At 39.6% G+C, this 72,089-nt stretch overlaps 1 long non-coding RNA gene across 1 annotated transcript; it reads right to left on the reverse strand.

The window, feature by feature from the left end:
• Window positions 1-16,709: 16,709 nt before the first annotated feature.
• LOC141423028 (uncharacterized) lies at window positions 16,710-39,810 on the reverse strand. The gene is made up of 3 exons (XR_012447691.1): window positions 39,649-39,810; window positions 25,404-25,625; window positions 16,710-17,640 (listed from the first exon to the last, which is right to left on the reverse strand). It is a non-coding gene; the product is annotated as an uncharacterized lncRNA (long non-coding RNA).
• Window positions 39,811-72,089: the final 32,279 nt, after the last annotated feature.

Consider the following 72,089-nt stretch of genomic DNA (forward strand, 5'->3'; position numbering starts at 1 on the left):
AGAACGGAAGAGAAAGTGGAAGACAGGTGCCAAAAACAGATTTCTATGCACTTAGGGATATTTATGGAAAGGACAGATTGACTGGAAAGAAGGCAACTGAAGAAAATAATCTTGATTTGAAAAAGTGCAAAACTGTAAATACATTTAGGTATATTTTATATACAATGATATCATTCTACATTTATATGATTCTATTTAATTTTTATAAAGTTGCAATCACATTTTATAGAGTTTTTGTTTCTCCCCCCCCATAACACTATATTGTGAGCTTTTCCCATGGCACTAGACTTATTACACAAGATGTTTTTAATAGGTATATGTTCTTTCATCAGATGACTCCATTGTGATATAAGCATTGCATGATTTTATTTTGAAATGTTGCTTTTTTGCAAATAATGATGCAAAGCATTTTTTTTGTTTCTAAATTGTTTCTTATGTCATACACCATTTTTAGAAAATAATTTTCCAGAAATTGAATTACTGAGTCAAAGGACAGGTAAACCTGAAGTTCCCAGACTTTAGGATTCTATAGACAAAGAAATTAAAAAGTAAAATGAAATGAAAAGAACCAAAGTTTGGTTGCCTGCTCTTTAATTTTGTCAAGTCAGTATGTTTTTAAAAGCTATGATATACCATACAGATACATCGAACATTTGAGAAGATATAACTTCACAATAAAGAACTATCCTTAAGCTAAATAATTTACTTCCATGAAGCAGTATATTCTTGCTTTTTATTTTACTTCATCCCAGTGACAGCTTTATCAGGAACAGCCGTGATCCTTAGGTTGGCACTTCGGAACCACTGGTGGGTGATCTGCTTCTGCCATGCTGTGATGCGATCTGTTATTCTGAAGATGGGCTTTTCTCTAACTTTTCACTTTTAAGTTTCTATATAATCTGCAGATGGGTTTATTATGTCATTTTAAGATCTTTTTGTAATCCTGTAAGCATGAATAGCTTTGTAGGCAGGCAATGCCTAATGATGATTGGCCCTTTCTAAACACTTTTGAGTGAAGTGTGGAGGAAGGTCTTTGCTCTGGAGTAGAGGGTAAAAACACAGGCTCTGTATCAGCCAGACTTAGAGTAAAATCCAGGTTCTGCCACTTTTTTGCAAGTTGGCAAGTCAGAGGGGCATGATTTGGACAAGCCTAAATATCCTCATCCATAAAAGAGCTGACACTCTAGTTCCTGAAGTGTTCATATGTCAAAAAAAAAAAAAAATCAATCATATCACTTTACAAGTGCCTAGAATATTCTAAGTGAATATTTTGAAAATGTCACCTCTTCTTTTTGGCAAATTACCATTTGTTTTCAAATATTTTCAATCAAAGCGCAGCAAACTTTTACTATCAAAGGCCAGATAGTAAATATTTTAGGCTCTGTGGGCCCTAAACTCTGTTGAATTTACTTAGCTTACATTACAGCCTGGAAGCAATCAGTAAATACGTAAACAAATACATGGTCAGATGAATGCACTGTGCAGTCAAACGCTGATCACCACTCAGCTGTACCCAAAGATGAATGCACTGTGTTCTAATAAAACTTTATTTATGGCCACTGAATTTTGAATGTCAAATAATGTTATATAAGTTTTAACTACTTAATAGTTCTATGGCCATACAGAAACAGTTGGCTATGAGAGTCAGTTTTTCATCCTTGTCCATAAAACATTAGATGTCAGAAACATTTCCTCCCATACTATCTTTGTGAATAACACAATTTCTTGGAACTAAGTTGTTTTGAAAGGAAGGTTTTTAAAACATGGCCCTCGTGTAAGGCAAAAAGAATTATATGATGTTTATAGACATACAAATCCCTGTTCCCACCTCTTAATCCACAAAGTAAGGCCTGGCAGGTCTTGTGGGCTCCTCATATCATTCTGGAAGTTAGAGGGAGACTGACAGGGAACATTCCTGAATCCCCACCCGTGTTCTTTCCATAGACCAAATCACATGCTTTTTATAATGCAGCCTTCACAGTTAACTAGACACTGAGATTTTTATTCATCAATGAAAAGCTTATTCAAAACTTTGTTCCCCTGAGAAGAAAAGATAAACAATAATTTCCCATGCTTCTGTACCGTACCTGCATATCCAAACACAGATGTATGAAGGCATAAGTTGGCTCCAGGCAAAGAATAAGCCTGCATACCCTTACTTTCAAAGGCAAAGCATAGTATTTGTTCAATCAAAGACACTGCTGAAATAGAAGATGCAACCCAAACCAGGAAACAGTGTTGACAAAGCTACCCATCTCCCATTGACTTTCCATGTGGATGGAGAGAGAGAGAGAGAGACAGAGAGAGAGAGAAGGGGGAAGTGTCTGGAGAAAGAGACAAAGAGAGAAGAAGAAGAGAGAGGAAAGAGATGGGGGGAGGGAGAGAAATTTCACATTTCAAATAAAAAGCATACATTTAACGGAATGACATGTTAGGTGATATTTCAGACTTCTGAATATTGGGATTTTTATTTTTTGGAAAATGGTGGTCTTGTTTCTTTGAAAAACCCTTTATTCAGCTACAATTGGCATAAAAACACTGTTCATATGTAAGGTGAGCAATTTAATGAAGACCTATGAATTTTTGATGACAATTTATATTTATGAAATGATTCCTGGAGGTTCAGAAGTATACTTGTACTAAAATACTAAAATAGAGTTACAGCTGTTGTGAAATCTCGCACTGGATTTTCTTTTTTTATGATGTATATGCTTATATGCATATAATTTTAACAGAGCTTTAGAAAGTCAGAAGATGAAGAATGACACGTATCATACGTGAGCACTTTTAAAAAAATTGGTGATTCTCACCTGTAATCTCAGCTGTGCCGGAGGTGGAGGTGGGAGCCTCCCAGTTTGAGGCCAATCAGGGCAAAAAAAGCTAGTGAGACCCTATCTCAAAAAACAATCTGCATGTTTCTGGTCCATGCCTATAATCCCGACTATACAGGAGGCAAAGGGAGGAGGAGCACAGTCTAAAGCCCACCCCAGACAAAAGTGTGAGACCCTATCTGAAAAAGGGCTGTGTCTGTGGCTCATGTATGAGCATATCGTGAGGCCAGTTTAAACCCCGATACTGACAAAAAAAGAAAAAGAAAAGTAAAGAAAATCGTCTTTCAAACATTTTTGTCACTTAAAGGTTCTTATACTTTACAGAGCTTTATAGAACAGTCCTGCCCACTGTGGAGACCTCTGTCCACATTCAAATGTGGCTAGTCTGAACACAGGTGTGTTGTGAGTGTGAGTTACACACTGGATCTCAAAGTCTTAGCAAGAAAAAAAAAAGATGGAAGTAATGAAGGTATTCTGTGACGATTGCTATGTTCCTTACACATTGAAATAACACTTTGTTTATCTCGAGTTAAATAAAATATTAAATTTAATTTGACCTTTTCTTTTTTACTTTTATAATGTAGCTACTAGAAAATTTCCACTTGTATATAAGAATTGCTTTACCTTTCTATCGGGCAGTGCTCTGATAACTCTTGAGTTATTATAGAGTGTTTCCAGAATGACTTTCTTAACCTGGAAACACCGGTGGACTGAGGGATGTAACTAGGAACATAGAGGATATTTGAGGAAAAGCCTACTTCTAAGATTTACCTTCTGAGCCTTTTATGGTTTTACCCACAAGAGTGTATTGCCTATTTAAAAATGAAATAATTTTTAGAATAATAAAAGAAGATAAATTCTTAAAAACTCTACAAATAAATTATTACTATTATTGATAGTACTGGAGTTTGAACTCAGGGCCCTGTGCCTGTTAGGCAGTGCTTTATCACTTGAGTCATGCCTTCAATCCTTAGAATTAAATTTTATTATTGATAGAAGAGTTTTCTGTTTTTATTGTACAAAAAAGTAGGCACAAAGACATGCTAGTTTTTCTTGGTGCTAAGTGTATATGTTCATGTACAAGTGTGCACGTGCCCAGGGCTGTGTGTGTTCACACCTATATATGTATGACTACTTAAAATATTTACTTATGAACACAATTAGATTTGATTTCCTCAGGGTCTTACTCTCTGAATATCCTAATGAAAGTATAGCTCTTTAGAAATTTTCAGTTGAGAAAGAAATAATATGTTTGTGGGGACAATTAAAATACATTCCCAAAACATCCTGTGTTGAGAGAGACAGCAAATTAGGTTGAAAACCCTGGCTGGGGACCCATCTTCCACAGAGGATGTAACTTAATGTTCCTGTGGTTATTTAAAACAACAAATATTTTTCCACCAAATTAAAAATACAGCTATTTACTTTTAATAGAAATTCAGTTTACTTTCCTCTTAAGAAAGTAAGAAAGTAAGAAGTCTATTGTAAGGCAAGATACTTAAAAATTAAATACTTTATCTCAAATAACATTTAATTTTCTTTTATGCAGAATTATTCCCTGAATGATAGGCAAAGATCAAATTCTGTCAATTTCATAATTATCAGGTTTGTTACTAGTGATCTGACTTATCACAGTCTTAAGAAACAATTAAGTTCTAAAAAAGCTAGTCTAAGGACTAATTTGTGTTCATTTAATAGCTTATCTTTCTAACACTGTAAAATGTAATAAAGTATATAAAACTCATATGTTAAGAATCTAATTACAGCAATATCACCAGTTAGTGTTAGATTAAATCATACGAAATTGCTCTTGTGAAATCGGATTTGCCTACCAAAATGGCAATTTCGAGTGATTCAACCCAAAATTTACTGAAGTTTCATCATTTCCCCTTTAGTGTCTGTTGGAAAATTACCTGTGTTCTAAGAACCATGAGTCACTGTTGCTTTATATATGTTGTTTAGTTTTCTTACCCATAGTTCTCAAGCATCTACTTTATAATTAAACAGACATGGGTGCGCTCTTTATAGCAAGTTCATTTTTCCTCTAAATGGTTTTCCAAGCTACTAAGCAATGTAATCTCTCAACTGTGGTCTGCAGAAAAACCAATATTGCGATTGCTGAAATATTTTAGCAATTTCCTTCTCCAAATTTTCAATATAAAATACACTATTATCAATTTCAAAATATTCTTAATAAAATAGCCCCACCATCTTAGTCTGCTCAGAATGCTATAATAAAATACCATACATTGGAGGAGCTGAAACTACAGAAATTAATCTTATTACAGTTCTGAAGGCTGGGAAGTCCAAGATCAAAATTCTAGCTGATGAAGTTCCCGGTGAGGGCTCTTCTGGGCTTCTTCTTGTGTCCTCAAGTGTGAGAAAGACAGTGGAAGGGAAAAAGGGAGGGAGGGGGAAGTAGACAAAGAGAGAGAGAGAGAGAAGAAGCTCTCCTGTGTCTCTTCTTATAAGAGCTCTCATCCCCTATGAGCCTCACCCTCATGATCTCATCTCATTCTCATTACTTCCTAAGGCCCCATCTCCAAACATTATCACATTGAGTGTTAGGATTTCAACACATAAAGTGTGAAACATATGCATTCAGTCTATAACAGCCCCCAACACATACAAAAAAAAAAAAAAAAATCCCAGGCATCTCTTGTTTTCCTCCTGGAAATTCTTCCAAAAAGGAACATTTAAAAAAAATTCTCATTCTTATTTACAAAATAAGTGAGCTGACTCCAGCTCCTGATTCCTGGAGCTCTGTGTGTTGCATCCTTACTTTCAATGTCAAAGAGTTTTTACTCTTCTTTGAGTAGTGCAAGCATTGGATCTGCAGGCCTGCCATTCATGTGCATGGAATATTCTTTCACATCCCACCAGCTACTATCTGATATGGATGTTATCTTCTTGTTCACTCTTTGAGACCCAGATCAAAGGATAGTTCTTTGTGAAGTTCTCTTCACCTCCTTGGACAAAACCAGTCTTCCAGTCAGACAACTAGCATGTCGTCTCACTGGCCCTGATTAGCAGATTCACTGGTCGTTATTGACATGTCTTCCCATTGGACTATGCAACCTTTTGGGTAAAAAATTGTGTGTAGCAAAATGTCTTGTATGTGAGAGTTACTCAGAGTCCAGATGGAATGAGTGGCTACTCTTATAGCTACCAGGGACAAGGGGCTCAGTCATGTAGGTTCAAAGACGCATATTTTAAAGGTAAAACATGCCTTAAATGCAGTGTGACTCTGTGGGGGTGGGAGATAAGGGTTTCAGGAAGTCTCAGAAGGCCCTATACTAAGAATTTGTAGTTCTAAGTAAGCCTGAGGGTTTCAGGAAGGAAAGCATACTTGACAGTGAGGTGAGCCTGTGGCCTATTTGCACAGACTTAGAGGCCTATTCTCCAGGCTGGGGATCCTGAGTCCTTCAGGTCAAGAGTCACCCATACTTTGACTGTCCCTCACTCCCCAGCTCCATTTCTTTTTCTTTTGTTGGGCCAACATCTTCTAAAATTTCATCAGCCTTATAATTTCATGAAACTTCATAGGAAAGAATTTCTACTCAAAATGTAAGGAGTTTTATTTTTTCCAATGTGGGCACATGTCTATGAATTTATGAAGCCAGTGTGATAACTGGATTATTTTTTCAAAGCCAGTCTTTCTGGGATGAGTGCATTTATTATATTATGGTTAAAGGAATAGCTGTGTTGAAAGGAAAAAGAAGATGGTATGCTTAACCCTGGAAAAACCAGCAAATACTGAAATACTATATGCTTAACTCTGGGGAAAACCAGCAAATACAGCTCTTGGTTAGGAAGAGCACATGTGATTGGTGAGAGTTGGAAAATGAGAATTTACTAAAATGCGTGCTAATGGTAATTCATGACTGCTTAACAATTTGAACTTGAAAAGCTGTCAAGGCTGCATTTTAGGGATAAAAAAGATTGTGAATTCCTTTCCCCTTGCTTACAGGGAAAATCTCATGATTCCTTAATTTTCAGCTTCCAGGATTTGCAGGCTACGTTGAAATGATAGTTTTTTATGCATTAATGTTTACATAACTGCTATTTTTGCAGACATTTAAATTACAGAGAACAGCAATTGTTGAGGGAGAAAAGCAGTATAAATAAATAGAAGCTAGAATTTTTCCCTCAGAGGTAAGTGCTTGCTATTCCTGGCAGAGAATATTTAGACTATTTGTGTGAGATTGTTTTTTGGGCCAGAAAAGATGAGTTTCCCCCCGCAAATAAAAATACTACAAGTCACGGCACATACAACATGTAATGAAACAGTTTTGGCTCTCTACAAGTGATACACAATTTACAATATATTTCTGTTTTCTAGAGCCATATTAGTTCACATTTTTAACCTCTGTCATTTTCAGGTAAAGTAACAGGAAGAATAAATAAGCACTGTACAGTGAAATGTAGAATTTAAAATCATATAATATAATACATGTTTGGGGATATTATATCCTTGCTATGGTTTGGATATGGTTTGAGTGTGCCCTCTACAGATTTATGTGCTAGAAACTTGGTCCCAGGATGGCAATGATGAGAGGTTGTGGACCCTTTAGGTCCCGAGAGGGTGAGTTATAAAATGATCAAACATGGCCCTGAATTTCTCTGGCTCCCTGTCTTGCTATATGGTCTCTTCAGCACCCCTCTTATCCCCCAAGTTGTGATGCCATCTACTCTGTGGCCCTTACCAGAGGCTGAACAGATTGGGTCTCCAGATCTTGGATGTTTGGTTCCCAAAACTTATTTGCTAAACAAACTTCTTTTCTTTATATAGCCACCTTAGTTATTTTGTTGTAACAATGAAAAATAGACTAATACAACTCTATTTGTGAATTCCCAGGTAACAGTAACTAAGACTCTATGTGGTCCTGTGGACAGAGGAAGTGGGCTTGGGATGAGATCTAGAAGTGAGCCTTGGCAGGTTGACCACACATTTCTTAGCTCAGATGGTCTCCAGTTTGAGCCAGTTATCTTTGGGATTGCTATTCATACCACCCCTTTCACTTTTAAAAGCATCCGATTTTTGTGATGACAAATCATGTGATTATCTTTAACTTGGGATGCATTCTAAAAACGGAAGGGAAGAACCAAGCTTAAGTCTCTCGTGAACTCCTTAAGACCCTTCTAGCCACCTCTTAAAGAACAGGAATAATTTTCTTTCTTTTTTTGTGGTACAGGGGTTTGAACTCAGGGTTTCATTCTTGCTAGGCAGGCACTCTATCACTTGAACCACTTTTCCAGGAATAATTATCTTTGATATGGGTAATTGATGCAAGAAAGTATCTTACATAAAATATTATTTATAGCATCCTTAAAAATTTTAAACTAAAATAAAAATTTTGTTGGTTTATAGCTTACATTATAAGTGAAAAAATTGTGCATCCACAAAGTCCCTTAACCTTTCTTTCTGCCCCCCCTCACAAGTCATTGGGTTCTGCCTCCAAGTTCCACCTAAATAGCTATATAGAAAGAAAATCTTTAGTCCTTACCACCAAGAACCACCTGAAGAAGATCCGTGAGGGTGGAAAGTATGAACTGGGTAGTGGTGGAAGGACAGTAAGAAGGAGCCTGTGCAGAAGGAAGGAAAACATGGAGTTTAAGAGATATAACAACAGAGAAGATGGGAGGATGAGCAATCATTTGTACATCCACATTCACAGAATCACTATTAATATTAGTGAAAGACGGAAAAAGCCCAAGCATCCACCAGACATGAGTAGATAAACCAAATGTGATCTACTTTTAAAATTGAACATTACTCAGCCATAAAAAGGAGCAAAAGTACTGACATATGGCATGCATAGACCTTGAGAACATTTTGCTGAGTGAAAAAGTTAGATTCTAAAGGACAGATATTGTATGACTCCACTTACATGACGTCCATAGAGAAGCCAAATTCATAAAGACAGAAAATAGAGGGGGTACTGGAGAATTGCTGGTTAGAGGGCACGTAGTTTCTGTTTGGGAAGATGATAAAGTTTTGAGGATGGATGGCAATGATGGCTGTACCACCTTGTGAGTGTACTTAACACCACTGAATCGTATGCTTGAAAATGGTTCCAATGGTAAATTTACATTACATATATTGTATCACAATTGAAGACGGGATGGTATTGGGATGGGGGGATATGACCATGATTCAGTGGTTCTGGTCTGGGGTTTTACTTTCCTAGGGTTGCTGCAATAAGTTACTGCAAATTCTGTGCTTTAAAACCACAGAAGCTAGAAGTTCTAGAAGCTAGAAGTCTGACATCAAGATGCTATTTGGTTCTTTTTGGAGGCCCTGAAAGAAAATTTATTCCTCACCTCTTCCCAGCTCTGGTGGCTGCTGGCAGTCCTTGGCATTCCCCAGCATTCCTTGGCTTGTCGATGTTATCATTCTCATCTTTGCCTCCCGGCTCACATGGCCCTATGTCTCTGGGTCCTAAATTTTCCTCTGCCTTTGTCTTATAAAGACACTGGCTTTTGAGCTTGCTCTAAATCTAGAATAATCTTACCTTGGGTATTCCTAACCTAATTACATCTGCAAAGTCCCTTTTTCCTAATGAGGGCACATTCACAAGCTCTGAATGGACATATCTTTTGGAGGTAGCCACCATTCAACCCATTTCGAAAAAGCTGGCTATACTCAAAATTATAAAGCAAAGCCAACTTGTAGCTGGTGAGACCCCTCAAGTGGGTCTTCTAGTGGCCCTTTGCCTTCACCTTGGGCCAACCTCTCTTGTTCTGGAAGATACTTGAGTTCAGAACCTGCACAGGTAAATTTAAAATTATTCTGTGGTATGCTCCAGGTCATGTTATATGAGGGACCAAGCTGACCTCACTAGACAGGGAAGTGAGACAGTTTCATTTTGTTCTGCCAGCCATAGAGTTTTACTTAGCAAGCCTCCTTAGGCAATTCAGTGACCCCAGGGAGATTTTAAAGGTGGAAATTGGATGTAGCACAGAGCACAAAGCCTTTAAACTGTCCTCAAAGCCATACCATATCAACACCTACCCCTTGCCAAACCTGAGTGTCTGCCTGTTACTCCCAGTCTATGCCTTTTCACTTAGCCAAACAAACTTCTTCCAAGTCCTTTGATCATTTTCTTTTCCCATGCCAAAAATAAACCTTGTTATCCTCTGTGTCTGGAACATCCTCCCACTTCCTAACCCATATTGTTTTTCATTTCTGAATTGATTTCAGGCTCCCTTCTTCAGGTGAGCCTAAGTGGCACCATGACATCACTGTCCATATTCCTCACTAAGATGGTGTTTTGTTAAAGAACAAATGCTTCATTTGGAATAAGCCAAAAAGTCAAGTTGTTGTCATTTTACTGTCACCTGCCCTTTGGGCGAATCTGGCAATGTAGGTATGTGAAATGAGATCTCAAAGCCTAATTGTGTGTGCATGAAAGACATCTCCAGAAATTCCTGGGCTTTCTTCATCAGAAATGCTTGGGACAAGCCAACATTTCTGGGTGGGAATGATTTGTAGACATATTGGAGGGACCTATACCTGGTGAATGAAGGAAAAAAATAAAAAACACCATAGGGTTCACTGTCCCAGAATATGAAGTGCATTAAGCAGTATTTTTCCCTTAACTTCAAGACTCTCATATTTCACTTGAATTACTTTTTAAAAAAATGCTCGGTTCACTGGATGGTTTGATTAAGTAAGCATTCTCTACTTAAATGGTGAAAATAAGTATCAAGAGAATAATTGCACATGCCAAGTGTGTCCAGTGAAGCAATATGTGTAGGCAGCTTGGAAACAGTGACCCAATGATTATCTGTGCATAACTTGGTCATAATATCATCACCGTCTAGACTGCTAGACAATTAGCATCCAGACATACTATAGTTCAGATTGAGGAACGCCATTAAAAAAAAGAAAGAGAGAGAAGCACTCCTTGGGAAAGAAAGACCCATTGCTCTCTAGAAAAGCAGATATTGGAATTTAACTTTGCTCTGAGATACAGCCAGGTATGGCTTCCTGTTATGAGGCTCTGGTTGGTCTCTGTTTCCAGAAATGTAGGTAATAAGCTATTTCTTCTGATCATCTGGTTTAATGATTTTCTATATATGTGCTGCAAGGCATTTTTGTTTGTTGTGACAGTTCTCTCCAGTTTGCACCTCTTTACCTTTCTCCTTCTACATTGCTCTAAAAGCAGACTCCAGCATTTAAGGAAATATGAATGTTACAATGGGAAGTCCTTACGCAGAAGATACCCTCAGTCACAGAGAAAACCGGCAGGATCTTCACAGGAGTATCTTTAAGAAAGGACACCTAACATCTTCCAAGTCATTTGATCCCCTTTTAGCTACTGGAAATGTGGTCGGACTCAAGTTCATAGAGGGGCAGAGGCTGCTGTGTGTTCACAAATTTGTTGCAATAATGAGAGCACTTTTCCCAGCATCCCTTGCAATTGAGTGGAGTTAGGTGACTGAGTTCTGGCCAAAAAAAAGTGCAGAAGTCATTCGTGCCACTTGGTGTTCTGTCCCCTGAAAACTTCCCACCTAATTATCCATGCTCTTTCTTCTCTTGCCCATTAACTAATAAGAATGAGAACTGTAAAGCCTTGGGGCATGTTAGAGTCAGGAAAAACAAGCCTGAGCTCCAGCTCACCACTGGACGGAGGGTGGCCCCACCTAGAAGCATCGAGTTTGTCTATGACGTGAGGAAGAAGTGACTTTACACGTGAAAGTTGTAGGCTTTTAATTATAGTAGATAACTAATCCATACTGAATAATAAACGTGGCTAGCAGTATAGCTGTTTATTTTGTGTAAGAACATATGGAACTTTCAGATGTCCCTAGGGTAACTGAGATCGATTTTCCATATAAGCCTAAGGAACCACATATAGTGTACTTCACCATGAGTCACTCTTTGCATGAATAAATCCTATGCAACTAACATGTTCTCTGTACAGCACCTGTTGGTTTTCCATATCTACACTTCATAGAATATACATATCCTTCTTATAACTACCTAGATACAAAAGGTGTTTCTACAATGCCTTCAAAAGTAAGTATGATGCCCAGATTGGTTATGGTTTAAAAAAGTCAAATACAAATAAAAGGACATTCTACAAAATACCTGACCAATACTGTTAAAGTCATCAAGAATGAAGGATGGCTAAGATATTGCCATGACCCAGAGTACCTGATGACTGGGTAAAGTGGTAGCCTAGAGGGATTCTTCAAACATAAAGAAGACTTTAGGCAGACACCTGGTAAATGTGAATAAAGACTTTAGTTAGTAATAACGTAACTTGAAAAAAGGGAGGGGAGTGAAGAGGAATAGAAGCATAATGGAAGGGGTAAACTTGTTCCCATGTGTGGAATTACTCAATAAAATCCCCTCGTATTATTAATTTGTGCAAATTCAAAAATAAAATTTACAAAATACAAGATAATAATGTATCAATATTGGGCTCATTGGTTTTGCGAATATAAATAGTAATGAGAAGTGTCAACAGTAGAGAAAATTATGTTGTGTACAGAGGAACTCTTACACTATCATTACAAATTTTCTGTAAATCTGAAAGTATTCTAAAGTTAAAGACGTACTGCTTTTTTGAAAAAAATAAATATATCATTGTCTGTAAAATTGCTTGAGGAAAATCTCAAACTACTTCCCAAATACCACTGGGTGACCACTGGTGGTCAAGGTAAAAGGGATGTGTGTCTTATACATCTCCAGCTTGGAGCAAGGCCAAGACCTACATACCCAGCAGAGGTTGTTAACCTCTGTGTCCAATCCTTTGGTGATCAGGAAGCAAAGTTATAAGCACTTGTCGTGTTGGACAGTGACAGGTAAAAGTAAACAGACGGTGGAAGGGCCTGATGTTGGGTGCAAGACATCCTTGTGCAATGAAGGACGAATTTCCTCTAAAGTTCATAAAAGGACAGACTGTTTTTTTCTGTCCTCTGCAGATCCTCAGTCTATGTCCACACATCCATAAACACCCACATGTGCACATGGGGTCTATTATGCAGAACTCCAAAAACCCTGTGCAAGGGAAAAAGTTACTATGGCAGGATAGACAGAACAAGGGAAATGCCACCCACAGAACACAACTAGTCTCCTGTCTGGACAGAGTTCTTCAACCAAATCCATCCAGGAGTTTGGGCAGGACATTTGAAGGGACCACAACCCAGCCTAAGCAAAGAAGTATCTGGTAGAAGGCAAAGGAGCAATCCATATGCTGAAGCTCAGAGAAGAACCAAGAAAGCAGGGAGGATGAATTTTGTACTTATTTCATATTTTTCCTTAAATATCCCTCAGTCTTCAACCGTTGAAAAGTTCATGTTTTATTTTTGTCCCTGCAATGAAAACATCACACCAGAAATACAAAAGGCCAGCCTTCAAAGGCAGATGCTGAAATAACAAAGCTGGTTTTTAAAATGAGTACTTAAGAAAATGACCATTTTAAGTGGCATAGCACCAACATGGTTACACAGCTATTTATTTTTCTATGGAATGTGTGTGCATGTTGTGGGTTGTAAGTGGAGGCCTGGGCGATCCCAGACAGGCATAAAGAATCATTTAGTTTCCCTTCAAAATCATTAGGACTATTAGTCCTGACTTGAAGTAAGTGCAAAGCACACCCTTGTGCCAAAGGGAGAACGGGTGAGCTCTGCTACTTTTCAAAATCATCAAAGCCAGGATGAAATATTTCAGAGCAGTTTGCCTTCCCATGTGACTATCAGTGACATATAACATACCCAGCAACCTGGCACCCTTGCTTTTTCAGAGCCCTCTACCCTTCTTGGTAAGAAAACTGTCATTGGCCACCTTCCCAGTGTCCTGCAAGTCCTTCATCATGAACATCAGTAGTTACCAAGAGGTGGAGGACATGCCTATGCCTGTCCTGAAGACAGACAGTCATCTCCAGATTCCAAGAGGCACCTCTTTTTTGTGTGCAAGAGGACAGGAACTCAACCTTCCACCCCTCTGACTTTGCCCCATTTCCAGTACAATGAGGACTGTTTATTATATTAAATGGAGCCACTTGACACCTGCAATGTCAAAATCTTTCCCCTGAGACTTGCAGATATACTTAGGGTTTGGAACAGAACCTTTGGGTAAATGAAATGAGGTTTGTCTTTCCCCCCCAAGTCAATGTGCATGCCTTCACCATTCCAGATGATCACATATATTCTAGATTTGGACAAGCCTCGAACCCTTTCAAGGTTCAAGAGATTTTGCCTTTTAAACAAAGAGACTGCTGTCAAGTAGAGATTTTTCAACTGCAGGTTGTGAAGTCATTTTAATGGGTTACAATCAGCATTGAAAAATAAAGCATAGAATAGAATAGGATAGAGTAAAATAAGCATTTATGCTTGTGTTTTTTGTGAATGGTAAGTGTATGTTGTGATGTTAAATGTACTTCATATTCTGAAATCCACTGGTAAATTGATATGCTAAACCCCTCATTATGCATCCATGCTCTTTTCTTGGTATCCTTGTTTTCCCTTGCCCCTCCAATATGCCTCTCCTGCTGTCTCCATGATGCGCCTTGACCTTGCAGGATGATCTCTGAGGAGGTCCCATCTCTGTGTATCCTTTTGCTTTCTGGTCCCCAGTTGGGTTTAGCTAACGAGGAGCCAGTAGGACACAGACGGGGGATGAAAGTGAAGTCAGGCTGCATTTCTGCAACTCCCATTCAATGGGTTCATTTGGAGCAAATTATGTCTCTCCATTGGGAAATGCTCCCAGATATTCTACTTTATCCTTGGTTGTGCGAATTTCAAAGTGCCATCTGTTAATTTCTAGAATTAACATAAGAAGTAACCATAAATTATGGTAGCATATAAGCTTCATCAAAATATTTTATATATAAGGTTTATAGGGAAGAGGTAAGAGATCATTCTGTTCTATAAAGTGCTCAGTTAGGATTAGGGAGGCAACTATATTCAAAACCATGTAGGAGGGCGCATGCATGGCTCTTTGATGTAATCGGTGCACATGTATTCCACAGATTAACTAGAATCTTCTTTCTTGACCAAGTGCATTCCTGGATAATTGCTAGACATTTAGAAGAACAACCACAAAAAAGTCTGAATGAATACATTTCAATCTGCCATATCCAACCCAAATTCATTATTTAATTTCATTTTTAATTCACAACACTGAGAAATAAAATTTAATTTAAATTTCATTTATTTGCTCAGCACAGTTTTAGGTGTTTGTGATGAATCAGAAAATAAAATCCCAAACCTTTGTCCTTGTGGCACTTACATTCTAGCAGACAAATTAAGTAAATTGGTTATCAGTGAATTCATTCTCCTACAGTCGCTAAATGCTATGAAAAACAACAGCTTGGGGTAAGAAGGGTTAAGACTCCTGTGGTGAGGGACAAATTGTCAGATTTTAGAAAGGTTAAGCCACCCAGAGAGGAAACTTGAGCAATGTAAAACGAGGTCTGGAGAGGAACTTTCAGGCCGAGGAGACACCCGTGTGTCAGGAGCTTGCTGGGGCACAGGATGAACCCAGGACGCTGTGGCTGATGCCCACTGGGTGAGGGGAGAGAGGAGGCTGTGGAGGAAATGAGGACCCTTCACCATCTTTGGCTGTTATTCTGTACGAAACACAGAACTACTTTTGAAAAAAAATGTCTAGGCAGAAGAGTGACGTGAGCCAGCCTAAGTGATAAATGCTTCAGCTGAGGTGCTGTGAACAGATCATGGAGAGACAGCTGGCAACAGGGAGATCTGTTCAGGGGCCCTTGAAGGTTTTTTGAATGTGTTCCCAAAGTTCATGAGCTGGAAAATGACTCCCTTTGCCATCATGCATAGGCTAATGGATTAATGTGACCTGTCCTATTAGGCACTGCCATGGGAGTGGGTAGTTACCATAAGAATGGCTCTTGTTATAAAGGCACGCTGTCTGTGACACAATTGTTCTGTGTCACAATGTCATGCCCTCCAACATGCCATGACACAATACAGAGGCCCTCATTCAAAGCTGGACCATGTTCATGGACTTCCCAACCTCCAGAACCATGAGCTAAGTAAAACTCTATTCTTTATAAATTACCCGGTCTGTGGTATTCATTTATAAAAATAGCAGACAGACTAAGACAGGGCTAGTGGGGTTTTTAAAGAGGCCCCGTTGGCTCAGATGGTGGAAGTTATAGAAGGTCAGTTCGTGAGAGGTGTTTGGACTCTGGTTACCTTTGGAAGGGAGAGGTGAGAAGAAAAAAGCAGTGAGTTGAAGAAAATAGTCAGAGTGAACTCTAATCTAAGATTTAGGGCTAATTAAGCTGAAATCTGCCATTCACTAGGCTCAGGTCTCCAGGAATCATGCTTTTTGAATCAGGTCTAACACCCTTCTTAAACCACGTGACAAATTGCCCTGCAATGATTCCCTTTCCAACGAATTCACAGTTAACTGTGAGCAGTTGGATCCCTCACACAGAACACAACTTATAAATTCTACCGTAACTTCCTGTCTTCCCTTGCTGATTAGTTCATGGCCTTTTTTTTTTTTTAGAGGTTATCATTTACATGGGTGACTGGAAGAGTTTTGAGTGAACCAAATTACAAGTTTGGTGCCAGATTTCAATTTAAATGTGTTTGAGTGAATGACATCCTATTAAAATAACATTTTGTAGCTTACCCCATGTGCTTGTAGCTATTACTCCACATGTAAGCAATTAACTACTGACGTATGCACTTCTGTTCCAACTGGTGCTAAAAAAAGACTCATTCAAATGAAATATTTTTTAATATTTGAATATTTTATAATGCTGATTAGGCCGAACTGTAGAAAAAAGAAGGAATAGAAGAAGGCTTCCAGGTAGCATTATTTATCCCAGATAGTGACTTTTTGATGTTGTACAGAACACCAAAACTCTTTACAAGATACACAGTTCATAGCCAGAAGGGATTGTGGAAATAATGGAGCTCACCTCCAGCGTTACATTGATGGACAAAATGAGGTCCAGTGTGTAAAGTGGCTGAGCCGAGAGTAGACAACTTGTTGGTAGAAGAGCTACCCAGAGTAGAACCTGGTTGGAGGTGGGTGGCTCCTGGTTGTTATACTTTCTACCACCCCTCAGTTTCCTTTCTTTCTATCCCCTTACAATTGATATACAATAGACTCACCATTCAGAAGTCTAGAAAGCCCAGATGGCATGAAGACCCAGGGTTCCTGGGGCAGTGAAATCCATCAGAAGAGCCCCTCAGTCTTGAATGGCTCTTTCGATTCAGCTTCACTTCCTAAAGGCATAGGTGTCTACCTCTGAGCTCTGCTGGCCCCATTTTGTAAAGAATCTTCTGCCTAACCATTCATGCTACTCAGGGAGGTTCTTTAATCAAGATTCCCTCACCCAGCTCCAACCTGCAACCTCAGTCCTCAGACTTGGTTCCTGGAAGACTTAGCTTTCCTTCCCTTCTCCTTTCCCACTAATGTTAACCTCTGTTGGCTTTGAGTGATAGGTAAAATTGGAAATAACAAACTATTCACTTCATTGTTGCTACTTAACACAGGATTGGGGACATAACAAGTACATTTGAGCAGTTGCTACTTAAGGAGTGGCCTTGCCAGTGGCAACTGCCCATTGGCCTGACCACCAATGATGTGATTTTTCTGGTTGTGAGCTTAATGTTGAGGTCTCCCACCCCAGGCAGGTCACAGAGCTGGACTGTGGGCAAGGACTCTTGGCTGTGCCTAGGAAGTCAGCTTCTGCAGTGCCTCAGCCCCAAGATGCCCTGGTTCATGGGATTTCCATCATGCTCCACATTCTTCTGTTCCTCCTTCCTCATTATTGCTGTGTCACAAAAGAGCTTGTCTAAGATAGTCCTGAAGAAACAACAAAAAAGAGCCCTGAACAAGGAGCTAAGAACCACAGTTCTGGGAGAAGAAATAATATAACTGGTCCCAAGGAACTGCCATACCAAGGTGTTGTTAGCAGCAAAAGAATAATAAATATAAATGCAGCCTCTTCGTTTATGCAAGGACACTGAGCAGAAGTGGAAAGCTATGATGCTCCTCACTTAGGAGGACAATGTCACTGAGATACCAGGAAGTTTTTCATTTGTTTTATCATTTATTCCACCCCCAGTAAAATTTTTTCAAATACTTATAGTAGGTGGAATTTTAAGATGGCTGTACTGGTGTAAGGTCCAGCACCAATTTAGCTGCTGCTGTGAAGGGATTTTGCTTGTGATTAAGAGTCCTAACCAGTTGGCTTTATGAGAGGAAGATGGTATTCCATGGGCCTGTCCTAAACAGCTGGGGTCTTAAGTTACTGGACTCTTCCTGGTCAGAAAGAGAGGCTCAGACTGAGGGACATTCATCCCTATTATTTTCTTTGAAAATAAAGGGGGCTGAGTGGTAAGGAATGAGAGCGGCCTCTAAGGGCTGAGTGTGGGCCCCTGATAATCAGCTAGAAAGGAGGTAAGGACCTCAGTTCTACAACCCCAAAGAAATAAATTCTATGAGCAGCCTGAGAAAGCACAGAAGCAGATATTTCCCTACAGTCTCCAGGTGAGAGCAGAGTTGCCCAGTACCTTAATTTCTGCCTCGTAAGACCCTGAGCAGAAAACCTAGACTTTTAACTTACAGAATTGTGATCTGATAAGTACATACTGTTTAAAGCTATTAAGTTTGTGAAAGTTTACTACAGAGCAATAAAATTTAAAATAGAAAACAGTAAAATGGTCCTAAAGGCAAGAATGATGAAGTCTGAAGTCCTGAATCTTCCACTGTCAATGCATGTTCTAGGTGTTGAGATCATAAACTTACATGAATGAATCAGGCAAAGAAATTACATGGTTTTCACAAAGCAGGGATAGAATTAGGATTCCCTAATCTAATGTTATATTACCATACCTCTCAAGACTGATAAAAGCAGGCTGGCAGAGTAGCTCAAGTGGTAGAGTGCCTGCCTAGCAAACTTGAGGCTCTGAGTTCAAACTCTAGTACCACCAAAAAAAAAAAAGGCTGATAGAAGCTTTTGGTAACAGAACTCAATGTATTCATGCAGCTTTGTGTCTGTGCAATAAACTTGGATTCTTTGCAAACTACTGTGGTCACTGCTCACTAGTACTAGGCCATGAGCTAGATTTCTAAGCTAATGGACTTTTGCTCATCTGTGCTCTCCTCCTAATGACTTCCTCTTACATAGACACTATCACTCTTTGTTTTGTAAGTCAAGATTAGTGTCACCTAAGTGGTTCCTACTGCAAGGAATATAAGGACATTCTTCCCCTTCGTTTGCAGTGTATCAAGGGCTCCAGACATGGAAAAAAAAGTTTCTGTTTAAGTTAAGATGGGAATCCAGAATGACCCCATATGGACACCTGTGTGAATAGTGTAGAAAAGATCCTAATGGTTTTATAGTTCTCTGAAGTTCAGCAATTAGGGGAACATGACCACATATCTGTGTTTCCTTTGAGCCAATCCACTTTCCTCCTTTCTTCTTAAGAAATACTGTATTTTTTTTCTTTTATTATTCATATGTGCATACAAGGCTTGGGTCATTTCTCCCCCCTGCCCCACCTCCTCCCTTACCACCCACCCCACCCCCTCCCTCTCCTCCCTATCCCCTCAATACTCAGCAGAAACTATTTTGCCCTTATCTCTAATTTTGTTGTAGAGAGAGTATAAGCAATAATAGGAAGGAACAAGGGTTTTTGCTGGTTGAGATAAGGATAGTTATACAGGGAGTTGACTCACATTAATTTCCTGTGCGTGTGTGTTACCTTCTAGGTTAATTCTTTTTGATCTCACCTTTTCTCTAGTTCCTGGTCCCCTTTTCCTATTGGCCTCAGTTGCTTTTAAGGTATCTGCTTTAGTTTCTCTGCATTAAGGGCAACAAATGCTAGCTAATTTTTTAGGTGTCTTACCTATCCTCACCCCTCCCTTGTGTGCTCTCACTTTTATCATGTGCTCAAAGTCCAATCCCATTGTTGTGATTGCCCTTGATCTAATGTCGACATATGAGGGAGAACATACGATTTTTGGTCTTTTGGGCCAAGCTAACCTCACTCAGAATGATGTTCTCCAATTCCATCCATTTACCAGTGAATGATAACATTTCGTTCTTCTTCATGGCTGCATAAAATTCCATTGTGTATAGATACCACATTTTCTTTTTTTTTTCATTTTTCTTTTATTATTCATATGTGCATACAAGGCTTGGTTCATTTCTCCCCCCTGCCCCCACCCCCTCCCTTACCACCCACTCCGTCCCCTCCCTCTCCGCCCCCTCAATACCCAGCAGAAACTATTTTGCCCTTATTTCTAATTTTGTTGTAGAGACAGTATAAGCAATAATAGGAAGGAACAAGGGTTTTTGCTGGTTGAGATAAGGATAGCTATACAGGGCATTGACTCACATTGATTTCCTATGCGTGGGTGTTACCTTCTAGGTTAATTCTTTTTGATCTAACCTTTTATCTAGTACCTGATCCCCTTTTCTTATTGGCCTCAGTTGCTTTAAGGTATCTGCTTTAGTTTCTCTGCGTTAAGGGCAACAAATGCTAGCTAGTTTTTTAGGTGTCTTACCTATCCTCATCCCTCCCTTGTGTGTTCTCGCTTTTATCATGTGCTCATAGTCCAATCCCATTGTTGTGTTTTGTCCTTGATCTAATGTCAACATATGAGGGAGAACATACGATTTTTGGTTTTTTGAGCCAGGCTAACCTCACTCAGAATGATGTTCTCCAATTCCATCCATTTACCAGTGAATGATAACATTTCGTTCTTCTTCATGGCTGCATAAAATTCCATTGTGTATAGATACCACATTTTCTTGATCCTTTCGTCAGTGGTGGGGCATCTTGGCTGTTTCCATAACTTGGCTATTGTGAATAGTGCTGCAATAAACATGGATGTGCAGGTGCCTCTGGAGTAACAGTCTTTGGGTATATCCCCAAGAGTGGTATTGCTGGATCAAATGGTAGATCGATGTCCAGCTTTTTAAGTAGCCTCCAAATTTTTTTCCAGAGTGGTTGTACTAGTCTACATTCCCACCAACAGTGTAAAAGGGTTCCTTTTTCCCCGCATCCTCACCAACACCTATTGTTGGTGATACCACATTTTCTTAATCCATTCGTCAGTGGTGGGGCATCTTGGCTGTTTCCATAACTTGGCTATTGTGAATAGTGCCACAATAAACATGGGTGTGCAGGTGCCTCTGGAGGAACCTGTGTCACAGTCTTTTGGGTATATCCCCAAGAGTGGTATTGCTGGATCAAATGGTAGATCAATGTCTAGCTTTTTAAGTAGTCTCCAAATTTTTTTCCAGAGTGGTTGTACTAGTTTACATTCCCACCAACAGTGTAAGAGGGTTCCTTTTTCCCCGCATCCTCGCCAACACCTGTTGTTGATGGTGTTGCTGATGATGACTATTCTAACAGGGGTGAGGTGGAATCTTAGTGTGGTTTTAATTTGCATTTCCTTTATTGCTAGAGATGGTGAGCATTTTTTCATGTGTTTTTTGGCCATTTGAATTTCTTCTTTTGAGAAAGTTCTGTTTAGTTCACTTGCCCATTTCTTTATTGGTTCATTAGTTTTGGGAGAATTTAGTTTTTTAAGTTCCCTATATATTCTGGTTATCAGTCCTTTGTCTGATGTGTAGCTGGCAAATATTTTCTCCCACTCTGTGGGTGTTCTCTTCAGTTTAGAGATCATTTCTTTTGATGAACAGAAGATTTTTAGTTTTATGAAGTCCTATTTACCTATGCTATCTCTTAGTTGCTGAGCTGCTGGGGTTCGGTTGAGAAAGTTCTTACCTATACCTACTAACTCCAGAGTATTTCCTACTCTTTCATGTATCAACTTTAGAGTTTGGGGTCTGATATTAAGATCCTTGATCCATTTTGAGTTAATATTGGTATAGGGTGATATACATGGATCTAGTTTCAGTTTTTTGCAGACTGCTAACCAGTTTTCCCAGCAGTTTTTGTGGAAGAGGCTGCTATTTCTCCATCGTATATTTTTAGCTCCTTTGTCAAAGATAAGTTGCTTATAGTTGTGTGGCTTCATATCTGGGTCCTCTATTCTGTTCCACTGGTCTTCATGTCTGTTTTTGTGTCAGTACCATGCTGTTTTTATTGTTATTGCTTTGTAATATAGTTTGAAGTCAGGTATTGTGATACCTCCAGCATTGTTATTTTGACTGAGTATTGCCTTGGATATTCGTGGCCTCTTGTGTTTCCATATAAATTTCACAGTAGATTTTTCAATCTCTTTAATGAATGTCATTGGAATTTTGATGGGAATTGCATTAAACATGTAGATTACTTTTGGGAGTATCAACATTTTTACTATGTTGATTCTACCAATCCATGAGCATGGGAGATCTCTCCACTTTCTATAGTCTTCCTCAATCTCTTTCTTCAGAAGTTTATAGTTTTCCTTGTAGAGGTCATTCACATCCTTTGTTAGGTTTACACCTAGGTATTTGATTTTTTTTGAGGCTATTGTAAATGGAATTGTTTTCATATATTCTTTTTCAGTTTGCTCATTGTTAGTGTATAGAAATGCTAATGATTTTTCTATGTTGATTTTATATCCTGCTACCTTACCACAGCTATTGATGGTGTCTAGGAGCTTCTGAGTAGAGTTTTTTGGGTCTTTAAGGTATAGGATCATGTCGTCTGTAAATAGGGATATTTTGAGAGTTTCTTTACCCATTTGTATTCCTTTTATTCCTTCTTCTTGCCTAATTGCTCTGGCTAGGAATTCCAGTACTATGTTGAATAGGAGTGGAGATAGTGGGCATCCTTGTCTGGTTCCTGATTTTTAGAGGGAATGGTTTCAGTTTTTCTCCGTTAAATATAGGTTTGTCCTATATAGCTTTTATAATGTTGAGGTACTTTCCTTCTATTCCTAGTTTTCTTAGAGCTTTTATCATGAAATGGTGTTGGATCTTATCAAAGGCTTTTTCTGCATCTATTGAGATGATCAAGTGGTTTTTGCCTTTGCTTCTGTTAATGTGGTTTATTATGTTTATTGATTTTCGTATGTTGAACCACCCCTGCATCCCTGGGATGAAGCCTACCTGGTCGTGGTGAATAATCTTTTTGATGTGTTGCTGAATTCGGTTTGCCATTATTTTGTTGAAGATTTTTGCATCAATGTTCATTAAGGAGATTGGCCTATAGTTCTCCTTTTTGGAGGTGTCTTTGCCTGGTTTTGGGATAAGTATAATAGTGGCTTCATAAAATGTGTTTGGCAGTTTTCCTTCCCTTTCTATTCCATGGAACAGTTTAAGGAGGGTTGGTATCAGTTCTTCTTTAAAGGTCTGATAGAGTTCAGCAGAGAATCCATCAGGTCCTGGACTTTTCTTTTTGGGGAGACTCTTGATTGCTGCTTCAATTTCATTTTGTGTTATAGGTCTATTCAGGTGATTAATTTCCTCTTGGTTCAGTTTTGGATGATCATATGTATCTAGAAATCTGTCCATTTCTTTAAGATTTTCAAATTTATTTGAATATAGGTTCCCAAAGTAGTCTCTGATGATCCTGGACTTCCATGGAGTTTGTTGTTATCTCCCCTTTTGCATTCCTGATTCTACTAATTTGGGTTTTTTCTCTCCTCATTTTAGTCAGGTTTACCAGGGGTCTATCAATCTTGTTTATTTTTTCAAAGAACCAACTTTTTGTTTCATTAATTCTTTGTATGGTTTTTTTTGGTTTCTATTTTGTTGATTTCAGCTCTTATTTTTATTATTTCTCTCCTTGTATTTGTTTTGGGATTTGCTTGTTCTTGTTTTTCTAGGAGTTTGAGATGTATCATCAGGTCATTGATTTGGGATCTTTCAGTCTTTTTAATATATGCACTCATGGCTACTGTATTAATGCTTTTCCAAGTCTGCATAGTCTCACAAACTATAGCGTAGATTTTTTTACTGTACAACTGCTTTATTTGTTGCTGTTTTTGTTTGTTTGCCAAAGCCAAACATGAACCAAAACAGACCGATGACTCACAGTGGAGCAAGCTTGGGTAACTGTAGGAAGGTGGCAAAGAGGTGATGCCAGGCCAGTGGGAGAGGTCACCTGATTCTCTCAGCCACACCTGCCTTGTTGACATAGAAATGAGGGCCTGGCCAGACTTTCAGTGATTTCAAAGGGAATCTGAAATCCAGGTCTCTGTGTAAAATATCTGTATTCTGAAGTGTTGAAAAGTTATTCAATAAATCTTAACACTGAAAAAGCAAACAAAACAGAGCCCAACCTAGTACTCTGAGAAGAGGCTCTGTGCCCTCCAAGGAGCCAGGCCCTGCCTTCTTCAGGTTGCTCCTCCCCCATTCCTTGGTTCTCCCTACAGACCTTCAGCCCCTTGGAACTAAGTCTCCACATATCTGTCTATGAGCAGAGCCTTTTCTTCACTTTTGCATAACTCAGAATCTCTTTGTGAGACTTTGAAGGGCGTTTTTCCTCTCCCATGCCCACTGTTCCCCAAATCAGGAACTATCTGTCCTGAATCCAATTTCAAGGCCCAACATGTTAAATACAAAACTGTGTGAAACTTTGACAACATTGAACTCTGTTGGTTCATTTTCCTAGCTTCTATTCCTCCTAAGACTCCAAGTATTAAAATATTAGCATCAGTTTTTATTTTATTTTTATGCAGAAGGGTTCAATGCTTTTATGTTTTTCTAACTAATGTATAAGAAGGAAGCTGACTCTTCTGTTACGAATACTCTACTTGCTCCATTTTGTCTTTGACAGGGAATGTACTGTGAAAAAGAGATCTCTTTTCAACCATTTCACCAGAACGCTTTACTTGTGCCCGTCGTCACTCGCACCCTGCACTCTGCCACCACAATCCTCACCCACAGCGGCTTAGCCACACACCATCTTTGGGAGCTGTAAGGAGGCCATCTTGTAATGCAAGTTAGAGAAGGCTTTTAGCTGTCAAAAGTTTCCCCATGCCTCAAGTTGTTTGTTTGTTTGTTTTTAACTTTTGCCCTAGGAAAGAACACTGAGATTCATTTAAATATTTTTTCTAAAAAACATTGTTCATGGGGGGCAAATGAGCATGATAAAAAAAAAACTTCCAGAATGAGCTCCTCCTTAGCTGGTATCTTAAAGTATTTGATGGTCAGAGTCTTTAAATTCCTGAATTTCTTAATCCCCACCATTGTCTGGGCTATTATCTCACCATCAAGTTCTTTAAATACACACAAAATATTTAGAGGAAACCTCCCCAAAAGCATCAAAAGTATTTAGGTCTGTTTCAATTTGAATTGGAGAGCCACCCGAACTTCTTCCCTCCTTTATTCTCTGTATCCAACTGGTCTTCACGTTTTAGTATAATACTAATTTTTGTCTCATCCTTTTAATATTTTTTACCTTTCTTTCTTGTTGCTACTGCTTTGGTTTTATCCTTGATCAGTTCTCAGAAACTTTTCTATATCCCTCTTGCTCCCTGACAAAGCTTTTAGACTTCATTCTCACTCATCATAGTCACATCCACCTGCTCAGGTCTCATCTAATCAGCCATCATCTTTTCCTGAATTCTTACGACTGTCCATGTGAGGACCAACCTGGAACAACAGTATGCAGCAAGCACTCTGGGATCTGGCTCTTGGCTCTATCTTTAAGTCTCACCTCTGGCCTTCCCCACTGTTCCTCCTACTCCAGAATAATTGGATATCCTTGAGGCATTAGAAGACAGGCAACTCTCCAAGAGTTAAAGCTATAAACCAAAACCTTCAAAGTCACTCTCTAGAACTGGACTGGTCATCAACGGGTGAGTTCATCTGTGAGATGATTGAATGTTACAGCGCACTGAGAACATCGTCACTCAGACAAGAGGTGTTCAGTCTTCACCTAAAAAATAAAAATATAGAGGATTATAGAGGTAAATAGATCACAGTCACTGGATTCACAAACATTCCAATTTTTATTAGCACGTAGTAATTTCTACTGTGATCATCAATAAATGAGGCAGGCCATGTTAGCCCAGAGATGTTTGCTCTAAGGCTTATCTACCAGTGTCCTCAAATGGGGGTGGGTCAGGTTCTCAATAGGGTATTTAAAAATGCTTAGGAAAATTTTGGTTTGTCACAAAAGACTGGGGCATCACTCATTATTTACCACTAGAACCAGGGAAGCTAATGGCTTTGCAATGCACAGAATGGTAGGTGTACCATAAAGGAATCCAAAATGCCCAGAGTGCTCTCATGAGAACATAGAGTCTGGGTTCTGATCACAGCTTCCCATTTTGGTGTGCCTGCAGTAAGAGTGTGAGAGCTCTGGATTCACAAACATCCAGAGTAATTAGAGAAAGTCACTCAACAATTAAACAAGCTTTTCAGTTTCAATTAAAAAATACCAAGGAACAACTCCAGTTGGAGGTAACAAGTACTGCATCCTTACCCTCTGCCTTTCCCAGTTAGTATGGCTGCAGGGATGGTTTCTATGATTGGTTCTGCTTGGGTCATAAGTTCACCTCTGTGTCTTGACCAAGGACTATCTTCAGAAGAGGGGACAAAGCAGATGGGGTGCTGGGTAGACACAGTATTCATCATAATCATTTTTCCTCACAATAAAGTTTATATAAAACTTATGTTCTAACATGACCATTGGGTCATCCTCCATTTTTCTAAGGAATCAAATGACTGTTAATAATTAGTCTTCTGTCCAGTGTTAAAGTGTATTAGATTAGCTACTCTACCAAAATATACATAAACTTGATGTCTTCTAACAATGGAGATTTATACTTTCACCATTATGGGAACATAAAATCTGAAATTAATGTGTTAGAAGGGTTGGTTCCTTCCAAAGGGCCTGGGGAGCATCCATCCCATGCCTCTCTCACATCCTCTTGTGTCAGCTGGCCATCCTTGGTTTCCCTTGGTAGAGATCGGCTTCATCTCTACCTTTGTCTCCACATGGTTTTCCTGTCTTTGTCTCTGTCTCAAATATCGTTCTCCTTTTTCTATTGGATTTTGAACCTATCCTAATCAGAGATAATTTCATCTTAAGATCTTTAACTTATTAACATCTGCAAGGACCTCATTTCCAAATAAGGTCACGGTTACATACATCACGACTTAGGTCATGGACACATGTTTTAGGGGAACATTACTCAACTCATTCTTCCTAGTGATATGTCTCCAAGAAGCCAAGGTAGCTTTCCCTTTCCTGGTGACTTGGTTCTTCAAATTCATGGTCTGTACCCATGAGACACGAATCGGTCATGACAAACACACTTTCTAAAAGTGAAGCTTTAGAACAAATCAAAAGGTGGTGAAAGCAACCCCCTTTTGTACTCCCTTTGATGACAAACCTCTTAGGAAAGCATCAAGTCTAATCTTTAGGGAAAAGCAGGGCAGTATGGGAAGATGGTGTTTAAAGTGACCCAGATTCCCCTTTAACAGGATGAAGAGAGGCAGAATTTACTGCAATTATAACATGCTGTCCACCACAGAAGGAGTCAGGGTGAGAGAATTAAGTGGAACCAGCACAACTGGCAAAGTAAGGTGTTCGTTTTCAGGAGAATTTAGATCTATAGTCTGAGAGGTTTTCATTGTTTTCTGTGAACAACGTACAATATAATTGTGACCTAAGACTCAGCTCTGAATATCATAGCTGTCCTTCATGTCTTAGGTTCTGGTCATCAAAGCCTAAGGACATTTGAATAGTGAAACTGGCATTTTGACATTCAAGCCAGAATGCTGGATCCTTTTCATCTGTTGACCTTCCTCTCTTATGAGCAGCTTTTAGAGGCAAAATCTATTGAAGACAATTGACCAGTTACTTAGCTATAACAGGAAGAGATAAAAATAATTTGCTTAAATATTTATTTATTTAGCTCATCACTGACAGTTCTGAAAATATCGAACTGAAAAGCCTACCATTTTCTTCTCACTGGCAACACAATTAAAAAAGTGCTTTAATGCTGAAAAGGTAATCATAATTTGTGTCAATTTTTCATGTGTTGTTATTTTGTAGCAACATCAACAGATTTTTAAAAATTTTTTATTTGATTTCTCTCTGTCTTTAGCGTCTCCAGAAAAATATTCACATCATTTTCTTATGAACTTTATTACTTATAAAAAAACAAAACCCACTCATTTCTTTCTACTCTGGTTGTTGTAATTAATATTATGCCCGTTGATACAGGGAAATTCCATATAAATAAGACATCAATTTAAATTTTCCCCTAAGTCACACCTCGTTTCCACACACATTGCAGGTCCTATGTTAATAAGCAGCTTAAATTACTACCATTTGCACTTACCTAGAATAAAATGTTTTTATACTCCATTTTTGTTCTATGCCTTAGAGAATATAGTAGAATAGATGAAAAGTTTTTATAAAAACTTCTCGTGATCACTTAACTACATCCTTGAGAGATACAGAGCCCTCTCCTAGCAAGTTCATGGTCAGGGCTTTAAGCAGGAAGTGTGAAATGCTTAACATCTTTAGAGAGACCTCCTGGGCTGCTGCCCAAACCAGTGGTGAGCTCAGAGCTGGGAGGATTTCTGTTAGAAAGCTCTCTGTTTGCCAGGAATGAGAAAATCCATATTGACTACTTTATCTGCTCTTTTGATGTTTTGTATGCTGATGGCCTGGCATGGGAAGCCAACGTTTATTAATTGCCTCCAATGTACCCTTGCTCCCCTAGGTCAAGGGGATTTGCTGACCTTGACAAATATTCCATGGTTTGTATTTTGGTATGTGAGAATGGCAGTGTCTGTTTTCATGCCTGTGGAAGGAAAAGGGGACTCAATTTTGAAGGGAATTAAGAGAAAAGAAGGTCAAAATAATTGCTCACAAACAAAAAATAAATAAAAGACTGGGATGCATCCACATATCAGGATTTTAAAATAACTTCCCAGGTTGTTTATTAAGAAGTAGCTCTGTAAATCATGTAAAATCAATATGATAAAAACTAAAATACTTTCTATCCAAGAAATGTTTGCCTTTTAATACCTGAGTCTGTGTGGCGATTATGTCTCTAGTGTGGTGCTTCTCAACCTTGGTGTTACTTTGTTGAGGAGTAATTCTTTGTCCTGTGCACTTAGAATGTTTAGTGACATCCACGATCTCTACCCATGAGATACCAGTTGCACTTCCTCTCCTCCATTTGTGACAACAAAAATATTACCAGCAATTGTCAAATGTCTCCTCAGAGGCAAGATAACATCCCGCTCCCTAAAGCCACTGATGATGTAATGCCCAGATAGCCCGGTATAGCAGTGTGCTCACTGGCCAGCTGTGTGGATGTGGACTGAGAAGAGGATGATTTGGAAGACCCAGCTGAAAAGGGTGTTGTGGGAATTAGCAAGGTCTTCCATGGGTGTAGGTGCTGCATTAGTCAGGGTTCCTTAGAAGAACAGCACCAATTGGATGTTTGGATTATTTATTATTTATTTATTCATTCATTTGTTTATTTTTTAGTGCAAGGAATGGAACCTAAGGCCTTGCGCATGGCAGGCAAGCACTCAATCACTGAGCTACATCCCTAGCCTTAGAAGGGGTTTATTTTATGAAATTGGCAAATGGGACTATGGAGGTAGGAAGTCCATGATCTGCTGAGTAAGGTGTCAGGTTATGGGCCCTGACCCATGAAGAGTTATAGTTGTGGTCGTAAGGCATCTGCTGGCAGAATTCCTTCTTGTTTAGGTGATGTAAGTCTATTTTAATGAAAGTCTTTAACTAATTGCATGTGACCCTTCCACACTATAGAGGGTAATCTGCTTTACTTAAAGTCTACTGATTTAAATAGTAATGTCATCTAAAAATATCTTCAGAGAAATATCTGGAATGAGGATAATCTGCTTTACTTAAAGTCTACTGATTTAAATAGTAATGTCATCTAAAAATATCTTCAGAGAAATATCTGGAATGATGTGTGACCAAATATCTGGGGCCATGTCCTAGCTAAGTTGACACATAAATTAACCATCTCAGGACTTGCTACTCTCTGGCGAAAGCACTTTAGCCTGGACTTTTTACCCATATGTTACTTCACCTACATGTGTGATCAGTGCCAGCTGTGTCCCTTGTGGACCTGGTCCCCTGTGGATCCTGGAGGTATCCCAGGCATGGCACATTGGGTATTTCCTGTTCTAGTCAGATCCTGTTCTAGTCAGACATGCTGATCTGACTAGGCAAGGGAAATACATCAGAAGAGCAATGAAGTCTAAGACACAAATTAGAATTGCAGAGGAGTTCCAGATAGAAAGATGAGGTAAATGGACCCCGCCTGGGAAAATAGTCTTCAAAATGGAAAGAACAAATGCATACATGGGAAGAGGAGACTCAAAAATGGTAAAGATTGTCTGTGCTGGAAATAGATTTTAAAAATGGGCAGAACAATGCATGCTGCAACAGGGGATACTTACTAACACAGGCTTGAATGGAAAAAGTTAGACAAAAAGCTGTTATTTCAGAAGATTCCATCCTATAAAAAAATGGAAAATTAATCTCTGGTGTTGGGCATCAGAATGGTGCTGCCCAGATGGTTGTCATGGTGACTTCCTATGTACTCAGGATGGTGGGTTTTGGGGAGCTAAGTATGTTTTTTTCTGGAGCTGGTGCTAGCTATCTAATTGAGATCCTTTTGGGAAATTCCTCAAGGCTGGTTTGTGGTGTATAAACTTATCTGTCTGTATATTCTATGTGAATAAAATGTTAAATGAAAAGGTAAAAGTGGCAAGGAAAAGAGAGTGCGGATGGGAACAAAGGAGCAGAAAAAGGAGACAAAAATAATGTTTAGCATTAAATCATAGGCCAGTCGTGGTATTGTTTTTTATCGACCACACAATGTCTTAATACTACTTATGCAAAACATTACAAAATCATTGCTTTTATTAAGGAAATGAAAAGATGTTTAAAGATACCAACAATATGTATTTGTGATGACCAGTCAGGTTAGCAGGACCTCAGAACAAAGAAAGGCTTGAACTACAAGTGTGTTTGCTTGCAAAGCTATCAGTAAGCCTTGCTAGCTAGGTCAGGTGCACGCCTGCTTCACAGAATTCCAGAATTCAGCTAAGCCACTTAGATTCTATGGAATGCTTTCACACGAGCAGAGCATTGAGAAATTAAGAGGAAAGATGTGACTGGAGATTGCTGGGTTTTTCACCAAGACTCCAAGTAATGGGAAACTCAGTTTCCGCCTGGGATTGACTAAATGACCCCGAGGGATTTTATGCTCATCCTATATTCCATGTTCCTATATTCCACTGTAATGACAGGTCCACACAAATCGTTCCTCGCACACAGTTTTAGAACTTTGTACTTTTCCTTCACTGCTCGCTTCCCCTTTAACAAGGAAAACAGAGACCTCAATGCCCACAAGCAGATCGCTATTTTGTTTGGTCTGAAGTCAGATGGGAGGCCTCCAAGGAAAACTCCCTTTTAGCATTTATGCTCTTTCCACTTTCCATTTACTTTTATTGCCATTATTTATCTGAGAGCATCATATTTCAAGAAAGACTTTTTCCTTAACCAAAGGAAAAATACACTTCTTAGAAAAAAAGAAAGCCCAGCAAACTCAGACCCAATAAGATGTCTATCATTTTTAAGCTATGACATTCTGTAAGGAGTTTTGAATAAGTGGACATTAGGAAGAGTATAGGGTATAAAAGCAGCTTACTGGGTAAACACCTATTTGGAAAGGCTTTTAAGAAGTGCATTATTTGCCCACTGGAGCTGTCAGGTTATCAGGTTTACTCAAGGGAAGGCATATTTTCTTTTCCTTTGTTTTAAATTTGGCCTAAGTTTCTCTTAAAACAGCCTATTGACCAGAATCAATGAAGACAAGGAACATCCTAGCTTTGTTGCTACCTAAATAAATTGTCAGCCCAAGGTCATGACTTCCATTGGTATCAGAAGATGTTTTTGAGTGGCAGATATCGAATGGGAACTGCTGGAAACCCAAAACGTGGAACAAAAACCTCTTTGTGATTACAGGTTGCTCCAGGAAGACCCCTGAATGCATCAGGTTTCCCTACAGTACCTCAAGAAACAAGAGTGTGTTCTGAATGTTCAATGTCACAGACTGTGATAAATTGCAATTTATGATTGCTATTTCGCTTATGTGAGTAACCAATTGTTCATATAATTTAAGCAAAATTTGATATGAAATATAATCAATCTGCACTGTCTTTCCCTTCTCAATGAATAGGCTTTTATTTGGATAAGCCATTGCTGTAGTGCCTGACTTGCTCTTCTGCCAAAACTATGCAGAAAATATTTTAGAGCACCCAGATGCAATTTGGAAGTTTGTTTCTTTAGTGGATGTATTAGTAGTCAGAGTAAGCCTGGTTATGCTGCTATAACAAATGCACCCAAAGTGGCAGTAGCTTAATACCAGACTTGAATATTCACTGTGGATTGACTAGTAGAAGATTCCAAACCAGACCCTTCTCTAATGGTATTTGCTTACTTGTGCATTGCCCACACTTCCCCTTGGCTGTTTTGCTTATCACTTGGCTCCCAGTTCCTATAACGGGTTGGCACTTTGTATATGCTCAGTAAACACTGACAGAATGAAAGAACAGGAGAATGGACGGATCTCAGTCTGACGTTTGATCACGTCAGGGAGGAGAGGCAGATCATAAGGAATGACTATGCTTGTTGACCATTATGACTCTCAACCTGTTACCTTGGGGAAGAGAGGCAAAATAATGAATGAGGGAATGACTTATACAAGCTCCAGAGATCCTCCCATGCTCAGAGACAGATAGAAAAGGAATGAAAAGACTGAGGGAGCTACAAGGGCTCTGATGACAGGGATCATTCACTTGAGTGAGGCTGTGGGTCCCTGTTCTGATAAGGCTCAGCAACCAAGTGAACTGTGACCAGCTTCAGGCTAGGGTCTCTGCCACCCTACTACCCCACCCCCTGCCAAATGTGTAGTGAAGGTTTGACTATGGCTGGGCTTTGGTCTGTTGGATCAGGGTCTGTTGCAAGGTTTAAGTATCAGTGTGATATACTAACCCTAACTGCTCCAAGATGGAAATTTGCAGGCAGACATCTTGGATGGCAACGAGATTGCTTAATTTGACTCCTAGGCCCTGGAATTTCTACCTATTCAAAAGTATTTCTCTCTGCCTTGGCAAGGAGCTACCTACATGCTTGCCTGACTATTGTCCCAGAAGAAGATTCTGGTACAGTAACCTCTGAGATACATTTGGGTTTATGGATAGCTTCTGTGAAAATGGATGTTACCACCTGTCCTGGGGCTCTGTATCAAGGTAAGTGCATGTTCTCCCCATAGCACGGATCACAGTCTGGTTGAAAACCACGTGGGAAGGACTGCCCAGTCTTGACAAAGTGAGATAAGACAGATAACTGATCTTGGGACAGTCTTGGCAACACAGAGTCAGGGACTTGGGCTCAGGGTGACTACAATGAAGATCAGGGAACTTAGTGTGTAGACTAAATGTGAGTATTAATAAGAAACTGTAGTGTCACAACTCTCATCTCTGGCTTTATAACCTGCATTGAGATTTACATCTTGTCTACACACATACAAAGGCATGCCTATAAATGAAACTCAATGACAAGGTGTCTGGTGCTTATTCTCAATTTAAAGAGAGACTGAGGGAGGAGAAGTGTCCTGGACTGGAAAGAGACCTTTCGTTTGTTCTCTTGGCCTAAGTAAGACCAAGACTTTCTATCACTGATGATGACATACATGCCCTTTCCTTGTATTGTTAAATTTCTCTTATTAGGAAACTCCCCTAGGCAGCTGAGTGGTGCATAAAGTGAAATAGTCTCTGTTTAAGGGTGGAGCTTGGCAGGTCAGTAAAAGGGGCGGCAGGGACGGTGACCAGCCACACTGTTAGTTTTAGAGTAGAGGGTAGATGTCACACGTGTAAGGCTGATACTGTGCTTCTACCCCAGCCACCCTTTTATGGGATCTTGGATACTTAGGGCTGTTTGTGTAATTGCTTCTTGTAAATGAGCTCCTACTCTCTAACACTTTACAGTAAACCACTTTCCTCTGCCATCTGGTATCCAGTTGTTTTAACCGGGTTTCCAGTATTTGCATCAGTCATTTACAAGAACCTTTTTAACCTTCGCAAAATGAAATAATTGAAGTCTATCTCTTCAGCTCCACATTTGTTTCAGAAAGGCTTTGAAATCAAGGTACACAGGAGCTGAAAGACAGGATGAAATGAAAAGAACAGGGCTCTGTTCTTCCACCTCTGAGGTGGTCAAGAACAGCCCAGCTGCCTTTTAGGTGAGGGGTCTGAGGCTGGAGAAGGTTATCGTCTCCACTATAGGTTCCTTGTGGAAACTCTTGTGATTGGGAGGTGAAGGGACTGATAAGCTGGGAAGAGAGTGCTCTCCTTTGAACTGGCCTGACTCAGGTCTGAAAATTGTCACTTGGTGTTAATTGTACACCCTTCCCCACGAACTCCATGCCCATCCCAACCATCCTTCTCCACTGTTTGCCCTTTTCCTACATAAACCATGACTTCCCAAACTCCCTCAGAGGGAGAAGAAAATGAAGAAAAATTGAAAACATATTTATGGTGCCATGTCTGTTCCACGGTGCCTGTGTCACTACAGGCATGGAGACCACTGGATAAATGGCTGTATTTTATCTACATTCCCAAGCATCCCAGAATATCAAACAATTTGGCTCTTTGACTACCTGCATCTCTTTGCACTTGCAGTCCTAATCACTATAGATGGCAGAGCATCTTCTAGAGACCTAAGAAAAGGGGAGATTCAATTACAAAGAAACTCTCCACCATTCCAAAAAAAGATTTTTCTGAGCTACTGAAACGCTAAGCTCATGAAGTCCTGCTAACTTTTGGGACAGTAGCTTAAATTTATTTCTAACTTAGGCCAACCACAATTTACTGGGGTTATTCTGATGATTTTTCAATGAATAATTCTCATGCTTCCCAAATAACAGTCTGCAAGCAATTCTAAATTTTGCAGAGATCTTGGTTTCAAATGCTTTCTTAAGGAAAAGTCCCATTCTTTGTAATCTTCCTGTTTGCCACTTCTGTCTGCTGGGGGAAAAGCATGGAACATAAGAACTCTACAGAATCTGAATAAAACTGAATTCTCACCATGGCCCATCTCAAGGAAGGCATTTATACTGAAGAGCTACATCCAACTGCAGAACTGAGGAGCAATGCAATCATTTCTCTCTCCTTCTTTGGGGAACAAGAAATTATAATCATGCTCTCCAGAAAGACTTCCTAGACATCTACTCCACACCCCTTCTCTCTAATGGTCTGCATTTTGTGACATTTATCTGCCTTACTCCTCTCTCCCTCCACATTTTGCCTCTCAGTTCAACTCTCTCTACCTCTTCAGTGGTTCTACTCTCCCACCCTTTCCCTACCCACTTCTTCTTCCACTTTCTCACTGGAAACAACTTGGTGAACTCTGCATCAATGCCACCACACTCAATGTGACAAAGGTCTAGTGCCTGGGCCAGCAGACCGAGGGTCTGTCTTCCTTCAAAGGCTGGGGCAGAGACTGTGATACAGAACTTATAACTGAATATTCTTTGAGTCAGTGAAAGAAAGAAGGAACAGGACACAGATCTGGTCACCCCGAGGGAAGTGGTCCAGGGAGTTGCTGTCAGTGTCTTCCTTGGGGAATTTATGGTCATGTCCTCACATATATGAGACGGGCACAGAGTTTTACCTACAAGTTGTCCAGTATCTGATGTTAACTCCATCCCATTAGGTGAGAAATGAATACAGGTTTCCTAGAAAACTTTAGTTTTCAACTTTTCTGATTCTCAATGTCTTTCCTTATTTTATTCATTTACCTCACTTATTTAAACCACACAAGAAACTCAAAGAGAAGCTATTAGTAGATTAAAGTGCTTGTGTGTTGTCATTGTCATTTTCTGTTAACATGATTAAATAACACCTCACTCACAGTATTTCCTAATCATATTTCCTAAGCCAAGAAGGCAATGCCTATTAATTAAGTTTGAAATCATGTCCTGTATGGATGGGGTCCCACTAAGTGTTAAGTCCTGCAGAATTTTATTCTAAACATTTCATATGTGAAGTTGGTCCTATCATTGAAGGAAATGCTATGGTTTGAATGTGTATGTTGAAAGTTCATGAGTTGGAAACTTTAGCCCCAAATTCATATATCAATGGGTTTTGGAGGAGCGGTATTAGGAGGTACCTAGGATTAAATATGGTCATCAGTGTAGAGCCCCCATGCTGGTATTAGTGATGTTTTAAAAAGAGGAAGAGAGACCCAAACAATGTATGCACATGTGAATAAATGAACAAAAAAAAGAGGAAGAGAGAGCTGAGCTGGCACACTTGCACTATTTCCATGGGATGCCTATACCATGTTGTTAGATAGCAAGATTCCAAACAGAAGTTGGTGCCATGACTTGAACTCAGATTCCAGAATCATGGGAAAAATAAACTTCTATTCTTTATAAATTACCTAGTTTAGGATATATTTTCATATCAACAGAAAACAGCCTAAGATAGCAAGCATACAGAAGATCCACCCAGGATGACTGGTCCCCTTGAGGACTCCGTGAAGAGCCAATGGTCTTTTCCCAACTCTTTCCTAAGTAACAAGTTCCATCCGCCTTAGCACCCAGAGCACTCAGAATGGTCTGTGATGTCAGCGGTGGCTTATAACATGCATTGACTCAACAAAGAATTCTGTGAGAGTAGCACAGAGAGTAGCACGAGAGTCATTAGTGCTCACTTTGAATCATATAATCAGAGAATGGAGTCAGAGAAAACTAGTATGAGTAGCACAGATAGCAAAACCCAGTTTAGCAAAACTGTACCACTAAGGAGAGTGTTAGGATTCAACAATACATCCACTTAGCACTTTGATAGAATGCCATAGCATTCAGCAAGCCCTAAGTGAGTGCATCTTCACTATTCACTTGTTTGAGGAACGTGCTGCTTTCTGTGGGGAGCCTCGGAGATTCGCCTGCAGGGCACCTCCCTGCTGTAGCCTGGCGTGATTGCCCTTTAAGGAGGGAATAGATCCAACATGAATCGCAGCCTGTGCTGAAGCTCATATCCAGTGTAAGCAGAGCAAGACTGGATTTTTACTGCCTGGTGTTCCAAGGCAACTTTCTGCTGAGAAATATTAAGTGTAACCAAATATTACAGAGAACACACTGTTCCTGCAATATTTCCAGGGCATCTGATCAATGGGAAAAATGAGAAGTAGAAACAAACAAAAAAGAGCAGGCAATTGGGCTCAAAGGAAAACTGAGTCAAACAGAGGAAATGATTTTCAAAGAAAATACAGATAACCCAGGGAAGAAAAACTAATGCTAAGCAGAGAAGAAATGGCTGACTGTCTTGCTCTGGGCCAGGGTCAGTCCAGGCAGCACAGTGGAACTGTGCTAAGGATTTTCATCTGGGGCCTGGTCTCTTCCTAAGCCCAGCTGTCAGAGGCAATGCCTGGAAAAGGCGAGATGAAATACAGTGAGGGGAAGGAGGTACAAGCTTCAGGACAAAACAACCCAACAGAATGGGAGCCAAGGCCATGCCACCAGCAGGCGAGGCAGCGATGTAGCACAGCAGGATTTTATTTGGAAGGAAACACAGGGTTCATGGAGGAAGAGGATCCTATTGCTGAAGCAAACTCAGAAAATTCACCCAAGAAAATCAGGTCCCCCTGGGAGACACAGCAGTCTAAGCCAATGGTCACTGCTATGGGAATTTCACATACATTAGCTCCTGGGAGGTTCGAAATAGTCTGTGATATACGCTGTACATATAGGCCATGAAACCCACTCTACAGACCCAAGCTTTTCAACCTCAGTACCATTGATATTTGGGGCCATATCATCCTTCATTATGGGGCAGTTCCGTGCATTGTAGGATGTTGAGCATCATATCTGGTTGCTACTAACCGGACACCAATAGAACTTTCTCCACTTCCCATTTCCAATTGTGTCAACCTGAAAGTGTCCAGACATTGCCAAATATCCCCTAATACAGTCACTATCACCCCCATTGAGAAACACTGCTACAGAAACAGAAATTTAAACCCAGAAAGTCCACAAGGCACATCTGGGGTTGCACAAGTAATTGATGCAAAGCCAGAACTACGGAGTGTTGAAGACATCATGACCTTTTCTATGACTGCAGCCTCAGCTGAATAGAAGAGCTAGGCAGAATCCAGTCTCAGCAGAAAGATTTCTGGGCTCCAACCTGGGAGCCACACCTTCCTTTCTTTGTATCTCAATGTCTTCATCTGTAAAATGACTTTGATGATAAGAAAATCCTCCTTACAGGATATGAGGAGAGACAAACGAGATAAGACAAAGCGAAGAATATAGGATAAAGTCCTTTTGCAACATGATACACTCCCCATAATGCCTAGTTTAGGTTCTTCTTAACTACCTACTGGACTCTAACACACTGTTTTTATTTTTCTTTGCTTATGTTGTTCCTTCTGGAACTCCTTCCGGCCCACCAAAAGCAGTTAAATTACAGCTCCACGAAGAAAGTTAAGGTCCCCATGTCCATGTTTCATCCCCTCAGTACCTCCCTGTGAAGCACTATATGCATTGAAATGTCTGTGTCTGTTTTTGGTCTTCTTAACGAGGCCCATCATGAGCAAGTAGTTCAGGAACACTGTAATTAAATCATATACCACTGCGGCACTCAGTGAATGGATAGGATTTTGATAGTAGAAATGGGAATGTTGGGAGGCCTACTGTGGAGATAGTGTTAAACAGAGACCATGAAGACATTAGTCAGCAAAGAGGATGCTAAGAGAATGCCTGGAGTTCTTTAAGGCAGGATTGCCAGGTTGAGCCTTCTGGAGAGACATCCAGGACAGCTGTGCGCTCAATTGACCAGTCAATGAGAAGCTGGTAAATACCAGTTGGTGGGAGGTGAGGAATGGGACTGGCTGGGGAGTGGCTTGATCAGAATTCTGCCATGAGAAACTTAAACTAGCAACAGTATACCTTGGACTAAACCAAGTCTGGAGGTAGGAAACGATTAACCAAGCAACCACAGGAGAGAAGTCATGGAGTTCAAAGGTCTAAACATTACTGTAAATGTTAATAAGTGTAATATTAGGAGAATGGGCACAGAATATCCCTCGTTGAGTGTTTGGGGATATGAGAGAGGAAGAGTCCCATCAAGGGAAGATTATTTCATAGGGAAGTGGAATATCAAAGAAACTCCTCTAGTCTTCCCTGGCAATGGTTCTCCCCAGCCAAAGACGGTCAAGTGTTGTGACTAGAAGTAGGGAATGAGGTGTATAGGGGACAGAGGATTTGCACAGATGGGACCATGTCCTCTTAACCCTGGGCATAGGAATTGCTTCTGAGAATTTGAGTTTGAAGTCCCAAATAATGTCTCAGACCCATTAGGTCTTATCCTAAAATTTGGAAAAAAGGAGAGACATTTGAGGAGCTATTGAAGAACCCAGACTCTATAATAGAGCAAAGAACAACACCACAGACCAAGCACCGTGAATCACTTTGGAAAGAGAAGAGTTTACATACCTGCTTCCACAGATCACTGCCTTTATGGAACTTATGCAACTCCTAGAAATGAGAACCCGTCTCAGTCTCCCTCAGACCACACATAGAAACAAACTCTAGCTCAGCTTTCAGTCTGCCTGTAAGTAACTGCCACATTTTCATTTTTTCCTCTTGCTTAAACATGTGCAGAATGAAAGAATGAATTCAAAGTCTGCTTACCTGGTCTGGTTTAGAGGCCCTTGGTCTGAGGCTATGATAGGAGCCTTCTCTGGGTAGTACACTGCTACTCACAGTGGACAGAAGGACCTCCATCCAGATGTGGCCTCTGCCACTCTCATAGATTCAGGGAAGCAGGTAAGTAGCTAAAGAAAGACAACTAAAGCAGATCTCAACTCCAACATGAATGCTCACCGTGTTCTCCTTTCCAAAGTGCAGCTGAGGTCTGGCCAGCCAGGAGCCTGTTGTATCTCCAAAGAGTCTTGCCAGAGGGAGCAAATGCAGTACCGGCCTGGTGCTAAGCCCTTTGCCCTCACCTGGGCTTTCAGAAAGGGAACTGATGTTCTGAATTATTGATGCCTGCCTAAGTAAACAATCGCAGAAAATAGGAGGAGCCCCCCCTTTCACCACGAGGGAAGAAAGGAGGAGAGACGTGCTTCTCTCAGGGATGGTTTAAACTTAAACCAAATACTCATGGAAGACTTGGGCCAAGTGCATTCTACACATGGGGTCTCCTCTTCAGCTTCCCTGCAGAACATCCTCTCAGTTTTGCTTCTGAAATTAAAGATGTGACTAGTGGGACTCAAGACACTACAAATTAAGATGATCCAAGCTAATCCCAAAATTAACAAGATGCTAATATTTGCAAATGAAATACATTAAAACTTTTTACAAAAGGAAAGAAAGGAAAAAAGAAAGAAAGAACCCATGGGGGCCTTCTCTTGATCAGATGAAGGAGGGTTGCTCCCTTGCTATGACACCAGACAAGTGGGATGAAGGGGACAGGGAAACAAATGGATGAATGAAGCCAGCAGAGAGAATGAAGCAAGTGACAGGGACGATGGAAGACAATTGATCATACTCATCTTTACGTTTCTACCCACTTGCTGCACACTTTGAACACGTGCACTAGGTTGGGCAATAAAATAGGAAATACAGCTCTTTGTTGTTGTGCCTTTTTGGTGGAACCAGGGTTTGAACTCGGAATACTTGCTAAGCAAATATTCTACCACTTGAGCCACTCCTCCAGCCCTTGGTCAGTAAATAGGTAATTCTGCATTTCCAGGGCAGTGAGGCCTGCCTCTTAGTGGGCTCCACCCCAGATGTGACCTCTAAGTACACAGTGGGCCACCATGATGGGCATTACTCTCAACCAAGTGGGCCATCGAAGGCTCTGTGCCTGCATGATTACTAGTCCATTCGGTCAGCATGTCTGAAGACCTACTGTGTGGCAGCACGTGCTGGGATGTGTGTGCAAAGATGAATAAACAGTGTTTAAGAGCTCACGGTCTAGTCGAAGGAGCAATTGAGAATATATGACTGTTGGCTTAAGCACCTCCATTTACTTTGAGTAACGAGAGTTAATTGAACACATTTCGCACCTCCCCACAGCTCTTACCAAGCCTTTGGAGCTTTCAGACCATTGCTGCTGCCAAATGCAGCCCACCAGGGACAGATTCTATGCTTAAAAGAATAGTTTTGTATTTCCTCCATAGAGTTGGTTAGGAAGTGATGTTCAAAGAAGTGGGGTTATACAAATAAAAAGAACACGTTAAAGAGATGCAGTCAACCATTTGCTCCTTCGAGGACTACGTTCAGCCCTCACAACTAAGTTAGTGGACAGGGTGGTAACTATGAAATAGAGAACGGGGAGATTTTTAAGAGGCATCCAATTCATCTCGTTCCCAAAGCAACACGGAAGATCAAACTCAATCAGAAGACACCACCGTGCGCTGAATCCTCTAAATAGTGCTGTAATGCTATAAAGCATGGGGACGTTTTCTGCAGCTGTCACCATCAGGAAGGACTTCACGGAGGGGGAGCAGAAACCTGAGGACACTGAGGATAGTGGAATTTTTAAAGCAAAAATAAGAGAAGAGCATCCCAAGCTGAAAATCATGACTGATCAAGGGACGGTCTGGGAGTGGGGAGAAGGAAAGAGAATGACGGGGGTGGGGCACAATGGCAAAACACATTGTGAATGTGGCACAGGGAACTCACCGAAAGCTGTTGAAAAAGAAGGGGGGGAGGGGATGAAATGAAAAAAGAGGGCAATAGAGTTAATCTGATCAATGTACAATATTTGCATGTGTGAAATGTCATGCTGTAAACCCTTTGTACAATTAATATCATTAACAATTAATTTGTACAATTAGTATAACTAACACCAACAAAAATGCATACCAAAAGAACAAATAGTTAAAAAAATTAAAAAGAGGGAAGGGTGAGGCTGGATGGGGGAGGCAGAGAATGGAGGGCCATCTGAACAGTCCAGGGAAGGCTAAGTCCAGTTTGGCTGGCACACAGCAGGAGGCTCCCAGCCTGGCCCAGCCACTCTTTGTTGGGTGCAGCCAGAGGCTGTTCCAGAATACCTGGCTTCTGCTCTTTCTGCCTGCTCCCCACGCTTATCCCATCTCTGGAGAGTGGCCAGAGTGGTCCTTTTTTAACATAAATCTGATCACATCAGGCACCCCTAGAAAACAGAACCCCATACTTCTTAAAAACTCCAACTTGCATCTCTCCCACCTGTGGATTCTGATACCACCTTTATGATCTTTCTGCTATTTGCAGTGACAAGGCTCAGTCTCTCACTGAAGATTTCAGATGCAATTTGCCTACAATATCCTCCCCTGACCCTTTTTGTGCCTGGCTCCTACTCATTTATGCAGCCAACAACCATTTATTGAGTGCTTTTCTGTAGTGCCAAGTGACAGATTGTGGGGTTGTGGATTCAGAGACTGTCTGTCCAAATCTGGAATGCTACCTCTTAATGGAGACTGTCCCCAGCTCCTCTAGATGAAGCAGCTGTTTCTGGCCCTTTTTCTCCATGTTTTTTTCCTTCATGATATTTTTTTCCAGCTCTAATTATTGGGTGTTACCTATTTACTTACTGATTTGTTGTCTTCACAGGGAGAAATTGAGCTTGATAAGGATGAACATTGCATCTTATTTTTCATCCTCAGCATCTAGCAGAGCACCTGGCACATCAAAGGCACTCAATAAATATAAATAAATGCTTACTGAATGAATAAATAATGAGAACCAAAGCCTGGAGAGGTTGATTTGGGCCATATTTGGGAAAGCTGTCCTTCAGGGAAAACCTTGACTGTATTCACTTCTGTGCTGGGCTCTCTCTAGGTGCCTGAAAATACAGCTGTGACTAAGACAGAAGAGGCTGCTATCCTGGGGCTGATGTTTTAGACCTGCATGTTCTCATGAAACTTTCTACAATGATAGAAATGCTCTGTATCTGTTCTGTCCAATGTGGTAGCCCTTAGCCACACAGGGCTACTGGACCCTTGAGGTATGTTTAGTGCAACTAAGGAAATTAATGTTCTATTTTGTTTAATTTTGGTTAATTTTAGTCTTAATTGCCACATGCACCTAGCAGCTATTCTATTGAGTAGCATATCTCTAGATGTTCACATCAATCCCCTGATATGTACCTCATTTTAATGTCACTTTTTTTGGACAAATGACAAGTCCTTCAAGGTTTTTCTTCTAGTGCCTCTCATTACACCCTGTCTCTGAATAGCCAAGTTTTCCTCTCCAAGGTGACACCTTGATACAGCAGGTGACCTATTATCATCAGGGCAGCACCTGGGGGAGGTCCTTATACCTGGATACAGTTTCTTCTCCCTTTTCTGGGTCCTCTTGACTCTTTGGACATGCCCTTATCCCACCTGGTCACAGGATGTTCTGATGATACCAACTGCCCATGTCCTCAAGTGACAAAGCCTCTCGCTGTGTGTCCCAAGCAAGGATAAGACACTTTGGGGTCCATGGATCTCATTGGCCCTGCAGACCTGCTGCTCCTCCAGATATTGTCATCTAGCTCCTGTCCCCAATATCCACCTTGCAGCCTCACCTACAAGGGGCCATTGTTTTCATACAGCAGACCATTCTGAATCCCCCGCTGGGAATATAAGGCATATAACCTAGGAACCAAGGGTCCTTAGAAGCCCTGTCTACCCCAGGCTTAAACTCAAATCCCACACCTATTTTTATCCTCTACATAGGGTTAAGGTAGTATCTGCTTCTTGCTGACACAGGTGGGTTTATTTCCTGAGCAAGTTCCAACCTATAACATGGTGAGTTTGAAACACTGCATGTTCCTACGGAAGCACAGAGGCCTGATGTGCCATGAGTGGTCTGGGGCCATTGGCTGGACTTCCACATGGGTTTTGGCTGTGTGGTAGAAGACCTAAAAAGATAATTGTCTAATGAGATCTGTTAATTGGTTCACTTATAGTCATGTATTAATTACCTATGCAGGCTCTTATCCCTGCTAGAATTTGCATCCCAAAGTCCATGAACTCTGAAGAAACCCAGAATGAGTTTTCTGTAACAACAAACTATCCACAAACTGTAGTCACTGCTGGGAGAATAGGATGGGTGTGGTCCAGATGGCCAATGGTACATAGAGCTGTCTTTTGTTGAGTCTATGACTTTGAACGACCAGAGGTCACAAGCACAGCACAATGAGGTAGAGGAGGCTGAGAAGCACAGAAATGATCTCAGGATGAGGAAGATCTGTTTTTCCTGGGACCATAGAAGGCAGAGGTGAAGATTGAGGACAGAGAGTCCCATAATAAAGCCCAGCAAGTGGGCCACATCAACATCTGTCACATCACCATGGAATCCTCTGCCACTGGGAGACAACCCAGATTCCATCCCAATGATGCTGTCACCCCTCTTTGTCATGTGTTTCTCTGAGTCATTAGGGTTGATAAGATAAGATAGCCTCTTAAGGAGTCTGCAGCAGATGGTTGCCAATAATCTTGGTTCTGCTGAATTTCAAAATGCTGGAGGTGGGCAGCAGAAACCAGAATATTTTGGAAAACTTGTCCCAAAGACACTAACATGATGCAGTTCCTCTGGTGTCTTTGCTTCATTTAGCCCGTCATCTCTTTGTCAGTACTGTGCAGGGAGTGCTCCCCCATACCCAAGCCCAGCACCATGGGAACAGAGCCCTTGGTTAGTGTCAAGCTAAGGCTCTCACAGTCCTGCTCCATGCTGCTACATCTGCGCCCTTGTTCTACCATTCTTATTCCTGGGAAGCACCCAAGCCTCTAAGCTCCTACCAAGAGTCTATATAAAAGTCAGACAAGGCTCTGATGATTCTTCTCCATATTCATGTGATGCTGCTGCCTGCAGGGCCCCCTGACTGCACATCTCTGGGAGGGGTGGAACAATCCAGGAATAATTTCTCTGACCCAACCATCACAACCAAAGACGTCTACATCATAAAGCATCAAAGGCAAGCAAGGAAGACCAAAATTATTCTTTATTCTTATACCACATTGGATTCATTCATGTAATCAGAGTCCAGGGCACCTTCCTTGATTGTCCTACACAGTGAAGGAGCAGTAGGTACCCGTGTTTCCAAGTGGGTTTTACAGCCATAGAGAACAGGATCCATACCCTGAATTTGCCAAGTCCCACAGCTTGTCTGAGCCTCAGTTTCTTCTTTTATACTACAACAATGATACTCTCTTCTTCTTGGGTTCTGGTGAGGATGTGGATCCCTTGCTTCCTGCCTTGCTATTCCTTAGTAAAAGCTACGGGTGTGTTTATTAGTTTGTTGGCAAGCTGGTCCCTGTGGATGTCCCTGGGACTTCTTCTGGATGGGAAAGGCAGGGTGGGAGCCTCCCTCCCTTTAGCTCTCTCTACTGCAAGGCTGTCAGCAAATAAACTGAAAGTAGTAAATAACACACAATGGACAATGGAAATTTGGTTACTGAGATTTCTTATACTACTCTGTTCCTAATCTTTTGAGAGTCATCGGTCTGCCCGTGAAGTGGTGAGCCACTCGGGTTCAGTTTTTGCACTTGTTGCATGTAAAGTTTCTATAGTTCTGACTTGGCCCTGACATCAGTCATGACCAACAAATTCAGACATGCTGTAAGCCCTACCCTCTCTGGACACATCTTCACTTCCTAGTGTCATGTCTAGTCTGTCTCTCAAACACACAGATTCAATTTCAGAGAAAACAGAACACAACCCTCACTTACTTTTAGGGGATACCATCTTCCTGTGTTCTTTCAATCTGTGTCACCCTCTCCCTCTCCGGTCTTTTCTCCACATCACAGAGGTATTTCCTGAGAAATCCCCTTGTAACCTCTCTCTCTAAGGAGTCTGTAGTTCTTCTCTTTCTTTGGTGGGGCTTTGTCATCCCTGCTTATGAAAGCTCCAAGACATACTGCCAAATTTCATATCACTAATTTTTCTCTACAGCCATTCTATCCTTGGGTTCATCCTTAGTTGCCTGGCACCAGGAATTCAATGGCAGTTACTTGATGAAAATGACTGTTAGTTTATGTCACTGAAAAGGGAGTGCTAAGTGTGATAAGAAACAACAGCTTATGCTCTCCGGAGAGATAAACAGCTTCTGCTGATCCATCCCTAATGTGGCCAAGAATCCAGCCCGGGAGTTAGTGGAGGAATCTGGCTGAGTGCTACAGCATAAAATAATTCAAATGGGAGCATGTGTGTGAACCCAGGGGAGGTTCGCTTGCCGAAGCTTAAAGCATAGTCCTGTTCAGAATGAAAGCAACATCAACGTGTTGCAAACGCACTGCATACTTTGCATTACCTAGGTGTAGGGAGATCGGTTCCTGATAAATTGTTCTTGTCTATGCATCGAGGCCAACAGGAAACTGCAGACATTTCAACAAAACGTTCTACTTATGCTTGAGTAATGTTCAATAGAAGAGAGGTGATATAATGATAAAATTTGCCTTATCAGCTTGTAATATACAGTCATCCCTCAATATCTGAGGAGAATTGTTTCCAACCCCCACCCACAACCCAAAATTATGCTTGTCTCTTATATAAAATGTTGCAGAATTTGGATGCAACCTGTACATATTCTTCCTTGTACTTAAAATTTTCCCTGGATTACTTGTAATGCCCAGTACAGTGTAAATACTTTTAGACTGTGTTGTTTAGGGAATAATGAAAAAAATCTATATGTGTTCAGTACAGACACAATCTTTTCCTACACACTTTTGATCCACAGTTGGTTGAATCCAAGGTGCAGAATCCATAGATATGGAGGGCCAGCTATAAGGGCTTAATAACTAAGATAAAATTCTTAGTAAACTGTGAGCTTTGAGTGGTTATGATTTGTCCAAGTAAGTTTACTGATCATAATGGAGATACCCCTCTGATAGGGAATATTGATAACACAGAACACTATGCATGTATGGGTGTAGGGAGTCATGGGAAACCTCTATACCTTCCCTTCAATTTTGTTGTGAACCTAAAACAACTTTAAAAATAATATACTAAAAATCTAAAGATGAAATTTTCTAGCGTTGGCTTAATCGTAACAGATAAGCAAAAAGACTTTTCCGCTAAGTATACGTTTTTTAAAAAAATTAAAGGGCAAGTTGTAAGAACAATGGGACACTTACAAAATAACACATGAAGCATTGATTCCATTAATACCTACCCTAGACAGTGAAGCAATAGTTCTGCCTAGTTCAGTCAGCCTTACTAAGCACACCTTTTGACCACCCTCTCTACTATGGTAACCAACTATATCATGCAAGGTGATCCTTTCCCTCAGCCATTGATGATTGGATCAGGGGGTAAATTTGAACCAGTCATCTTCTTTGTGAGGGTTTCTAGGGCTGTCTGAAGCAGCTGGCTCTGGCCCAGGTGTCAGGAGAAGCAGAGAAGGCCAGCCTGAGACAGAAAGACATGAATGAAAAGCATGCAGTAAGAATCAGAAATAAGGAGGCTCCAAGATGGCGACTAGAGGGCAGAAGCAGACAGCATGAGCTCTGTAAATCAAGAATCTTGCTGAGATGTTGGAGCCACACTTGGCAGAAAAAAGCACCAAGAAGAATCAAAAGTTCGACCCCTGAACCCCCAGCCCATAGAAAACTTCTCCATACTATGTTACACTGAGAAAACAGGAGAGCTCCTACGCCAGCAGATGCCAGCTCCAAATCTGCTTGGGAGACATCTGCACCAAGCATCATGCAGTATTCCCACAGCCACACCTGGGATAAACCAGCATAGCCCCCTGGACAGACTAACCACTCACCCCACAAAAAACCCTGAATAATAATTAAGAAACTGAAAAAGAATATGCAGAGGGAGCAGGGTGCTGTAAGAGCACTGGAGAAACGGGGAGGAGCAAGGAGTTGATCTCCACCTGAACTTTCAGTAAACAAAGTCTGGAAAGGCAGACGGGCTGACAGCAGGCTGGTGATAAGCCACTGCCTGAAATAGGGAAGGTAGTGGTCCACAAAGTTCATCTCCTGAGCCAGTGAGCAACATCCAAAGTCAAACGATGTTGCAAAATTGAAAAACAATCAGCAAACCAGCATAATACACTGACAGCAGGGAGCTGGCTGACAGATTTTGGACCTTGCCCCAGAGAAAGTGGGCAAGGCAAAGAAACAAGCCCCCAATAAACCAACACAGTGAAAACCCAACTCAAAAGCAGGATAGCTGGTGGGCTACAGAGCTGTTTTCTGGAACCTGAGGGCAATATACAAACTCAAACTGCCACACCTCATTGAGGGAGGAGCTCACTAAGCAGCTGCCACTGAAGGAAGAAAAAAACTGGCAAAACTCCCTGACCACCTGGCAAGACTCAGACAGAGCTTCTGCTTAAATACCAGCACCAAGACTGGATGCTGAAGGAGTAACACCAGAACTACTAAGACTGAAATTCTATTGTTCCTGAACCCGGAATCATTTTGTGTGTTTGTTTTGTTTCCTGTTTGTTTGTGTGTGTTTGTCCATCTCTCTCTGTTGATTTCTTTGGTTTTTTGTTTTGTTTTATTTTGTTTTGTTAGTTTTACTATTGTGAGTTAGTTAATACTAAGTTACACACAGACCAGGGACAGAAATAGCATACATACACTAACCTAAAACCCAACACACCCACAAAACAAAATTAAACCAAGGGAAAGAAAACAGGTGACTGAAACCACCAATTGACTATCAAGAACATAGTTACACAGTACCAAGTGGAGTGATAGGAAGATGAAAAAGGGATGGAAACCATTCTCCACCAAAAAATAATTTAATACAGGTTTCAGAGGGAAATCAAGAAAACAGATACCCAGTTCCAGGCTCCAACAAAACAAAGATAAACTATGCCAAGGAACCCAACACAGCCCACAAGAACACCCTGAAAGAATAAATCCTGAAAGTAATCACTGAGAATTTCATGGAGATGTTACTAGACATGATCAATCAAAACATACAAGAGGCACTCAAGAAATTCCAAGACACCAAAAATAAAGAATATGAGAAGACACAGAAACAAAAAAATGAACTTTATAAGAGCCCTAAATAAACATCAAAGTGAAACAGAGGACACTATAAATAGAGAGATAAATGAATTAAACATGAAAATTGACAATATTAATGAGGAAGTGACCCATGATATGGAAAACTTCAGAAAAAAAAGAATGAAACGGAAATACAAAACACAATGGAAGGTCACTCCAGTAGACTAGAACAAGTGGAAGACAGAATTTCAGAACTTTAAGATGAAATGGAAATTCAAGGAAAAACTTAAGATGTATTAATCAAACAACTTAAGACCTGTGAAAGGAATATGCAAGAACTCACCAACTCCATCAAAAGACCAAACCTGAGAATCATGGGCACCGAAGAAGGAGAAGAGGTGCAAGCAAAAGGAATTCATAATATAGTCAACAAAATAATAGCAGGGAATTTCCCAAATCTAGAGAAAGCTATGCCCATTCAGGAAGCCTCCACAACACCAAACAGACTTGACCAAAACAGAACTACCCCATGACATATTATCATTAAAACAACAAGCACAGAGAATAGAGAAAGAATATTGAAGGCTGTAAGAGAGAAAAAACAAATGACATACAAAGGTAAACCCATCAAAATCACAGCAGATTCCTCAACGGAAACCTTAAAAACACGAAGAGCATGAAGTGAGGTATTCTGGGCACTAAATGAAAATAACTTCAACTCTAGGATTCTCTACCCAGCAAAACTATCATTCAAAATAGATGTAGCAATAAAAGTCTTCCAAGATAAATAAGCAGAAACTAAAACAATATATGGCCACCAAGCCACCACTACAAAAGATTCTTCAAGGAATTCTGCACACAGAAAGTGAAAATAAAACCATGAAAAGACAGACAATACCAAACCACAGAAGAAGAAAAGACAAGGAATCAGAGAATAACATTGATTCAGCTGCACACAATCAAACCCTTAAACAACAAAGACAACTAAATGACAGGACTCACCACATACCTTTTGAATACTAACACTGAATATTAATGGAATTAACTCCCCCATCAAAAGACACTGTTTGGCATACTGGACTAAAAAGGAAGATCCAACAATCTGTTGTTTACAGGAGACCATCTCATTGGCAGAAGTAAGCACTGGCTTAGGAAGACTGGAAGAGGATTTACCAAGACAATGGGCCCTGTAAACAGGCAGGAGTAGCAATACTTATCTCAGACAAAGTAGACTTCAAACTTGCATTGATCAAATGAAATAAAGAAGGATACTCCATACTAATAAAAGGGGAAATACACCAAAAGGAAGTAACAATTATCAACCAATATGCACCCAATGTCAGTGCACCCAATTTCATCAAACATACTTGAAGGACCTAAAAGCATATATAGACCCCAAAACAGTGGTAGTGGGAGACTTTAATACCCCCCTATCACCAGTAGACAGGTCATCCAAACAAAAAAGCAATAAAGAAATTCTAGAGCTAAGTCATACCATAGATCAAATGGACCTAGCTGATGTCTACAGAATATTTCATCCAATTTCTGCACAATATACATTCTTCTCAGCAACTCATGGAACCCTCTCCAAAACTGATCATTATCTTAGGACACAAAGCAAGCCTCAGCAAATATAAGAAAACAGAAATAATCCCAAGCATTCTATCTGAACACAATGCATTAAAACTAGAACTCAACAACAAAAACAACAGTAAAAAACATGCAAACAATTGGAAGCTGAACAACAAACTGCTCAATTATCAATGGGTCATTGATGTAATAAAAGAGAAAATTAAAAGTATCCTGGAACTTAATAAAAATGAAAACACAACTTACCGGAAACTATGGGACACAACAAAGGCAGTCCTAAGAGGAAAGTTTATAGCCATGAGTACATATATTAAAAGGACAGAAAGATCTCAAATCAATGACTTAATGCTACATCTCAAACTCTTAGAAAAACAAGAACAAACAAATCCCAAAATAAAGTGGAAGGAGAGAAATAAGAAAAATAAGGGCCAAAATTAATGAAATAGAAACAAGAAAAAATACAAAGAATCAATGAAACAAAAAGCTGGTTTTTTAAAAAATAAACAAGAGTGACAGACCCCTGGCAAACCTGATTAAAATGAGGGGAGAAAAAACCCAAATCAGTAAAATCAGAAATGCAAAAGGGGAGATAACACCACAGAAATCCAGGAAATCATAAGAGACTACTTTGGGAAACTATATTCTAATAAATTTGAAAATCTTGAAGATATGGACAAATTTCTAGATACTTATAACCATCCAAAATTGAACCAAGACGATATTAATCACCTGAATAGATCTATAACACAAAATGAAATTGAAGCAGCAATAGAGTCTCCCAAAAAGGAAAAGTCCAGGACCTGATGGATTCTCTGCTGAATTCTATCAGACCTTTAAAGAAGAACTAATACCAACTCTTCTTAAACTGTTCCATGAAATAGAAAGGGAACACTGCCTAACTCATTTTATGAAGCCAATATTACTCTCATCCCAAAATCAGACAAAAAGAACTATAGGCTAATCTCCTTAATGAACATTGATGCAAAAATCCTCAATAAAATAATGGCAAACCAAATCCAATAACATATCAGAAAGATCATTCACCATGACCAAGTCGACTTCATCCCAGGGATGCAGGGGTGGTTTGACATATGCAAATCTATAATGTAATACAGCACATTAATAGAAGCAAAGACAAAAACCACTTGAACATCTCAATAGATGCAGAAAAAGCCTTTGACAAGATCCACACCACTTCATGATAAAAGCTCTAAGAAAACTAGGAATAGAAGGAAAGTACCTCAACATTGTAAAGGCTATTTATGAAAAACCTACAGCCAACATCATACTTAATGGTGAAAAACTGAAACCATTCCCTCTAAAATCAGGAACAAGACAAGGGTGCCCACTATCCCCACTCCTTTTCAACATAGTACGGGGATTTCTAGCCAGAGCAATTAGGCAAGAAGAAGAAATAAAAAGAATATAAATAGGTAAAGAAACTGTCAAAATATCCCCATTTGCAGATGACATGATCCTATATCTTAAAGACCCAAAAAACTCTATCCCAAAACTCCTAGACACCATAAACAGGTACAGCAAGGTGGCAGAATACAAAATCAACTTACAAAAATCATTAGCTTTTCTGTACACCAACAACCAACAAATTGAGAAGATTATATGTAAACAATTCCATTTACAATAGCCTCAAAAAAAATCAAATACCTAGGAGTAAATTTAACAAAGGATGCGAATGAACTCTATAAGGAGAACTACAAACCCCTGAAGAAAGAGATCGAGGAAGACTACAGAAGGTGGAGAGATCTCCCGCGCTCATGGATTGGTAGAATCAGCATAGTAAAAATGGCTATACTACCAAAAGCAATCTATGTGTTTAATGCAATTCCCATCAAAACCCCAATGACATTCATCACAGAGATTGAAAAATCTACCCTACAGTTCATTTGGAAACACAAGAGACTGCAAATAGCCAAGGCAATACTTAGCAAAAAGACCAGTGCTGGAGGTATCACAATACTCAACTTCAAACTATATTACAAAGCAATACCAATAAAAACAGCATGGTACTGAAACAAAATCAGACATCAAGACCAATGGAACAGAATAGAGGATCCAGATATGAATACACACAGCTATGCCCACCTTATTTTTGACAAAGTTGCCAAAAATATAAGATGGAGAAAAGACAACCTCTTCAACAAATGTTGCTGGGAAAATGGTTATTCATCTGCAAGAAACTGAAACTAGATCCATGTTTATCACCCTGTATTATTACCAACTCAAAATGGATCAAGGACCTTAATATCAGACCCAAAACTCCGAAGTTAGTACAGGAAAGAGCAGGTAATACTCTAGAAGTAAAAGATACAGGTAAGGACTTCCTCAATAGAACCCCAGCAGCTCAGCAACTCAGAGAAAGGATGGACAAATGGGACTTCATAAAATTAAAAACTTCTATACACCAGACAAAAGACTGATAACCAGAATATACAGAGAACTTAAAAAACTAAATGCTCCCCAAATCAATGAGCCAATAAGGAAATGGGCAAGTGAACTAAACAGAGCTTTCTCAAAAGAAGAAATTCAAATGGCAAAAAAAACACATGAAAAAATGCTCACCATCTCTAGCAATAAAGGAAATGCAAATCAAAACCACGCTAAGATTCCACTTCACCTCTGTTTGAATAGCTATCATCAAAAACACCACCAACAACAGGTGTTGGCGAGGATGCGGGGGGTGGGGAAAAGGAACCCTCTTACACTGTTGGTGGGAATGTAAACTAGTACAACCACTCTAGAAAACAATGTGGAGGCTTCTTAAAAAGCTAAACATAGATCGACCATTTGATCCAGCAATACCACTCTTGGGGATATACCCAAAAGACTGTGACACAGGTTACTCCAGAGGTACCTGCACACCCATGTTTATTGCGGCACTATTCACAATAGCCAAGTTATGGAAACAGCCAAGATGCCCCACCACTGACAAATGGATTAAGAAAATGTGGTATCTACACACAATGGAATTTTATGCAGCCATGAAGAAGAACGAAATATTATCATTCGCTGGTAAATGGATGGAATTGGAGAACATCATTCTGAGTGAGGTTAGCCTGGCCCAAAAGACCAAAAGTCGTATGTTCTCCCTCATATGTGGACTTTAGATCTAGGGCAAATGGAGCAATGTTGTTGGACTTGGGTCACATGCTAAGGGGAGAGCACATTGGGGAGGTATGGGGATAGGTAGGAAACCCAAAATTTGAAAGTGTTTAATATCCCTGCAGAGGAGCTTACACAGAAAACTTAAAGCGACAGAGGTCAAAGTGGGAAGGTGATTGGGAACTAGTGAAAAGGTAGGTAGAGATGAATCATTTTGGGTTGTAACACACTTGTACATGGAAGCAATGGTAGGAATCTCTCAGTAAAGCTATCCTTATCTCAACTAGCAAAAATGCTTTGTCTTTCTTATTATTGCTTATGTCTTCTCTTCAACAAAATTGGAGAAAGGGGCAGAACGGTTCTGCCTGGAAGCGAGGAGGGGGTGGAGGGGAAAGAAAGGGGGTGGCAGCCAGGGAGGAGAAATGGCCCAATGTATGCACATATGAATAAATGAATTAAAAATTATGCAAATTAAAAAAGAAATATGCTTTTTAAAAAAAGAATCAGAAATAAGATTCCATGCACTGCCAGAGAGAGAGAGTGAGAGGAGTAACTTGTGTTGATAGCTTTACAGTTTGTGGTTCCTGACCCTCTAAGTCCTGACTGTACTCCTGGGGTTTGAACTCAGGGTCTCATGCTTGCTAGAAAGTTGCACTTGAATCCTGTTGCTCAGCCTTTTTTATGTTTTACTTACTTTTCTGATATAGTGTTGGGTTCTTGCCTGTAGCTGGCATGGGACTGCCATCTTCTTACCTATGTCCTCCCACATGGGTGGATGGTAAGCCCCACCATGGCCAGCTAATGTGTTGAAATGGGATCTTGCTAACTTTTTGCCCAGGCTGGCCTTGAACCATGATCCTCTTGTTCTAAATTATTTTGCAAAAATCTTTGGTCCTTCTAAAAAATTTACCAAGAAGGGAACAGTCCCTCTAAACATGTGTATTAATTCCAATAAGAATCACTTGTCATTCTAATAGTCAAACTCCAATATCTCAGTGGTTTAACATAATAAAAATATACTTTTTGTTTGTATAACAGATGTGGATGCCCAGTCAGGGGCCTTACTTGTTCATACACACACACACACACACACACACACACACACACACACACACACACAGATGCTCCCCAATTTGTACCGATTCATCTGAAGATCTTTTTGCCTTTATTATGGTACAAAAGTATACAAATACAACCCATCCGATTTTTACTTTCAATATAGTATTCAATTAATTACATGAAACAGTCATAAAATAGACTTGGTTTTAGATGAATTTGACCAAGACTGTAGGTGAATGTACATCTGTGAGTCTATTTAAGGTAGGTTCTATTATTGTCCTATAGGTGATATATTTTAAATGCACTTTCAGCTTCCCAAATTTTCAGCTTACGATAGGTTTTCTGGGACATAACCCCATTGTCAGCTGAGGAGCATCTGCACAAGACACAACAACTTTCTGTTTTGTGGCTCTTCATCATTTAGTGTCTTTGGGTTTTCATCAGGGTCTTCTGCATTGTCCAGCAGACAGGCCAAAATGGAGAAACTGTGGAGGATCACAGAGAGACTTTTATTTATTATTTATTATTTTATTATTCATATGTGCATACAATGCTTGGGTCATTTCTCCCCCTGCCCCACCCCCTCCCTTACCACCCACTCCAGCCCCTCCCTCTCCCCCCCCCCCACCCCCTTAATACCCGGCAGAAACTATTTTGCCCTTATCTTGTTGTAGAGAGAGTATAAGCAATAATAGGAAGGAACAAGGGTTTTTGCTGGTTGAGATAAGGATAGCTATACAGAAGTTGACTCGCATTGATTTCCTGTGTGTGTGTGTTACCTTCTAGGTTAATCACAGAGAGATTTTTAGAGGGGTGAGGCCCACAATTGGGTTGTGTCATCTCTGCCCATGTCCCTCAGCCAGAAGCCATTCATTTAATCACAAGAGGGAAGAAAAGGGATGTTTTAGATTAACAGTAATAATGATATTAAAATAATAATAATAAATTTAGTAGCTGATAACTTTTGAAAGTTCATTTGCCAGGTACTGTACTAAATAGTTGTTATTCATTCTTCTCCTTTTATCACCATAACAAAAGTTTAGAGACCAGCAGCATAACCCCTAACTGAGCCCCACCTAAACTATCCTTTTCAGTTTCTCAGCTGAATAGATAATCCCACCCACATAAGGAGGGGCAATTTACTGAGTCCACCAATTCAAATGCTAATCTCCTCCTGAGGCACCCTCACTGAAACACCCAGAAACAATGTTTAATGCTGAAACACTTTTCATTCAAGAACCAGAGTAAATTTCTCTCTAGAGATAGATGTCCAAGTTGAGTCCTATGCTTCAATCTGGCATCAGAATATAAATTTATTCACATACTAATGCAAATGCTTTGCCTAGAATTTTGTCACTAAAATATTCAGAGTTGCATAAGTGGATTATCAAACCAGATCTTAAATTTTAGCAGATCTTAGAATATCTACCAGAGCTAATGTCTCTTCAAAGAATGGTCTATTTATTGCACTTTAACTGAAAATTGTGAACACAGGCAATGTTTTGAAATATGTATGAATTTGCCCATTTTCAGGTTAAAGGTAATTTTTTTTTAAGCTTCAAAAAATATGAAAGCAGATGATAGACTCTGAGACTGGGACAGAGAAAGACAACCTAAAGCATCTCATAGATATAGAAAATAAAAATGTGCTTGAAAACAAAAGGATGAGGCATGGTAAGGAACATGGAAGCCCACCCGAACCAATTCCCACTAGCCAGAGCAATTCAAGCAAGAAAACAAATATCATAGTACTGGATTATAACCAGAATCATAAAATAAATATTCCTAAGTCCATACTGATATATTTATTAGACCACTGATACAAATAAATGAATAGCTAAGTGTAGAGAAGGAGTTGTTACCAAAGAATTATAGATTATCCCCCTCCAGGAGGTAGAGCCTAATCTTCCTTCTACCCCTTTGAGTGCAGGCTGGACTTGGTGCTTTGCATCCAAAGAATAGATTATAGAAAGGTGAGGACAAATAACTTTATAGTGGAGAAAACTAGCAAAATTCACCTTCACCAGGTGATCAAGGTTAACATCACTAGTGGCAAGTCATATTGATAGCATGTGGCCTAGATAAGGTGTGATGAGAAGGTGTGATGTGCTAGTCAGCATTGTGTTACTGTAACAAAATATCTGCTGAGATAACCATCTTAAAAAGAGAAGAATGTTATTTTGGTTCATGGTTTCCAAACTTTCGGTCTGTGGTCACTCAGACTCGTTGCCTTTTGACTGGTACTGAGGTGGTGTATTGTGGCAGAGGAAACTGCTCACTTCATGGTAGCTGGGAAGCAAAGAGGGAGAGGAAAGGACTGGAGAACCAATATCCTCTGCACAAGCACACCTCCATGACCTTCCATTGAAGTTCCCATGAATTTCCTCCAACTAGGTCCCACCTCTTAAAGGTTCTGCCCCCTCTCAATAGTGTCACAGCGTAGAGACCAAGCCTTTGGGGGACATTACAGAATCAAAATATCACACACTTTATTTCTTTTACACTCTTCCCCAAGATCCATAACCCCAATTAAATCATGAGAAAAACAACAGACAAATCAAGAACAGGGATGTCGTACAAAACACCTTACTTGTACCCCTCAAAGCTTGCAATGTCATGAACAGGAAGGAATGTCTGAGAAAGTAACAGACCAGAGATGGTGACCAAATGTACTATGGGATAGGATCCTGGAGTAGAAAGAGGATGTCAGGGCTGAAGTAATGAAATCTGAGGAAAATGTGTGAGTCAGTGTTTAGGAATTATCAATGTTGGATTCCTATAGCAAATGTACCATGGTTATTTAAGATGTTAACAATAGAAGGAAGTGAGTGAGGAGTAAATAGAAATGCTTTGCACTATCGTTGCAACTTTTCTGTAAATCTAAAACTAATCTAAAACAGTTTGTGTTTTTAGAAAGCATACTCTCACAGTCATTAACAAGAACTGCAAGCACTTGAACCCTTTACAGTGGTCTAAGCTGATGCTGTTTAATAGGTAGATTTCTTTTCTGTCTGACTCTATTTCTCTCAGCCTTAAATTACATATGGTGAATGGTGAATAATTCTGTTATTTGGCCATTCTCACTATTGTATAACTTGAAATTATTTGCAATATCATTTTGAGAGCACTTATATTTGAGTGATCTGGGATTCAAATGAATATTTATAGCCTTTCCAAATCTTCATGTTGCACATAAAAGGATTTTGCTGGCATCTGTTTTGGTTTGTTTCTTTCCAAATGAGGTAGGGAATGTTCTAGCTTTTTCCTAATATGATTGAAAATATGTACAGTAAACTGTTACAAAAGAATCAAAACTTAATGATGTTGGCTGATTATTCATTTAAAAAAATCTTCGTTCCAAATATTGAAATTTCACAAACCTTCCCCTTCACAAAAATGTCTTAATGTTTTTCACTATTTAGGTACTTGCATCACTTTTAAGAGATGGCAAAGGTTTTCTTTTAATCTTTAACACAAGCTTTAAAACAAAAATTAAAGTGTCTATATTCTTATTCTAGCTCACATTTTAAGATGAAGCCCAGATCTTGGGATTTTTCTAGACCTGGCTAGGTAAGATGAAAAATAATGCCACTGGTATTGCCTGAATGTGAAACTCATTCTTGCTTTGCTCTCAGATGTCTCATTGGCTCAGGATAATGAAAATAAGGCCATATTGTGTGCCTAGAATGTGGTAAGTCAGCTATATTCTATGAAATCCTCATATCCACATCATAGGATAGGTTTATTATCTTGTATCTCTACTTCAGGTGAGTAGAGAATCTGAATTACTTGCCCATAACCATACACCTAAGAACTGGTTGAGCTCTAATTCATACTCAGAGTTTTTTTTTCCAAGTTCATGCATGCCTGATGGATGAAAAGAACTATCTCTCTGTGACTCTCTGAGTCCATGTATCTAGGTCCCAACTCTTGGCCAGAGAAGTAGAGGAGGATCCCTGGTTCTGTAGCGCCTGCTGTGCACTGGCCAGGTTGGTAGTGATGAATAGAAGGGAGGTTAATCCTGGCTTAGCCAAGGAGAGAACAGCAGCCTTTCCCCAACATAATTCTCTTCCCTTAAAGAGCTGCTTAGCATATACTTGAGAGATTGAGTCAGGGAATTAAAAGTTCAAGGCCAGCCTGGGCTACATAACAAGACCCTGTCTCAAAAAACAAAACCAAAGCCAAAACAAACAAAATAGCTTAAAATGAGTTAGTGGATTTTTCACTGTTGTTATGTGTTTACTCATTTTTGCTTATCTTTCATTCAGTTCACTCAACATGTATCTCTCTTTCTTTCTTTCTTTTTTCTGGTACTGAGGCTTGAATTCAGGGCCTACATCTTGAGCCAATCCACCAGACCTTTTTTGTGATGGATTTTTCTAGACAGGGTCTCGTAAACTATTTCCCCGGGCTGGCTTCAAATGGTGATCCCACTGGTGCCAGCCACTCTCTTTTGAATACTGGGGATCCAGTAACAAGGAAGACATCATTTCTGCAGATGCATATAAATTGTATCTGTTGGAATGGAAAGTCCAACCCTTGTAGCTGAACATAAGCAAAATCTTAGCCATCATCGCGTTAATGATTAACGCTCTCCCCACAGAATAACCCTAAATCCCACTGGCTCAACAACAAGGTTTATGTTTTCCTATGCAAAGTTCAACCTGGATCTGTAAAAGCTGTCCTTCACCAATGCAGGGGCCCAAGCTCTTCACATACACTGTCTCCCCATAGGACTTTCATGAGAAAAAGTCCCACAAGACATCCACATTCTCTTTTCCTGGATCCTGTTCATGCATTATCTTACATGACAAAGATGGTCTTCATAGATGTAATTGTTCATAACATTGAGATGGTAATCGCCCTGGGCTATGCAGGAGGCCCAATCTAGTGACATGAATCCTTAAAAATAGAAAAATTTCCCCAGTTAAGTCACAGAAAGTTGACCACAGAAAACCCAGGACGATGTGATAGGAGAAGCACTGTTTGCTTTTGAAGATGGAGGAAGGGGCCACAAACCGAAGCGTACAGATGTCTTCTAGAAGCTGGGAACATCAAGGAAACAGCTTCTTCTCTAGTGCCTGCAGATACCTTGTTTTTAGCTTGGAGATTCCAGTTGGACTACTGATCCTCAGAAGGGTAAGATGTAAGAGTAACTGTAACTGTCAAATGCAATTTAGGACAACCAAACTAGTGAATATCTGTTGCAGCAATAGGTGTGTAGCTCCAAAGTCCTTTGGCAAGGAAGTTAGGGAAAGAAAAAGCACACTGGATAGTAAGTGTCCCAGAATACAAGTGCCTGTCCTGCAAGAACTCAGCTGCTTCAAAGAAAGGTAGGACTCCTGGGAAATATGAAGGAGCCATGGCTATTTGGTAGATATCAGTGGTCTCTGCCAAAACATTTCTAATGCCATTTTTGGCACATGGTGGACATTAATATTGAATAAAAGAATGAACAACTATGGTATTAACTGAATTTCAACTGCCTAAATTTATCTGAAGGAACTTGTCTGTATTAGAAAGTACACACCACACCACACACACACACACACACACACACACACACACACACACACACGTGCTACTCCTCTTTATGGTTGCTTTCCTTTCTTCCATTCCAGGTCTGGTAACTGAGGGAGGAATGCATATTTCTCCAACATACTGTTATCTGGACCCAAATATTTCTGCCTTTTTGAAGCCACATTATAATGTCTTTTATTAGAACACTATAATTTAGTTAAATGATAATTCTAGAATGTGATTATTTGAAGCACATACATACATATTGCTAATTTAAACCTAATCTGAAAGATATCTAGAAACTGGCCATTCAACTGAATTTGGAATTTGACTTTGCTTTAAATAAAATGGAAAAATGAAAATGTAATCACCTTGATGGATTAGACTAAAGAAGTTCTTTTGAAAGTTTCAGGAGAAGGCATAGAATCTGCTTTTCAGCCTCTAGCAGGTGCTTGGTAAATGCTCACAAATAAATTCATATATTTTTTGCTCTGCAATAATTTCAGGTTTTACATATATGCATTCAGATATCTACAACTTAGTACTGGCTATTATTCATTTAAAAAATTGAATGATAAAAGATCAGTATGTATTGACATACTTAAATTAGGTTTTTCTCATAAATTGTTAAGCCTCAAACTTATATCTCAATAGTTTTATTATTTCAGATAGTATTTTACTTGATTTAACTTTCTTTTTGTGTCTCCTTTTTGATGGAACTTAGCCAATGTAATATCTGATTTGTGTTCATTTTATAGAATCTCTTCCTGTTATACTTTGAAATATTGATTTGCTCATCATTCCAAATTTAAAATCTGTAATGCAGTTTGTCTCTGGTACTTATACATGTCCCAGGATATTTGCTAAAGATAAAATAAGATCCTGTTGTTAAGTGAAATATAGTAATAGATTCAGGCTTTTGGATCACAAAGCTTAAATGACTAAAGGGCATCATTATTATTTCATAGTCTGGGCAGGAGAAGGGTCTTGCCAGCATCAGAATGAGCCTGTGATTTGAAGACTCCATCCTGTGAACCACATTTAAAACACTGTGTACAAGTTCATTTATCCTTGGCACAAGTCAACTTCCTGTTTTTGACAAAAATGGAATTGAGAGACTCAGAACTCTTATGAATATCAAGTAACTCATTACAAAAGAATATTTTGCTGAGTAAAATTAAACTCAATCATAAATGCAGAGTCTTGTAAGGATAAATGAAGAGATTCCAAAAGAAAATCTTTTACCATAAAAAAACCGGGTTTAGTCTTATATTTGGAGATTAGTTTTATGGGGACAACTGTTCATCCATCCTTTAATTTTACTCTGAATTTTATTATAATTAGATTTTTGTTGGTTTGGTCTTCAAATTAAGAAATCTTCCAAATTTAAATTTATAAAAAACATGCTATAGCGTGTATATGTTTAAACCAAAATAAGCTCTATGAAAAGTCATATTTTCAACACAAAGTCCATGTATATAGAGCTTAAATTTCCAGCCATTGTTTTGTCTATCTATCCATCTCCATTGCTGCATTTTTCCACATGGAAGGAGAACTGCACTAACTATATAGGATATAATATTTATAGTGGCATGATTAAATTTATTTCCTGATTTAAAATAAAGACTGATAATAACAGATATGCTGCATCATTGAAAAAATTCTACTTCCTCTCTTCATTAATTCATTTATTAGATCAATCCACAAAAATACTTGGAGCATTTGCTAAAGGCCCAACCCTGGCCTGCAAAAGATACTCAGATGTTTTTAAAAAGAGCTTATTCCTATGTATTTTTTATGAGTCGCATGGCAGATGAAAGTGGCCAGAAATTCTCCAACTTGTCTCTCTTGGAGTAGTTTGTGTCCCAGCCTGAATGGACAAAGTCTGTGACTTGTTTGGCCAATAGACAATAACAAAAGTGACACAGCAGGTCACTCAAGTGAGGCTGTAAAGGGAAATCCGAAGTGATGCAGTGTATCTTGTGAGTACAAACAGTCAACAGCTTTATGTCATAAGACCACTCTTAAGAACTCTGGATCCTATGTGAAATTCACAGCTGATTATTGATAAACCAAGAAGCACCCTTTGCTTCTTTTCCAGTCAGTTGATCCACGCTTATTAGATTCTAGGCACTGTATGGTATTTGGAGATTCAACACCAAAATAAAAATCAAAGTTCTTAACTTCAAGGAAAAAGCAGTCTAGGGAAAGATATCAAAATAAGGACTAGTAATACAACATGGTGAAAATTAATGAAAAGGCATCCAGAAGATGTTACGGAATCCCAGAAGAGAGAAGCGAATATGTAGATTCAGATGTTAATAAAGATGTAGATATAAATATACCAGTATTCTTTTAATATAAAAATGATATATATGTATATTTAATATTTTTATATTGTGTGATACATATAGACCTTTTGGGACTCACTTTAAGCCATTTCACTGACATTACTATATTATCATTTAAATGTAGTAAATTAGTTATATAATGGTTAATTTTTAGATTATTACATTATGATATTTAGTATTTAGTAATAAAGATGCAAAATATGTGATTTGAACACCTTCCTTGATTCAATACCTACATTTTCTGGTAAAATGATGCACAAAGATTTAACCTTCAGAAAGTATTCACTTATTGCCTACACAGTGCATAGCCCTGATTTCCTTTTGAATTTGGAAAAGGACTGATGGATTTGTCAAGAAGTGGGAGGAAGTAATTATTTCAGAGACTTGGGAACACATCCGGTGTCCCTCCTTCACGTCCCCAAGCCAAGACTTCACTCCCCAGGAAAGCAAGCAAGAGCTGCAGGGTATTAATAGAAGTATAATGAATATGAGTCCTATGCCCTCCCCACTTCATCCCTACTATTCCACAAGGATGTTGAATGGGTTGACCTCACCTCAGGCTTTATTGCATATTGATTTAAGGAACATGTCTGATGAAATCACCCTTTCTAATAACATGTGGGAAGATTTTTAAATGATTGGAAAGTTAAGCTCCATTTGTAGCAGTGTATGTTTTACTGTGTTAAAACTGGGGTTCCTAACTGCTTTTCTTGTTGGAAGTTACCAGAATCTTCTAGTCTTTTCCCCAGAACAATGTTTCTGTAAACAGGCACATAGGCTGCGTGTGCGCATACACAAATGTTTTGGAGACCACGAGCATTTTTTTTTACATGTGCAGGATAATTAATCTAAGTGAAAAGTAAGGTTCAGAAATATGAGAATAGGATAACTCAGAAAGAAGTTGGGTTTTAGGTGAGCACCAATTATTCATAAAAGAATAGTGGAAGGGACAGGACAAGACTTGTCTCATGAATCTGGCCAAGTGCCTAAGCTTGTTCTGGGGACTAACACACAAGAGTCAGAGGGTACTAAACAGTTTGCACCTGAAGGAGACTGTGCTTGGGCATTGCTATAAATTTTTTATGTAGGAATCTTATTCGTAGGTAGACCAAGCTCTTGGGGTCATAAGGGACAGCATTCGTTCATTCATGCTAGAAGCACTTACTGAGTATCTGCTCAATGAGTTGGGCAAAGTAGTGGAAGGTGGACACTGGCCTGTCTCTCCACAGTCTGAAAAAATACCAACCATGGACATCATACAGCTAGCCATGGCCAAATCTCAGAGTCCAAGTTTCTGAAAGCAGACCATGGTCAAACCCCACTTCTGGGGGCTATCTCAATGCCAAATAGTATCAGGAGACTGATCAAAAAGAAGGTTCACTTTGGCAAATGGGTTATTTATTTTATTTATCTCACACAGGGCTGTTGTCTTTATGTCTTTTACCATCTAGTTGTTGACTCTGTCAGTCTTTCTTGGACTCATGAGGTCCCAGTCAGCAGAGGAGCATCTCAACTTCGGCAGTCTCCCTGTGCTTCCTGAAGTCAACCTGGAAGTGTGACATTATGTATATTTTGTTTTTCTCTCTTTGGTGAAGAAAAAAAGAACTCTTGTTTTCTTTTTGTTGGTTATTTGAATGACATTGTAGGAAGAGTTGTAGGAAATATTTTCCTGTGGATTTTTTTTCTTCTGTTGCAATTTGATTCTGTGTTCAAACAAGAAAATTAAGGAGAGAAATGCTACCAATTCTTAGAAAATTAGGGGAGGACATGCTCTCAGAATCACCCAGGGTTGTTGTTATCAGGGAGAGCCTGGCAGGCAGCCACTCATTCCAAGTCCAAAATCAACATGATGAGGGTTTTATGTATTATTGTGTGAGTACTTTAAATAGTTATCTGAAAGTCTTGACTTAAAAACCTGCTTTTTACTTACCCATAATACCTAAATAGCAAGAAATTTTACCTCTTGGGACGTTAACCCATAGATACTATTAGTGTATGATTTAAATATACAATAGCTTGTTCAAGTGTATATTTTTTAGGTTAATGAAATCAGAAGTATTCACTGGAATTTGTTATAATTTGACCACCTTTTCCAAAGTTACTTATAATCATTATTTGCAGAAAAATAAAATATTTGGCAATTGGGGTCAAAGCACTTCTCCAATCCCATGGTTCTTTTTCCCTTCCAGCTGCTGCCAATGGTGATTTGAGTTTAATGATATCAGTGATACAGCTCTTTGTAAACTAAAGTTGTATAAAGAAAATCAACTCTGACAGACCTGTCAGAGTTAGCAAAGTAATTCCTCGGTTGCTTTTGTCAGATTCTGTGTCATGGTCCAACATTACCAGCTGATACAACAGCACAGCCCTTCTCGAAATAACATGGGTGCTCCTGAAAGCCATTACACTCTGATGATATGGAAGCCTACCCTGCAGAAGATGCCATCATTGGGCATGCCATGGGTGACATCGCTCCAAGGGAAAAGGCAGTTTTTGAGAAAACTTCCACAGAGACATAGGTCATATTGAGGAAGGAGTTGCAGACCCACATGAAATATCTACAGGAAAAAACATTTCAATCTCCAGACAGACCTCTGTGAGAATATGGGACTAAGGGGTGATTAGGAAGACAAGAATAAACTTTTATTTGGAAGCATGTGTGTTTAACAAAATGAAATATGACTATTGGTCATAGTCACCTGGAAGATTACAATGAAAATAGGAAAGAACAAGTGCACAAAAATATATTGGTCCATATTTGTGACACACTGCTATGTTAATTCCACCAAAATTATGTATCTTAAAGCAATATTGTTCACTATCTCATTGTTTCCATGGGTCAGATGTCTGGGTGCCTCTGTGTTTGGGTCTCTCACAAGGCTAACATCAGGACATCTCTTGGAACTGCAGACATGCAAAGGCTCAACTAGGGTATGGTCCACTTCCATAGTCCTTACATGGTTGTTGCATGAGGCCTCCCATAGGTCCCTGCCAGGTGGGCCTCTCCATTGAGCAGCTCACAACATGGCAGCAGGCTTCCATCTAAGTGAGTAAGAGTGGTAACACAAGAATGCCTGCAGGATGGAAGCCATGTGCTTTTATAATTTGCTCTGAGTGAGAATGCCAGGCACTTTTTCTGGGTTCTCTTCATGAGACACAAATTGGTAGGGCCAACCCACACTCAGGGGAAGAGAACTGCATGAGAAAGAATACCAGTAGCAGGGATCATTGGGAACCATTTCAGAAGTGAGATTCCACTTGATTCAATTAAAAAATAAAAGATCAGATAACAATACTTCATGGGAGGGTGTTTTCTCTTGCAATCATGACCAGTTATCTAAACGTTGGAGAGATGTAAATGGAGGAAAAGTGGAAGGCTGGGAACTTACCTTATGACAGTCTGGTGATACTCCTTAAATGATATCTAACTTCTACAAAAGGACCAAGAGGAAGGTCTTTATCAACACCTTTTCGAATAAGGAAACAGGCTCACAGAAAAAAATCTGAGGTATAGGATTTGTGGCTTAATGCTACATTCTACAAATATGCTTCAGGAATAAAACTGTATGCTTTTTCTATTCTTTTCTATCAGCATGAATTCAACTTGACATTAAAACTGAGTATTATAAAAGAATATATCTCATTTTAAAATTATTAAAATAATGCATGGCTATTTTAGAAAATGGGGAAATCATAGAGAATCAGAAGTAGTGTCCATTAAAGGTGGTGGCATTATCAGGACAGGGCTTGGTCAGCAGCATCAAGGTAGAAGTTTCTTTCTGTGACCACAGAGTCATGAAAACAGGAGAGCAGTAGATCTTGCAAGGCCCAAGGGACCAGCTAGGTCTGGCTGATGCAGGAAGATTCCATTTAACAAGTCTCTGGTAGCATAGGACAGCAATACAGGTGAATATGAAATTAAGGTGATGGCCAACAGCTCAAGGTCAATGACTCATTTCTTACCATTCAATTATTTTGTACATATTTATGGAAATTTTCTTATTCAATGTTTTTAGCCCTAAACTAACAAATACATACTTGCAATTGGATCAAGAGCTAGAAATGTTAAGGTCGACATTCTAGAAATTATGACATACTTGCATTGATGAATGATATAACAAAAATTATAGCTATTTGGAGTACAGGGACCTTTGCGTCTGATAATATTTGATATTTATTAATAAAACCAACATGTACTGAGCAATTAATATGGGCCAGATTCTGTGCAGAGATTGTGACATGTGTCTGCTCGTCAATTCTTCAAGCTAAACTCATTACAGAAGTACTAGCACTAGTATTATTATTTGTATCTTATACAGTTGGTGATCCAGAGAGTTACAGTATTAGTTTCCTAGGCTGCCATTACCATGGTGTTGTCATGGTACCACAAAGCACAACAAATTGGGTAACTGAAAACAACAAAGCTGTATTTGCTCATAGTTCTAGATGCTAGATATCTGAGGGTAAGTTGTCAGCAGAGCCATGTTCCCCTAAGAATCCTTTCCTGCCTCTTCCTAGCTTCTGTGTGTGCTAGCAATCCGTGGAATTCTTGGGTTGCAATACATCACCACAGTCTCTCTGCCTTTGGGGTCACAAGGAATTCTTCTCTGTGATCACATGACATTTTTGTCCCTCCATGTGTCTGTGTCCAAATGTCCCTCTTCTTATAAAGTCACCCATCCTACACTGAATTAGGGCCAACCCTAATGACCTCATCTTAATTTGATGACGTTTGCAAAAACTTTATTTCTAAGTAAAGTCATAGTCACAGATTCTGGAATTGAGGACTTTTACTTGTCTGGGGGACATAATTTGTGCCAAGATAGTTTACCATGTAGGAAGTGAACAGTCAATATGTACACTGACATTTGTCTGACTTTTCAGACCAGCCTATGTTCTAATCACATATTGTCCTAACCAACCTTAGGTGGCACATGATGTATGAACTTGACACATCCTCTCTAGTAATGAGTGATTTTAACTGAAATTGTAAGGAAGTATCACTTGAACTAACCGCCAAATGATGGAAAGTAACTGAAAATAGTTATTTTAAAATTTTACCATTTTAAAAAGCTACTAGCAAACTGATTATTTTCTATTTTATTTAGGGATAATGTAGATGAGAATATAGCAAGATTTGCCTGACCAAATTAGGCCTAGCTGTAAGCTCATTCAAGATCTTTTGATGAGATAGAAAGCCATAATTTTTCCTAGACTAATCAGTGAATTTTAATTCTTAATTATTTCCAATTATCAAGACTGATGAAGAATTTTTTTATATTAAACTATTATGCATTATAATTTAGCAGGTATTTTTTCTTCTGGAAATGTGAATAATAAATACAATTTCTTACTTCCTAAGGTTACCAAAAGAGATACCCTGGAAGCAGAAGACAAATAAACAAAGAGATAGCTAAGCTCCTCTTTGCTGGGTACAAATGGGAATTTTAGGATGTGAAGGAGAAGGAAGAAAAGAGGAGAGGAGGAAAGGGTGAAGGACAGAATGAAGAATATCACATAAAGCCTAGAAGACTTTTAGTGAACAACTGAAAGTCCAGTATTTACATTTAACTATTTAGAGTATGATATAAAATGCCTTTTAATATCCCCCAAGAAACATGTGTCATGTAAAATCATGTTATATTTTAAGATTTTGTTTGTATAATATTTGAGGTATGGGTATATGAGTGTGCATGTGTGTATGTGAGAGAGACACAGAGACAGAGACATATAGACAGATAGAAACATAGAGAGACAGAGACGAAGGTGAGCATGTGTGTTTTAGCTCAGGCTGCTATAACAAAATACCACAGACTGTGAAGACTGGGTGGGTTAAGTGACAAACATTTATTTCTCACAATTTTGAAAGGCTGGGAAGTCCCAAATCAAAGCACTGGCAGATTTGGTGCCTGGTGAGGTCCAGCTTCCGAGTTCATAGACAGGCATCTTTTCATTGTGCTCCCAGGGTAGAAAGAGGGAGAAAGATCTCTGAGCACTCTTATAGGGGCACTAAACCCGTTCATGAGGGCTCCACCCTCATGACTTCATCTAAATCCTGATTACCTCCAAAAGACCCACTTCCTAATATCAAAACACTGGTGGGTAGGGTTTCAACATACTAATTTTGGGTGCACCCAAATTTCATTTATAACAATATGAAAAGAGACTAGGAGCTAATGAGGACTAAATCCTCTGTGTGGGTCCAAGGAGCATGGAAGGAGCAACATGCAAGGGGTGGCAGGAAAACTAGAACCCATAACTCTTTCCTAGACAGTAAATTGGTGGGAACCAGTGCTTGACTTCCAGTCTTGTCTTGACCATCTGCCCAAGAGCCTCCATCCCATTCCATCTCCTCCCCTCTCAAGCCACACAAGTTTGAAGAACTCTTAGGTATTGGGTCTACTTATTTTTCACAAGTCATAAGGGTATTTAACCTCTTCTCTGGATCTGTAGTAATTAGGGCCAGAGTTTAGCACAAAAATGGATCTAGATGCTCAGATTTCAACAAAATAAAATGACCATACCTACAGAAACTATCATTCACATAACAAGCAAACATGGTGTCTGAATGTGGAAACAGTCATCCTAATGTGTTCCTATGGTTCATTGTCAAAAATGAGAGCCATGCAATCCTACATACTGGATCCCAGAGACTAGTTAATGGGCCAGATAGTGACACTTTCCAGCAATCTGAAGATTCACTGTTGGCTAACGAACTTCTTTAATTGTTTTAAATACATGGTGCGTCAGTCAGGGTTCCTCGGGGAGATGGAATCAGTAAGATGTATATTTAATTGAACAAAGATTTCTTATGAGGAATTGGATCACATGATATGAAGGCTGAGAAGTCTTATGACTTGCCATCTGCAAGCTGGAGACCTAAGAAAGCCAGTGGGATAATTTAGTCAGAGTTGGAGAACCAGAGGAGCAAATGCTAGAACACTCTGAGGAAGGGAGAAGATGAGATGACCCTGCTCAACCAAGCAGACAGAAGCAAAAAGGAGGGAATTCCTCCTTCTTCTGCTGTTTGAGTCAGGTATCAACAGGTTGGGTAATCTGACATGTCTTGGGGAAGGGAATCTTACCAAGTCTGCCAATTCAAATGCTAATTTTCTGAAACATTCTCACAGACTCAGTCAGAAATAATGTTTCATCTACATGCCCCATGACCTGTCAAGTTGATACAAAAAAGGAGCTATCAGACCTGGTAAAATGGTGGACACCCCAACAAGTCAAGTTGTTCATGCTCAACTAGGCAAGCAAAGCAGTTGTGTACCTGCTGCAAAGATGAGGTGACAATAGCAATTGATTTGTATTTTTACTGAAGTATTTGTTACTGTCGCAGTGCTGGTTTCCCAAAAATAGCATAATGGAGATGAGATGAGAGGTTACCATATGGCAGAGTGGTTGAGAATTTGAGCTTTGGAATAAAATGGATCTATGTTCTGCCACTTCTTAGCTTTATGATGTTGGGATACTAATATTTCCAATCTTCAAAGTTCCCTTCTATAAATTAGAATTAACAATCCTACCTTATTAGGGTGATTGTAGTAAACATGATGTAGCACACATCTGTCCCCTAGACAGGAAATAGCATTCTGTAGCCAGGACTTAATACCACTCACTTGTGTTTTGTTGGTTTTGCACACCTTGGTTGAACTGATGGAGAGAGCCAATGGGGAATTGTTAGATAGCTGCTCACAAGATCAAAAGCCTCATTGGTGTCCTCACCCCTGGTTAATAAGAACATCCTAATCCATCCCAGCCAACCACTGCTATGTTTAGTCACTGCCACTCCACTCAAGCCAGTCTATAGCAAACACAATTTGGGTCTGATGAGAGAAACGCTCCTCACTGTTTACTGCAGCTGAATCGCCCTTGCTTATTGGCAATGATCGAGAGTTATAAATGTAAAGAGACGCCAGGTTGGGAGAGAGTGAAAGAAAATGAAACCTAAGTTCAAAGCCCCACATTGAAAGTGAGGCTCACGCTGGTATCTGGCAGTACATGCTATTAAAAAAAAAAAGAAAAAGAAAACAAATTTTAAAAACACAGTTTCAGCCGTTTTACCACACAGTAATTGCACACAAGGAAACTTATCCTGGCACCTGGCCGTGGAGGTAATTATCCTTCTTCTCCCAGGAGCATAATAGCGGCATTGTTTGCTGGGTGAGTGGCACAGGTTTGCAATCAGAAAGGGAGTGATGGCAAGCTAAGAGCCCGAGAAGAAGGGAAGGTGTGGCCTTTGATGTGTTTCCAGACCTTAGTTGGGTCAGAGATCTTTGTCTTCTCATTGTGAAGACACTGCTTAACAACTGCCAATCCTTGCCTTCATTTGCACACAACTTGGTACAGCTGCCATCAGCTGAGGCTCGAAATCAAAGCACACACTTGGGCTTGAGTTTATTGACGTGCCTCACCAGCAAAAGCAAGATCAGATCACTTCAGGCTGAGATAATTTGATTAGATCCAGGGGGTTGTGGCTATTCCTTACTGTGGCTTATCAGACGTTTTCCAGACAAGCTCTTTTGCCACAAGGGAAATGATGGTGAATATTTTCAGTGCAGGGGCTGCCAAGGTCATTGTACTCAAAGGCCTGAGTTCCAACAAGCTTCAGCCTTCATCCACTCATTTGTCCCACAATCTCCCAGGTATTTTTTCTCCTAAGTATAGGGCAGTGTTGAAGTTGCTCTGAAAGTGTACTTGAATGTTAAGAAATTCGTCATCTAGTTTGGAAATGGAATCATAAAACAGAATGACCATAGAACAAAGAGTGCATGCCATAAAATAAGTACAACTTAGGGCTGGACAGGGTAGGCCACACCTGTAATCCAAGCTACTTGGGAGGTGGAGATAGGAAGATAACCATCCAAGGCCAGCCTAGGCAAAAGAGAGAGACTATATGAAAAATAACTAAAGCAAAAAGCATTGGGTGTGTGGTTCAAATGGTAAAGTGCTTCTAGATAACATGGAGCCCTGAGTTCATACCTCACCAAAATAATAATAATAATTACAATTATATTATAAAAAGAATTATGAAGGAGATTTGTTTGTTTCCCTTGGATGGGGATGGGTAAATATCAGACAAGTTAAGGTGGAGAACCATTAGGAATGGGCCTTGAAGAATAGAGTAGGGTTTCAAATTCTGATGGAGAGGTAAATGACAGTAAAGATAAAAATACAAATTCTCTTTATTTTCTTTCACTTGATTGGCAGTCACCTTTATTATTTGTACTGTAAATTGTGAGTGTAGAATTCAGGAAATTTCCATATTTAGAAGATAGGGAAAAAAATCTTTTGCCATTTACGCACTGGACCATTAGGGCTTATAGACATAAATTTATTTTAAACTTTAAAATGTTCATTTATAATAGTCTTCGCCCTTCAGTCACCAAGCACTCTAGATACTGACATATGACTAGAACAATACGGGTGTCAGAAAGCTTTAGGGAGTTGGTAGGGATCTATAAAGCATCCAGGTGCTTTCGTTTGATGTATTCAAAATGAGGTGGTGAAGGTGGGCAGGTTCAGCGTGCAAGGTCACAAGTTTCCTCAATTTCCAATTTGCTTTGAGTTCTTTGTTACATTCTAAATTCATTTTCTCACTGAATACAGTCTAGTTTTCAGGCAGACTTACATGTATGCCGATTAAGTATAAATACTAGAGGATCCTTTCCAGGCCACAGAAGGCCTTATTACCTTTGTCTTAATTGTTTGGAATTCATACACAATTAAATTC

This window comes from Castor canadensis, chromosome 5 (assembly GCF_047511655.1).
Source record: "Castor canadensis chromosome 5, mCasCan1.hap1v2, whole genome shotgun sequence".
Taxonomy (NCBI): Eukaryota; Metazoa; Chordata; class Mammalia; order Rodentia; family Castoridae; genus Castor; species Castor canadensis.